Source organism: Corvus cornix, chromosome 3, assembly GCF_000738735.6.
Source record: "Corvus cornix cornix isolate S_Up_H32 chromosome 3, ASM73873v5, whole genome shotgun sequence".
In the NCBI taxonomy this organism is placed as follows: domain Eukaryota; kingdom Metazoa; phylum Chordata; class Aves; order Passeriformes; family Corvidae; genus Corvus; species Corvus cornix.
This window is the reverse complement of record NC_047056.1, coordinates 42,603,451-42,675,539: the sequence shown is the minus strand read 5'-3', so window position 1 is coordinate 42,675,539 and position 72,089 is coordinate 42,603,451. Positions and strand designations below refer to the sequence as shown.

Sequence of the window (72,089 nt, the reverse complement as noted above, 5' to 3'; positions counted from 1 at the left end):
TAAGGCTGGTTGACCAAAGTGGGAGACGACCTTCACCTGAACCCAAGGCTTTCTAGCCCTGGTGTCAGGGAGGCTGTCAAAGAAAAGTGGACTTTGCATGTTACAGCTGATGTGATCTGCGTCTTTTCCCATCAATTCCCTCCCAAACATTTAAGGGAAGGAGTTATTCCTTTTCAGTGTTACCACCAGCCACAGAAAGGGATGTTCAGGGCCAACATCCTCAGCTGCAGAAACCAACAGTGAAACACTCAAACTGACAGTCTGTTTTTCACCATTGCTGGGTATTAAGCACATCACCTTTAACACATGCTACTACCCAGAGCCAAATTTTCCCCAAGTTTAGAAATAAAGTCAGATTTAACATTTTTACTTACATCACTTTAAGAGCTTCAGCTGAGAGGTGAAGTAGAAGAACCAGACCCACCACAGTGACGTAGAACCCTAGTCCCCTAGATTTTGAATCCATGCCGTGGGGGCATGGATGCCTGAATCACTTCTGCAAATGGAGTAACAGGCCTCAGGCAGTGCACTTCTGCACCCTTTTACCTGGAAGAAGGAGAGCTGGAGCAATACAACCTTCCACACTGCACATGGAAGTCCAGTCATTTTCATGTTAAAGCACAGGTAAGGCCTCATTAGCCTCAGAGAGGCATTTTGTACACCCATTCCAGCTGTGTGCCAATTCCTGCAAGTGCATACAAATACCGTGGAGGACATTTTAGCTTCAGGCTCTGACTTTTTTAGATATCAGCTGCTCCTTTTTATTATTTATAGAGACAAGCTCTATTCTCAAGTGTTGTGGATTGGTTTCGCCTCTTACAAGCTTCCCAAATGCTTCCCATTCCAGGAACCTGATTTGAGGTATTTATCAGCATTTCCAACACTTCACCTTGCGGGTTGAAAGTTTACATTCCTGGGAATTGCCCCAGACTGAATTTTTGGTGAAACAGGTTAGCCATATCTGAGAAGGCTAGAGGCTAATGGCTGTATTGACAAAATCTGATGGCATATACTTCTACAAGTCCAAGTGCTCTTCTGGTTTGAAACAAGGACTTAAAAGCACTCAAAAAATGAGGAAGAAAAGCAGTGACTGCCTGCAAAACATTTGGACAGAGTAACGTGTTTAACATCTCCAAGGTGCTGAACAGGAAGAACTCCATTATCCAGGGCATCACTCAGTCACTCAGAACCATGACCTTGCTTCTCTTTGCTAGATCCCCTCCTGCCTCCATCCATGATTAACATGTTCAGTAACTTGGATTAAAAAACACTGGCTCAGGAGTTGTAAAGGGTAAAAGAGGTTCCAAGAGAATGTCACGCAAGCATTGCTGTTTGCCTAAGTTGGAAGAATGTTTTGTTTGGAGCAAAGCCAGCATAAGTCCTTCTTTCCTAGTCTTCACTCTCATCCTCACCCTTGTACCACCCCTCTAGGCTTCATGCAGAAGTGATCTGGGCTAGAAAAAGCCATTAGCTCCTGCCGAGGTATTTTTCATCCACCAGATCCTTCACCCCACTGGCCATCCAGCATCGTGCTCCCACAGCTGCAGAGTACACGGGGGGGACAAAGGCGGATACCTCCAACACATTCAGCCAGCCCTGTGTGACTACTTTGCCATGGGAGTGTGTGGTGCTGCCCTGTGTTTGACTCCTCATGGGAGCAGCAGGGAGTTACTGAGGACACCCAGAAAACGTGCCCCTGGGTTCTCCCACTCACAGCAAACAGGCTGCACAGAAACCACAGCAGCTGCTGAGGGAAGAATTTGCATTAAAGTACAGAGGCAATATAAATTCTATTGTTCCCTAACTTTCGAGTACTTGGCCCTTCAACTTTAATATCGTGTCTGGGTATAATTATAACTTGGATGGTAATCCTGTGAGAGGCCCGCTCTGAGCACTGTTTAGACATTTAAAAAGGCAGTTCAAAGAGGTTAGAGGACAAACAGAGAACACAGACAGAAAACACAAGCCATGGGCTGTAGAAGGCAGACCACTGGTTACATCTCCTAGTGGCTGTGCACCCAGGACTAGGACTCATGGCCCTGCTGAGTTCAGGCTGTCTTGCTCAGAGCAGGCTCTGTGGGGACCCTGTTGGACTTTTGTGGCAGGAAGTTTTCCCCTGTGTGTTTGGGGATATCCCTGCACCCTGGAAGGCTCCATGCAACCCAAGAGACTCAAGGAAGGTTCTCAGGAACCCAGACATCCTTCCACCCTTAGCTTCATAAAGGAGCCACCTGTGCACAGTACTGACTTCTGCACTTTGTAGAGGAACTGTGTTAGGTTTAGTGAAGTGAGGCCATGAGAGAGTGGGGGAAAGCTCACAGATGGGTTGCTGCCTGGCTTCACTGTGACAAATGTCTACAGGACACAAGGACAGCATTTTTTCATAAAGCAAACCCCACCAGTGGCTCTTTCCATATTGGGTTTGCTGTTTTGCTCCCTGTTGTTTGTTGCAGAGCTGTGAGGAAATCTGAAAGTGGTGCCCCTGTTGTTGTTGGCTTCCCGCAGCTAAGGAAGCTCCTACTGGCTTGTTCACACAGGTTTCTTCTGCTCTGGTTTTCTTATGGAAAAGAAAATACAAAAGAGTGTATTTGAATGCTTGTTTTGAGAACAAACACAAAGAGTTACGCAGGCTTTGCAAGTGGAGCTGACAGAACAGGTAGGTCCTGAGATCAAAGCCTGTAAGCCACAGTGGCATTCGCTGGAGCAGGCTTTTATTTGGCCCAGAAACAAACCCAGCACGTCTCCTCAGTGCCCAAGTGAGGACAAAGGTCTCAACATGAAGCAGACTGAGAGCCCAGGCTGCCACCCAGTGCAGCAGCTGTATTATTAACGAAGGCAATGTAAGAGAAGGCTGCACCTCCAGCTCACGGACCTCAGTGCAGATCCCTTGGCATCAACAGAGTGAGGGTGCTGCTGGCTGCTGAGGGCCCATCTTGCTGTGGCCTGAGGGTCACTGTGGATGGCTCCATCCATGCAGTGCGTGTGGTGCTGATCCACTTGCACCAGCCATCCTTCCGCTCGGCTGCCTCCTTTCCCTGCCCACACGCTGCTATTGCCATTAAAGAGAGAGCCGCTGTCTCAGCTGGATGTAAGTCATGAGGCACCCCAGTGAACCCACCATCATTTCAGATTGATTGGAGATGGTCCTTTGGGGGCAGGGGGTTTGCAAGTAACGCTGTCTGCTAAGCACTCCGCTCTAGCTCAGCAATGCGTGGTATACAGGCATGCACATGTACAAGAGACAGCTTTATTGATGGATCAGGACATGTATCCCTTGCTTCCTTCTCATTCCCAGCTGCTTTCTGTTGATCTTTTTTTTTTCTGGGTAACAGCTAACAACTCGTCTGAATAATATAGCTTATCCCAATGACTGCATGGCCGTGTCAAAAGGTTGCCCTACCTCTGATGTGAAGTTTGAATTTACAGCGTCCTCCTTGGAAAGGAAAATGGGGTTTTACAGCAGAGGAATTATAAGAGTACAAAAACTGATGCAGTTTCAGGTTAGATTCACCCAGCTCAGTGTGCCATTTCTGCCAATGGGCAGCAGCAGGTACCTAGAAAAATAAAAGCAAAGATTGAGGAAGAAGAATCCTCCCCTCAGCCTGACTATTTGATTTCAGGCTTGAATCCATAGAATCTCAGTAAGTCTGGGCTGGGTCCCTGATCTTGGGGACCATCTGGTCTATGTAAAGCAGAGCCTAGGTCTGAGCTATCCAGGGCCCTGTCAAATTCAGTCATGAATATTTCCAGAAAAGGAGAGTCCAATTCTTCATGCTTCCCTAGCTGGCCCAACCTTCCAGCCTGCCCAGGGCTCTCTGTGTACTGATTCTTCCTTATGACCATCTGTCCTATCCTCTTTAACCACTGCTTATGAGCCAGTCTTTCTCAACTTCAGATGATATTTTTTGCTGAGCCTGCTTAAGCATTTCCCTTTGCAGCTTTGTCTGGCAGTGAGTTTCATGGTTTAAACGAAATGTTGGGCAAAAGAAGTACTTCATTTACTTCAAATCCTGGTACCCAATCTTTTCATCAGGGAATAATTTGAGAACTCCTTTGTGCTAGGTTTTAACAACGGTTCTATTGCCAGCATATAATCCAGTATAAAGATTTAGCAATTTACTATAGCAGCCCAAAGACTGAATGTCTCCATAACTCAACCTGCTATCTCAGTGGACTTGAGGTCTGCAATACCTCTGCATTTTCATTCTGGAAGCTCATATTCAATACATTTGAGACTTCATATGCTTGCTGCCAGTATTCTTGTCTACGAGCAGTTAGAGGAGTGCAAAGTAATGCAAGAAAAAGCAAGAAAGATTAGTAGGGATAAGGAAAAGGGGTTATGCAGTTCAAATGTGGAATGTCCTGTTAGGCATGAAAAACATCCTCAAATCTACAAGCTCTTCAGTGCAGGATGGAGAAAGAGCAGATCTGTTTGGTTTTATAAGGAAGTAGATGGCAGCTGGGATCCTATTTCTAGCAGTGCCTCCCTGTTATCTGGTGGGGTTTGTTTCTTATTTTAATCATGCTTTTCCAGACATTGCTTAATGATAGGAAAATAGTAATGGCACATAAGTAAAACCAAAGCAAAGGAATTCACAAAGAGTCTATTGAATTATGAATTCTTAGATGATTTTGCCAAGACAGCAGCACTTGCTTACTATTTCTTTCATCCTGTTTTTCCTGCTTAACCAGCTCATCCTCGACGAAATCATCAGATGGCTTACTGAAGACCTCAGCTCTAGCAGCTGAGGTGACCCCTTGTGTCCTTCTTCCTCCTCCCAGCACGTAAGAAAAGGCATTTCCACTGGAGCATGATGGATAAGATCCCACTCCCACCATTTGACATGAGTCACAGCACTGCTTTCTGCAGGCAAGAGCAAGCCTGTGAGATTAGTATCTTTGAAGGTGAGCACAGCTGAGTGCTGTACCTTTTCTTCAAACCACCTCCAGCTTAGCTAGCCATGTCTGTCTCACTGTGTGACGATGAACCTCCATCCTGGAGCATGGTGACCTTTATTCATTCAGCCCTGAGCTAAGGCTGCAGCCTGGGCTTTTTCCAGAGCTCTGTCAGAGGGCTAAACAAAGATGTAGAAGGCAAACATGAAGCCTGCCTTTGCTGGGTTGTAGGCTGGTTTTGATCCCCATTGGTGATGAATATGAAAAGGAGGTGGTGATTTTGCAAGGAAAAGGGGAACCTGGTCATAAAAGCATAGCTGAGTGCTTTGAGTTGGATGAAAGTCTTAAAATGAGAAAGAGATTGGGATGCATAAATCCTATTGATTTTGAGAAGAGACATATGTCTAGCTCTTTTCATTTTTAAACCGAATTTCCTCCTTTGGAGGATATGAATTGTATTTGGCATTCTCCCCCGAGCAGCAGAAAATTCAGGCTACATATGGAGTACACAGAGGAAAAACTCCTCCTTAACTTTTCTTTTTTCTAGACAAGGGTTTTGTCTTACTATGGACAGCAGTATCTTTACCCCGTGTGGCCCTTTCTGCCCCACCCGTGGTCAGCAGCTCTGCTGTGAGAAGATTTGCAAGCATCACTGCACATTTCCCTCAGGCTCATAGTAGTCAGCCTCTCACTGGGCTTCGGACAGATGTTTCAGCAGAAAGTGTGACCACAAAATCCCAGCTCAAATCCCACGTATCTCCATGTGCTGCCTAACATTAGCTTTGAGCATCAAAGCCAGTCTCTGTTCATGCAGTCACTAAAAATGGTCGTTTTGCAGGTATCAGCTCCGTGGTGTTGTAGACAGCAGCAGACCCAGACACAGTATAAAAGCTCTGGAGAAAATCATTGGTCCTATTAGCTTAGATTCCTTCCCTGAGTTTCTAAGCACAGAAGACCAACATGGATCAACAGGGATGTTTGCTTCGGTCCTGTTTATTCTCAACACGGCACAGGCACTCAGAATGCTAAGCTCCGAAGTCCCTTAGGTTTTACCCAGTCACCAGAGCAAACAGCAGCAAAGGTGACCAAAATATGCATGGCATTTCCACTGGACAAAAGTGTGAGTTCATCCTGGGAGATGTCCTTGTGCATATCACAGGGTATGGAGCTTCACACAGCTGCCTCAGCACTGAACCCAGTAAACAGGGTGTGATCACCCAGCTCAGCCCAACAGTCAGGATTCCCATGCTCCTCATCCCTCCATCCTCCTACTCTCCAGCATAGTAGGACTCCATTACCACCCCCCCACAGATGGACCCCAGATGAGCAAGCACAACAGTGTGATTGTGAGGGGGAGTGATGACATTTCAGCGTGCATATTGCATCCATGCCGACGAGCATGGGTAGGAAGGGAAAAGTTAAATTAGCCATGTGTGGTGGGGGAGGAAAGCCACATCAGAGGAGCAGGGTCTTACCACAGAAAGAAATTATTTGCCCAAGAAAAGAGTGGCGGCTCCACTGCTTGAGCTTTCTGAGAGGAAATTAGATGGGACGTGTAGACACATACATCTAAAGGGCTCCTGCCTGATTGCAAAGCAGCAAGAGTTAGATGGGTCTTTTTGTTCAGAGGTTGTTTTTAAGAATTTTACTGCTACTGTAGTTAAGCAGGTGAACATCTGTCGTCCACCTGACCCACTATAAAACTGCAACTATCAGGAGCAGGAGGGACTGCGCTGTGATCAAGGGACAAAGTTTGCTTATTCTGAAGCCTGCAGACTTTCATTTGTATCTCTCTATCCCGTTAACAAGCAGCTGAGCATCTGTTAAGAACAGACTCACCCCAACCAAACAGCATGTGAGTGCCTGCCAGAACAACTGCCGTTGATTCTTGGACATATATGGGATAAATTATACTTTTTGTTATTATTAAGTAGCCTCACTGAGTTCTCACTGAGGGGCGTGGATATGACACAGCTTTTGGTAGGTTTGTAAGTAGTCCCAATGACAAGGGAAATATGAAGAATTGGACTCTCCTTTGCTGTCTAACTGTGGGCAAGGCATGTTTCTTCATTGCCCTTAAGCTTTTTCATCCCTTAAATGGCAATAACAATGCTCCTCTTTCTTTGTAAAGAGCTCTGAGCACCACAGGGAAAAAGCAATCCATTACTATAACTAAAGAACATTAATACAGAGTAGCACTGCATATTTTGGCTCTCCTGATCTTGAGTTAATTATCAGACATCAGTTGGGAGCTTCTCTACAGGATACAGGACTGCTCTTTAAGGTATAAACAATTAAGAAACCAGGACGTGATGTTGTTTACGACAGTGTGAGCCAGAGGAACCATTCAAGGCTGACTCCGCTTTAACAGGAAGAAGTAGCAGGTGATAATAAAAGGAGTACTGTGATCCCATCTAGTGATACTCATGATGAAGCATGGCTCCACCATGGTGCTATTAGCATTTAGTATTTGTTGCAATGCTGCCAAAAAAACTGTTGACCTAGGCAGGGCTTGCTGTGCCAGGCATTGCACAAATGTGTAGCAAATGGTTGCTGTTTCCCCAAAGAGCATCCCATAGCAAAGTGGTAATGCTCTGGTGAAAGGGGAAAAAAAAAAAGCAGAGTGGGGGAAGAGGATACAAGGAGCAGGGTGTTGCAGTTCTTAGCATGCCCTGAAAGGAAACATGGCATGGAAGAGAGAGCGTCCTGGACTGTTCAAAGGGAGGCCAGGGATGTCATGTCACCATTGGATAAAGATTGGTGGCAGCTTCCGAGCTGTAACTTAGTGCTGAGTGCTGGATCACTGAGGACTGAGCACACAATGGAAAATAAAATTCCCCCACTGCTTCCAATTAACAAGCAGCTTCAGTCAATTTCCTGAAGACAGGCATCCCTAGTTAAAAGCATAAATCCATGCATGTGAAGCAATCTTGGCTCTGGTAGTATACAGCCTAGCAAGGACTCTTTCTCCCACTCACCAGGGCTTGCTAGGAGTGCTGGTGGGCAGCATCTGCCCCATGTCCATGAGACCTGGGTGAGGTTTGTTCACTGATGGCTCCTGAGATTATACTCCCTAGGGAGGGTTCCTGGCTGAGCCCCATGCAGAACCTTCCCTCTTTCCATGTGGTTTTCAGGCAGATGCCAAAATCTGAGGCAAAAGCTCATAACATGCCAATTACCCTGGCCTCAAAACCACAAATGATTGTATACAGCTGTTGGCAAATGAAACCTTGTTCCAAACATTTAGTACCTAATTGAATAAACTTGCAGAGCCCTGCTCTGGGTTCGCCTGTTCTCCTGCCCTTGTGTCATCATTCCAGCCCACTGCCAGACCCTGCATTACAGCGAGAGGGGTGAGAGGCTTACCTCATGGCCTCCCATCATTTACAAAAAAAAAAAAAAGAGAAGATTCCACCACAGCATAAGTTTCAGATCTATCAGTTTTCTGTTGGAGCACTAAGAGGGTTAATTATAAAGCCCGTTTCCCCTGTCTTCCCTGAACCAGTTTTCAGTTAATGGAGAAATAAACCTATTCATAGTGGCTTTTGGTTCTCCAGTAAAGATGCAACAAGCACTTCATTTAGATGTGGTGAATGGTAATCATATTTGATGGGAAAAGTGGGCAATTTTTCCTTTCTTTGTCTAATGCCTTGGATAAATTGTTTTTGTGACGTTATCTAGAGCACAAAGGTCTAGTCACCACTTAAAATTATAAGGTAATTCATGAAATACACTCCTGGATCAGACAAAGTGTCCAAACATGACCTTGCCAACAATAACTTACACTGCAGAGAAAGGTCGAGAAAGGTTAACATTGTCTTTTTTAGAATAACAATATCTTAAATTAAAGGTACCATGTTTAATTTTAAAAAATCCAGAAATTATATGGTTTACTTCTAAAGAAACAGTATAGTTCTGAAACATGTGTAATGTTTCAAAGGTTATGAGAAACATATGCCACTACCCCATCCTTTTTGAATGACATCTGAAGTTATATGCAATTTTCTCCAAATTGCCTTTTAACATCTGATTGCCTCAAACCCAACTAACTGAGTTGCACTGTGCAATATACAAATGAGAAGCCTACAGCCTCAATCAACATCTCCCAGGGAGGGAAATATTCCTGATCCAGCAAATCATTTTGACCCATTGGTAACGAACTGTGCTGCAAGGAGATGTTGCTCTTTTCTTCAAAATCTGTGCGAAGTCTGCTCTAGGTTCCTAGTGTTACTAAAACAACTTTAAAGGATTCTTCTGGCTTTGGGGAGAAAAAGGGGCTGTGTTAAGTGTCCCAAAGGGAATTTATTTTTTCAGTGCTAGTCTGATCTTTCTAGTCCACAAAGTCAGTACTCTCACAGAAAGTAATTCAGATTATAATCCAAATAACAGATCCCAAGAGACACTTTCACTCTTTAGTGAAGATACGAAGAGAAAAAAGAAGTACTGCTTTTTATCACCATCCAGACTCACTTTCTCCTTCTCCAGTGGAATTGTTGCCTAACAGACAGCTCTGCTAACACTCTATATATAAACTCCATTGGAAAACATTAAAGATTTTCTGCTCAATGTAAAAATCTACAATTCAAATAGTGATGCTGATTCTTGGACTAATTGAAAAGAATTCATTATCCACACAAAAAAAAAAAAAAAAGAAAAGAGCCGTCCTATTCCTTCAATGCCTTCGCATACAGGGTGCTGCAACATTCGGGGGGTTGCCTGGGTGTAGCAAGCAGCAGGATTTTGGTGGGCTTCTGCCCTGCAATGTGAGGAATTCATCCAAAGACCTGCTCAGCAAGGCTTGATGTGCAGCATATCAACCTCCCAAACCCACCAAATCCTCAGTAAACTGTAACTCATTTGTTCCCTTTCCCCCCTTGCGTGGCTGCCCCGGGACAGAGCAGAGTGGGTTCACTTGGCCACGCAGCCGGGTCGTGGCTCCTAACCTCGGGGTGTGTGGCACCTTGAAGGGGGCTATTGTCAGTGTACTCAGGCAACTGGGCTGCACAAAAGCCCTTTACACAATCAACTCGGGGTGGAGACCAGCCAAGAGCCACAAATGCCCTCAGCCCAGCAGCCCCGGGGCAGCCAGCGCTGCCAGCCCCATGTGCCGGGCAGGGGCATGAAGCAAAGCCAGGCTCCCCCTCTCCAGCACAGGGAAGGGTGAAGGTGGCAGGTCAGACTGGCTACAGAGGGGTGTCTGCTAGGGCAGGTGCCCGGGTTTGTGTGCAGGTGAGGACATGGGCCTGAACACAACAGCAGAGGCTGGGACAAAGTTAGTTTGGGAATGAAAAGGAATTAATGCCTGAGGTTCTGTTCTGGGCAGGCAAAAAACCCCTCTGGTTCTTAACACTCCAGTAACTCCATTGATTTTAGCAGGACTGCTCACATGTTAAAGAAATGCACATCTTTAAGTACTTAGCCTGAATTAAAGGTTTAACTTAGTGCTGTCGAGAAGGAAAGGGACAGCATGGACCTCTACTGTTCAGGTAACTACATAGAGCAGGATGGAGAGGTTGTACCTTGGAAGGGAATCAAGAATGATCTGGGAAGGGCTCTTCATCCTGAGAAACCCTAAAGATCTCCTAGGGAGTAAAATGGGGGATATGGGCAAAATCAGAAGGTGGAATGGAGATGAAGGGGAGGAGAGGAAACAAAAAAGAGCACAACTGTGGAAGTGGGGAGTGAAAAGATGATGGAAAGTTTGAAAGGGAAAGCTGAAGAAACACTTTGCAATCCTCCCCTCTGGGGGTTATAGTCAGTGATGTGGGCTTTTTATAAGCCTATGTTAGGAAAACTCTCTTTTTTCTTGTTGTTTATTCCCCTTTTTAAGATCTATACCGTGTTTGCATTTCTCCCCCTCCTCTCCCTTGCCGTGGCTGTTCAAATCTAATTACCAGAGGCTCACTATATTCATCAGCTTCATTCCCTCAAAACCCTGGGCTGTATATCATCTGGATCTGATTATGTATGGTGCATTTCATTTTCCCAGCTATTCCCCTACCTGCTTTTAATCAGCATGAGACTTTTCATTTAAATGTCATTAGACTTTTTGAATAAATACGTAAAGAACATGACAAATAAATATAAAAGCTTCATGCAAGTCAGGAACGAGGAAAGCCATGCCCAAGACCACCCACTACAGTGTTTTTCTCTGAGAAGGGTATACCAGCTATGCCCAGAGGTGCTAACACAGCCTTCCCCGTTCTGTTAGAAGAGCACTTTGGTAAGGTGCAGACTTTTAGTAGCACCTTGAACACTCCTCTGAGGTTGGATATGAGATGTGTGAAGCTCAGCACGCGGCAATGCACTTGTGCCTTTCATTTCTGTGCAAGTTCAGCGACATGGTCACAAGTGATTTGCCCCGTGGCCTGCAAGGCAGCTACCCAGGCACACTCACCTGATGATGTCTGTCAGCTCGTGCCCTTCAGCGCCTTCCCATGCAAGCAGGGATTGATTATGCATGACGGGGGATCTCATTAACAGAAATAATTGAGTTATACTCATTGTAGGGAAGTTAAGCATTGTTACATGCCTAATTCTCCATCCTTGACTTGTTCAGCTCTGCTTACCTTGCTCAATAAGGTTAAGTATTAGCCAAATCCTCCTCAGACTGAAGGTTTCACCATAGGAGTCTAATGGACCAGAAGTACAAGTAAAACACACATAGCCTTTGGGATGGGTTAAAAAGAGGATTCAACACCTCTGAAAGAGCATACTCAGGCACAGGTTTGATGAAGTCTCCGTACTTGTACTTCCTGGCCCTTCAAACAAGCAGCTCACTGCTTCAGTCACATTTTATTCTCCTGAAATTTCCTTCTTCAATATTTCTTCTAGTGCTTTGGTTTTCTCAGTATCTGTAAAGCCTGATCTTATTTTCCTTAACTCTTTTCTTTTGTCTTCAACAGGGCGCCTGGTATTTCCAGTTGCTTCTCTGAACAATTACAGCACACCGTTACTTTGCCATTAGACCTCACTTTGAGGCTAGCATCTCTCAACTTAATTTGCCCTTCTCTGTTTCGCCCTGAAGTATCTCTTTTCCCCACGCAGGTTATCTAACCTTTCATGCCTGAAGTCCTCATGGAGTAACCCCTGCTTGGATTTGGCTACTCCTTCTCTTTGTACTGCAGTAGAGCTGAAGGAAGGCACATGTTTCAGTGAACAGTTAAGCAAGCTTGACTGCTTATTGTATTGACACACACTACACCGGTCTTGGCAATTCCCTAGAAAGATGCAGCGTACCAGACAGAGCTTGTAGCTTTCTCCTTTCCCATGTGGCACTGAGGCTATGCCTATATTTAGAGGTAGATCTAACTTTAGAGCTCATTTGTGGTACTCGACTGTAAATATGCTACAGTTAACCTAATTACTAGTGGAGTTAAAAAATACATCTAAAAAGTGCATTTTAGGCAACTGTTTAAGAAGCATTTTTTTTACAAAAAGGTTGCATCTCTGCTAAAATGGGTTCAGACATCACTTCTGTGGTATTACACTCACTGGATTAAGGAACAGCAATGCACAATCGGAGTTACATATTGCTTTGTGTGTCATTTCATTTCAGTGACTTATTTTGAATATGGGTTTTGTTTGGCTACTCAAATTATTTAGCAAGCCATCTCAGGTAGCCAATTCATTTTTAAAAGATTGCAATCTGCTTGGGGAAAGTTTATGATGTAAAATGAATAGAGCATAAACAGGAAGAATGCTTGTCTTGCTTGGCCTGTTGACTCTCATCCACACTCTCCAACCCCTTCGTGGTATCATGCACTCCCAGAACTGTCTTATATGGACCCAGTTCAAGAAAGCTGTGGTCAACATTACAGACCCACCTATCTTCCCAAACTCTTTAGGTTTTTTCCTCCCTCTGTATCATTTGATCTGGAATAATTCAACTTTTTTTCTTTTTTAATTATGCAATAAAATAGTCCTATCTGGAATAAAAGAATGATTTTGGTTTAGGATTGAGGAACATCATACCCAGCAGATGTATGGGTAATTAAAGTCCCCAGGAGCTCAGGAGCTCCTGTATAAATGGTTCAGTAATGTTTCCTTCTTCCTTTTTCTGAGATGGGTAACAGATGCCTTAGCAGTGATCCTTTCATCTTTCATGTCATGACTCCTTACCCAAAGCATCTGTCTGCTGGCTTCCTGACAGTCAAACTCTGTTAGCAGCTGTTTTTCACAGGTAGGAAGCTTCACTCAGAAATGCAGAGCCATTATCCGCTGACTTCTACATAGGGACTGATTCCCCAGGAAGAGGATGTGGGAAATCAGATCAATGGCACAACAGCATTAATTCTTGGCTTGTGAATAGGTTAGGTACCTCTCAGTCTCTCTCTTTTTTTTTTCTTTTTTGGGGGGTGGGCATGAGGTGGGGATTAAGACGTGAGCAAAACTGGGTCTTACTTGTGAAAATTCAATCCAGTATATCCTTAAATGCTTGCTGAATCAGAAACACAGGCGAACAGTTTGAAAGAGCCATTATAAAGCTTATAAGCAAAGAGAACATACTCCTAGAGCATCTGTGTTTGCAGTTGCTTTGTAAAAGAGAAACAAATTTGGTAGGGAGTAATCAATTGTGAGTCTTCAGTCAGTGAAGTATTTACCAGCCAGGTGTTCAGGAATCTTACATCATCCCAGAGTCTTTGTGTTTAAAAATAAAATCCCTTGAGATGAATGCCACCTTCTCTTCTACTTGATTTGTGTTCAGTTCCTCCACATTTCACAACTTCCTCCTTGAGATTGATCTGTCATGACAGAACCCCATCTAGGTCTAAATCCTGACTTTCTGACAGAAAACTCAAGACTCAGATCCAAACCCAGACCCAAACTGGTGTAACACATGTGTATCCTCAGTGCTTCACATCAAAGCAGAAAGATAAGGACTGCCCTGACCTTACCATGACACAATGCAGGACCATCAGTGTCAACGGTCACCGGCCATCCAGGCCTGCTTTTAATCTCTATTGCACTGACATATGTTGGGAACCAGCCCATGCAGTCAGTGAAAACCATGTCCACATGGTTTCGTGAAATATCTTTGATTTTACTACAAGTAGATGACTGACGAGAAAATCCAGCCTGCTATTTTCAGAAGGAAGGAAGCTGCAAAAATGAAAGCACTCATCTCCACAGAAAATCATGAAGTGATGGAGAAGCCAAATCATGTGGGTTTACTGTGCTACTGTTCTGAAAAGAAAAAAAAAGAGAGAGACTGAGAGATACCTAACCTACTTGCAAGCCAAGAATTAATGCTGTTGTGCCATTGATCTGATTTCCCACATCCTCTGTATAGCCCATGAAGTGGAAATGGAGAGGAAGGAGTTACTGATTTTGAGAATTATACCCTGGGATAGAGGAGTATAGTAGAGAATTTAACCCCTGGGAGGAACCAGGAGGGTCAGACCCAGAGGTGAGGGGTTCAGACCCAGGTTCCTTGTACTGTCTCCTCTGGTTGTAAAGATGCAGGATGAATTAGCAAGGGGCCTCCTTTGTGGAGGAAAGGCAGCAAAACACTTTGCAAGGAAAGCTGAAACTGAAGCTGACACCTTCTCCTTGTAATAAAAAGCTATAATTCAAAGCAAGGTTTCCAAGGCACAGATATGTGTGTGCGCTCATGAAGATTCACTGCGGTAAAGAGGAAAACTGGAGCACAAAAAAATGATTTTCCTTGCTTTAATGAGGCTAATGGCCCTTTACTCTCCATGGACTGCTGAAAGATGCCACCATTAACTTTTTATTTGCAATTTGTATGCACCTTGCTGCATTTGTTTTCTTTATAGCAGCAATCTCAGTGCAATATCTAGGATAGAAGGAAAAGCAGCATGGAGAGAGCATTTCTGTGGTGGGAAGTGATGAACTACCTGGCCTAGCTGCCAAGCTACCCCCTGACAAGCCGCAGAAGTCACGCGCCATTGTCAGGCAGCTTGGGCACTTGATGAGTGTCAGTAGTGCACACTTTGGATGGAAATACATGAGGTGAGCCCTCAGTTCCTGCTAGAAATGCCCTTGCAACCAAGGGCTAGGCAGCATATCTTGGCAGTAGTGCAAGGAGCACCCCTTTTGCCTGAGCTGCTTCTCTTAGAGAAGCTGTAGCAGATGATACTGAGAGGAAGGAAAAGAAAATGTAGGGAAAAAAGGAGGCAGCACATCCTGTTCCTGCAAGGAAGGAAAACTATAAAAGGAGCATAAATATACATTTCAGCATGTGCAGAAAACATATGGCTCTGTCTAATATAACCGAGGCTTTGCAGTGAGTGAGAAGACATTAATTACTATCAAGGTACCCTGTGTGTACACAAGTACAGATATATATATATATACACACATGTGTGGGATGGCAGGGAGTGTCAAACAAATGTTTGTCTCCTTGGGCACTGTTGGGTGTTCTTTTCTTTGGTGGTAGATCTCAACACAATGACCACACTTCTGACAGATCCACTTTTGGAAGTCAGTAACAGCTGGGGGATAGTTTAATTGGGGACTGGGGGTCATGCAGCGTGCAGAGGTCCATGTTGCTTTTGAAAGAATGAAAAAGCTCTTTGGAGTGTGGTGTGAGAAGGATACACTCAGCCCAGACTCAGCTGGGGAACTCCAGCCTGCACTAAACTCAGCTGTAGGGGGAATTGTTGTTTGCCTAGATGTCTCTTGTTAATGGGGCTGTTGATGATGGTAATAGCTGGAAAATCAGTTACAGCCGTTATAGAAGCAGGGAAACACAGAGACTCTGCTCTGGATGCAGTGCTGGAAGCGGCCCTCGGGTTCGAGACAGCTGGGAAGGAAGGATGAGACCACTAGTGATACTCAGGGGTGGGGTGTGGAAGACCTGAATCCTCATCCCAGATGCACCACAGTTTCCAGAGGGAGCTTGTCTGCCAGCAGCCACCGATTTCCTTTTCTGTGACCCTAGGCAGATCACACTTGCCACCTGCCAAGGATAATCCACTAGGCTCTGGAGGACACCCTGAGATGCTTAATTCAAGTGCAGTAACGAAGTTTGGACCCAGCCAATGATTGAATTTTTCCAGGAGCTAAAGGGAAAACCAAAACACAGAGAAGATCCTACCGATCCCAGAAAAACTTTTTTTTGGGGGGGGGGGGGGGGGGGCGGGATCAAAAAAAGTAAAAAAAATTGTGTTATGCTTGAACAAAATATTTCATGTTGGGTCTCTGGCCGCAAGGAAACAAGAAAACAGAGGGCACCCCATGCTCTCTCTTAAGCTGAGAGCCTGACCTTCTGATAGGTTGAGGATTCACTCTGCATGGCTTGTACACAAACATCTGGAAGTATGATAGAGAGGGAAACAGAATGAAATCTTCCCGGGTCTTCAGTCTCTCTGCCAAAAGGCTTGCCAGACATCATCTCCTGATTTTCCTCTGGTGTTTTCTTGAAGTGTCTTGCATATCTCCCTGTTCAATCTTGAGCTATTTATAGCACAGCAACAAGCAGGGAGGAGAGTATAGCTAAGGCTACAGGCCCACTGGCATTTGTCACTAAACCAATGTCCCGTGGCTCTTGCAGGAACAGTGTGGTCATACACACACGCAAAAAAAGGATTTCATGCAATATATCTTGACTCCTTCCTCCCTAAAACAGCCTCATCAATTTTAATGCTAAATGAATAAATAATAACAAGACACTTAAGGTGTTAATGGAGCATTAATTATTCCTGAGGTTTCCGTGGAAGGGCATGTGACATCCACATTAATACTGAATGACTTTCTTTATGACTAACAGAATTACAGAGAATATTAAATGAAGCAAAAAGTGATGGGGCTCTTAGCAGTAATTGTCACAATTGTTCATACAGAACCCAATTTCCGATACTGTATTTACTTAAATTGGCTAGGAAAAGCACAGGAGGCATGTAAAGCACAATGAATCACTCCAGTTCACATCTCTAGCTTGAGAAACTACTTCCTCATTGCCCACAGGAGAATAACAAGCACAGCCATCAGGGTCTGGTTTAAACCTGAGACTATGGCAAAACACATCAGAAAAACAAAGTGCTGACTTCCATTTATGTTTGGAGAGTTGATTTTTCTTTTCTTATCAGAAGTAATATCAAACATGATTTTATGAATAAAAGTGAGGAGGGGAACTTAAGTTCACCTGGCCATTCACACATGGCTGTGAAGTCAGTTTTATAGCCAGGGAGGTCTCTGGGGAAGCTTTGGGTCTTTGCTTACATGTGTGTGGAAAGTGAGGGCTTGAGCGTGTAAAAAGCCATGTCATGGTTCTTGAAGCACTTGGAATATATTGGGAATTAAGCGCTTTTGTCTGAGAAAAGTGTCTGGCCCTGAAGACAACTCCAGTGTCCACCAGAGCTGACAGAAAGGGTACATTTGTGTTTACCTTTGAGGCTTGAAAGAGTTTTAATTCCTAGGAAAACACACGGTGCTCAGCCCTGAGTGAGAGGGCTGCAGACGTGGGGCTCCCCTGCGCCATCTCCTTGACAAAGGAGGGCTGGCAGCCCTGGAAGCAGGGGGGTCCCAGGTCAGTAGAACCCAGATTGTAGAAATGCCCCAAGTAGGGTTGCAGATCTGGGGCTTTGAATTGAATGCAGGTGGGAGGCTGGGGGAGACACAAGCTCTGGCAGCCATGCAGAGCTCCTGGGGTATTTTCCAGGGTGTGCCCTATTGTACAGTCCCTCAGCCCCACACTGGGTTTAATTATCCGAGGCAAAAAATTGACCTGGGAGCATGAAGGCAGAGTAAAGAGGCTTACTGCTACCTGTGAGAAAATATCCCCACTTGTGAACTTTGAATTTACTTGAAACTGAAACTTGAGCCTGGATTTCAGCATCAGGATTGACTTCTGAGTGTTCTGAGTATCCTTTGATGAGCTGCTGTGCAGAGCTCGCTGGCTTTTCTGCATGGCTGATCTCCTAACTCCCATGGCATTACTTCAAGTGCATGACTGACTGCCTCAGAAACTGGCCCCCCTCTGCCCAAAGTGACTTGAGCTAACTTGCCAACACAGTTTGACTTTTGGATTAAACAAGTTCTAGATGTGCCTGAAATGTTCCCACACATAGAAATCCCTTTGTGAAAGGGCATGCGAAAGGTGAGTGAGATGTGAGAGAAGCTTGTATGTCATTCATACTTTCTTCTCTAATTAGAAATGTGAGTCGGTTGTTGTGTGCCTTTATTCGACTTCTTTAGGCTCTTCGGAAGCCCTATTGTATCTGTGTGCCTGTTAATTTCCTCAGCAGACTAATTCAGCTTGCTCTGCTGACATGTAGTTAATTATGTTTCAGTTAACTCGTTTTCCTGGATGATGCTCAGCTGCTGTCTGTAAATTAAATGGCTGCCTGGATAATCAAAAGTTTCTGAAGTTTCTCTCTACCCTGAGCTGGGCTGGCACTCTGCTCGAGATCCTGGTTGCAGCTTGGGGAGAAGGACATGCCTGAGTGAAATGTAAGGAGGAAGAAAGTAAATGGATCCTGAACCTTCTGAAACTTCAAACTCTCTCTGCAAATAAACTAATTAAGTGTCTATGCCTGGGAAGATTTGATCAGAAATTATTACCCTATGGCAGCTGGATGAGCTCTTAGAGGAGCAGAGGCACTAGCAGGAGATGCTCTCTGTTCCTGGTCATGTCCTTTTTCCAGCTGCCCATTTGGGTCAAAGCCAGCCCAAATAAGTGCCTGCATCTCACGGAAATGTCCCCCTTTTCCTTGAGTGAATCTGGTCAAATATTTGAGCTTGTTCAGTGTGTTGGGCCTGCTTTCACATTGGCTATATACAGGGAAAGATTTTAGTGTCACAGCAGCCTCTTCTCCATGAGCCCACAGAGCTGAGCTCTTCCCAAAGGAGACTACAGCAGGACACATTACCACCTGATTAATTGTGAATTCACATGGAAAGAAAGCTTAGAATTAATCAAACTGCAAGAAATTGTTTATAACTGACCATTTTCATGGAAATACGGGGCCAGACTTTGATTTAGATCCATTTGATTGATAGGTATGGAGTTGTATCCAAGATACAAATTTGCTTTGGATGTTACAACGGGCATGCAATTCCTTTTGGGATGACATGACTGGACTGCAGCCCACTGCTGGGCAGTGACATTTCAGGTGAAATTTCAGAGCCCTCTGACCCTTCTCCAAAAGTATGACAATTCCCCATGGAAAATAATTCTGCTATTATTAAGTGGATTTCATGAATAAATCAGAGGCAACACTGTGAGCCATGCCTGGCAGGAATGTCTGAGGTGAGGTGCCTGGGAGGCAACAGCTTACATGAAGAGCAGCTAATAAAAATAAATTCACTTTTATGCAGAACTTCACAGTTATTTCACAATATCCCACGCTTCCCTTTATTTGCTTGTCTGGGACACATATAAAGGAAATTTGTTTCAGGAAGCTTGGGTCTTTATTTTTAGTGGGGGAACTCAAGTAGACACCTGGCTTCTCCTAGAACTCACTGGCACCTGGGCATTTAGCTCTGATTCCTTCATATTAATTTTTGGCAACTGATCTATACTTCGGCTTACAGAAAGGCATAGTTACAGACCCTTTTCTTTCTTCTTCCTGCTCTGAAATGCTTACTTTTCCTAGTCAAATCTAGCATGAAAATCAGTTCCATCTAAAGGCAATTGTAAGAGGCCAAGTATCTAGACTGAACTGGAAAAAGTACATTTTCTCTGCTTAAAAAAAAATACTTTTTTTCTGTATCTTAAAGCAGGGAGGGAAGAACATCATCAGGACTGGATTTCTTCAGCACCACTTCACAGTTGACCATATCTGAGTGAATGGTGGTTTGGATTGTCAGAGATGTCTGGCAATCTCCAAGATCTCTGTCAGAGATCTCACATCCTGTCTGATTCGCAGTACGAAACATCCAGTGAAGTCTTGCTGTACTGGTCATGCACAAAAAACAAAGTTATTGACAGAAATAGCTGGTAGAAAGTACATAAAGACAGTGGATAAAAATTAATTTTTTTGGTTTCTACTCTCCAAAACCACCAAGAGTGCTTTACAGGTTGCTCAGATATTTTCTAGTGCTTCTTGGAATCTTATGTCTGAAGAACACTTTCCCCATGGACATTACTGGGAGCACAGATCTGGTCTCTATCTACGTCTGTCACATCATAATCTTGTCTTTATCAGAACTAGATCTTCTCCCAACATTATGTCAAGATCCAATCTATAAGCATTGATACTTCAGTAGTGCTGATTCTGGCTTTCTAGTCAGTCTGCTGAGTTCACCACCACGCATGAGGTACTTTCTGGTTTTGCTATACTTTTGCCTGAAGACCTCATAGTGTTTTAAAGCTTCTTTGTTTTGTCTCTGGATTTTGTACACCACTTCTGTCTCCTTTAAGTGAGCTTTTGCCATTGCTTTCAGCATTCTAGCTCAGGGCTCCTCCACTGATCCCCAGGAAGCTCCTCAGAGCAGGCAGCACTTATCCTTGGAGCATGGTTGCAAGGGAAGGTATTTTACTACTCTTACTACTAGCAGGAGTAATGAGCAGATCCGGATGAAATAACTGCCATCGTTGAAATCTCTGTCAAATATTCCACTGGTTTCAGTGGGGATGAGTCAATTTTACTTTCAAGACTTCAACATGTCATCAACATAACAGTTCCAAACACAGATTTTTGGGGAAAAAAAATAGTGTAGTGAGGACAAGAGATATAAATAAAAAGGAAGTACAAGATAAACTATGCATAAAGCACAATGTACTTAACAATGAAACATAGCAAGATGGATTTTTCAGTAAATGAATGCGTTAGCTCATGCTTGACAGCATCTGTGCAAGCAAAGTCCTGCTGTATGCAAATTGGATGCCTAACAACTTGTGTGGCTAGGCAAATAAGCCATATGTATGCTTACAATGTGAATTTGTAATTAATTCATGCTCCTGGGTAAAACTGAGTCCTTCATGAAATCCAGCACCTGTATAAGTCTCCTCTCCATTCTGAAAAATCTTAACAGTAGAATCAGAAGTCTGAAATTATAAATGTAATTAATATTAAATGAAATCTAGCATACAATTTTATTCAAGAAATTAGCTAACAATTAGCACTCATTGACTGGCATTTGAAGACTGGAGGGGGGCAAATGTAGCTGTAATCATATGTAAAAGGGATGAAGACTGTGGAGAAATCTGGAGAATGGCAGCCCTTACATCCGTGCCAGGCAGATTAGCCCAGACTGTGGTATAAGATAATGTTAGTGCACATCTGGACGAAACCAGGCAAGTGATAAAGGCTTCTGAGTGGGAAGTTCTGCCCAGCAAGCCACTCGGGGCATTTTGGTGAGATTAGTTCATATGTGATGCCAGTGACTTTGTGTCTTTGGTTTTCCTACGGTCTTCTCAGAAAGATTTTTTGGAAACTAAGTAACCAGGGGACAAGAGCTAGGGTCTTCATAACCCAAGTGGTTGGCTAATGATAGAAAATGACAAATGGAAGTAAATGGTCATTTTCTTCAGTGGACAAAAGTCATCAGTGGAGCTGTGCAGGTCTTTTACCTGTGCTAGTAATCTGTGCCAAGTCTGGGTTCTTTGATGTGTTCATAAATGATCTGGAGAGGGAAGGGAGCCTTGAGTTATCATTTGTTGGCAGTACCAAGTTGTTCAGGGTATTGAAATGAAGGCAGACAGTTAGGAATTGCAAGAGGATCTAATGAAAGGGACTGGGAATAAGAAAGCAAATAAATTCTTGCAGATAAATTATCTAGATTGTGAATCAAACTGCTTATGTCACTGTGTGAGGTGGTGCATATGGAGAGGAGGACAACCCCCTATTTGTGTGTATGATGGTAGGCTCTGAGCAGAGAGGTCCTTGGAAAGAGCACCTCCATCCACAGAGGCAATCAAAGGCCAGTTAAATACTGAGACTTACTGGGAAATTAAGAGAGCATGAAACAGGAACCCAAATGCTGCGGCCAGAGATGGGGGTCCCAGCTCACCTCTGCGCAGCTCTGGGTTCCTCTCTGCAAACAGCACAACCGAAGGTATTCTTACAAGGAATTACTGGGTTGGTTACAACTGCTAAGCCTCAAAAAGGTAGCATTTAACAGGGTGTAAGAAAGATTTAGAAAGCTGTGAGTGTCATGGGCGTGATGGCTAGGAATCAACAGGTCGCTGCAAGCCCTAGGGCCATGCAACCACTGTTGAGTGGAGCCAGCATGACAAAGGCAAGAGTGATCACTTCTCTTTGTCTTCTCCTAACTCACATGCAAATATATTGGCTGTCGAGACTCAGTTGCTCAAGAGGACTCTTGACAGTGTTGCCTATCTGGGTTAAAATACAGCTGTACCGTCTAGCTTTGGGCTTGCCTGTGGCAGCAGGGCAGAGTTCCAGGGCTGCCCCAGTTCCATGCTGCCTGCAGAGTGAAAACAGGAGTGCTTTTTATTAACAGCCTGCTGAAATGTCTGCCCAGTGGCAAATAAAGGACCAGACTCAAAAGTGAGCTGCTCAGACACCATTAGTTCCTGTCATAGTGGTGCCAAGAGAAAAAAACGGGAAGAGGGAATGTGTTTTTCCCCGCCAATTTAGCAATCTCCAACAACCATTAAAATGTTTTAATCATGTAATTATTGCAATCTTTTTACCACAGAGAAGGTTTAAGTATGGTTTGCAAGGCAAAGCTTTATTTTTTCCCTTCACAAGTATGAATCTCACAGTAACTCCAAGTCTTCTTAGTGTGGAGTGCTAAACAGGTGATGTTACTGTAGTGATTTTACTCTTAAGCAAGAGGTATGACATATACTTTGAGTTTTCCCATTTTCGAGATAAGAGAGCCATATAGATTTTGGCACCTTCCTGTTTAAGATAGTTAAGCAAAAGTGAGGGAGGTACATCCCAGGTGTCTGATCTACAGGTTCATTTATTGTGGTGGCTGCTGAGCTTGCACATGGTCCTGGAATGACAACCTTCCTGTTTAGAGCAGGAACACTATCTGGAGGGCTACACCTTCAGGACCCTCATGCCCACATGCATCATCCGTGATGAGCAGAAGCGGAATTCTGCAAGGGGCAGAGGATCAGCTGAGCTGTGCACAAGCCTGGCTCATGTGGCCGAGGGTGGATGGCAGCCTGGGCTCGCAATGTAGCAGCTGAACTGCCAGCAGCAACCTCCCACCAAGGCTGCCGGCAACATTTCAGTGCTCATCGCTGTGAGCATCCGCTCCCTGCTGACTTTGGAGGCGGGGGGACGCAGCTCTGTGCCTCTCTCCTGACTGCTATAGCCCTGCTGACTGCTCTCCTGCAGAGGATGCTCATGCCAGTGCTGCCACTCTCCTAGGGTGCTCGACAGATTCGCTTTTTGTTCTCTTTTTTTCCCCCCCACGCATAAATCTTGTCGGCTTCAACCTAATTGCATCTTTTTCCGACAGACTGTCTCAGGAGCAATGCAAATGAGCTTTGAAATGTGGAGATCTGGTTTATATTTGTCAGTTAATTGCCTGAGTGGCACAGACATCTAGAGCTGGCACCTGCCTCCTTGTGTTAAGATCCATCTTTGATTTCAGATGCGATGCTGCATGTAGAAGCTGAGCTTCTGATAGAGGAGGATGTGCTCTTTGGACAATATCTTGCTCCAGGTGAGAGTGATCTGAACTGCTTGGACTGGGTCTGTTTTATGCTGCAAACACTGATCACAGAGGCTGTGCCCAGTGCAATGCAGCATGGATCTGTTCACCTCTAGATGAGCTGACCCCGTCTTTACCCAGTGAAGCCCCAGCCCCCCTGCCCATCTGTCTGTCCCTGCTGTGTGACCATATGCATCCGTAGTGCACGTCCATGGACTCATTTCTCCCTGAGATTTGACTCTGGGGTGCTTATGGGCATGAACAGGGCAGGGAAAGGCAGCACCTTCCTGAGTTTATTGTCTGACTGCACACAGATGCTGGAAAAAATAGGACATTTTGTTCTTTTTTGACATCTTTATTTTAAAAAAATCCCTCACACTTAAACATTAGGTCTTGAAATTCAGCCTATATTTCTTTTGCACTTCATTTCATCCCCTTGTCCAAATTTCTTCATTCAAATCCATGTCAGCTTTACCCAAACTCCCAGCAGCACACAGATGAAGTTAGTCAAGTACAGAGCTAGCTCTCATACCAAATGTCTGATATCAACCCTGTTTTCTTTCCCACACACTTCTGTCTTTTTTTTTTTTTTTTTTGCACCCTCTCTCTCCAAGATGGCAATCAGCTAAACAACAACACATTTTCTGAGAAACCCAGCCTATTGGGCTGTGTAAGAGCTGACTTCCCTTCAGATAAGCTTTACTGCTCCTGCTGCCTCTCTGCCAGGGACTCCTGCAGCAACGCGCCAAATTAACAGAGTACCCTGCAAAATGCCCCACTACAAGCAACACATACTTGAAACTACACCACGGCCCTAGTCCTAGCTCTGATGTTTGCTGGCTCATCCCAATGCAGAACACAACAGAGACACATTGGAAAGGTTTGATGTCTCCCACTGACACAAATGTCATGGTATCTCCATGCTGCATGGCAGATGCATTAGAAATTCATAGACCGATTTATCTGTGCTACAGAAGGAATTTGGGGTGGATGACTTCAAGGCTTGAAGCATCTGCCAGCACAGGTCTGCACAGCACAAGCTTCACTCTCACTCTGGGTAAGTTATCCAAACATTGAAGAAACTGTGAAGATGTACTGGTTCAAAGCAGCTCTGAGGCTTTGTCCCAGGTGGTTCATCATCTTTTTCATGGAAGCAACAGACATGGGTTGTTAGGACCGAGCAGAAAGATCAGGCAGTCAAATGCATGTACATGTGTGGGATCAAGAGCTTAAATCTCCATGAAACCTGGAGGAGGGATAAAACTGGCATCTTGCATCCGTTGCTAGGGAGCTTAAGGCAGGAACCATAGCAGTTTGTGTAAGGAGAAAGCACTAGAAGTGAAGTGCTTTCACAAAGGATTTGCTTTCCTTTAACCTCTATAAAAGACTGTGAAATGCAAAGACAAGTCTTATTTGGAGAAATTAAACCACAAATGCACATAGAGGAGGGGAAAGTGTATTCAGGGGAATATCACCACACTTGCCCCCTTCTCATATTCCTAGTTGGCCACCTGAGTTCCTATTCTTGTTTTGCAGGTGGGGAAACATAGCCAGACAGTGTTAAGGCTGGAAACCACCCTACAGCTGGATATGAAGCTGTGTGGGTCAGCCAGTTGTTGGGAATGGTTTGCACTTTCACATGGAAGAAACAGAGCATTATGAACTCCTGTGCTGCAGGCTGGTATCTGCTCTTCTCCCAGGAGCAGTACACTGATCTTTGCTCTTGACGGGCACCTCTGTCTACCCCTATTGAGACAAACTTATCCCAGCTGTATCTGCACCAGAAAGAGCTGAATAACACTAGGGACGAATGTAGGTCTTGCAGATTTTCACACTGTTGCCCTTGGCAGCACTGCAGTATGCAAACACGGCTGAGATTCAGTATTGGCAGTTCTTCACACTTTATTTCTTGCAGAGGATAAATGCATGTTGTGGGGGGTCTTTATTTTGCCTATATTCAAGCTCATCTTTTCGTGCAGCATGTAATTAACAAAATGCTCCAATTAATCAGAAAGGGGAATTTTTAAAATCAGCCTTCTGATTCTGCACTTCCACTGCTTTCTAACAAACCAACACATGCTGCCCCAGGGTATTTACCATAGAATAACAACCAGATGGGTTATTTTGCTTCAAGCTGTTAACCTGAGCTGATTACTAAAACCCTGGAAAAGGCTTATATACTTTAGCCCTTTATTGATGTCAGAAAGTCCTACAGAATATATTTCTCATATTCCCCCGATCACTTTTCCAGAAGTACGAGGTTGATCAGCATCTCTTGATAAGGAAACAATTTATAAACATTTATTCATACATATTTAAAGTGTTTGCTAATCTGTGTTTTCTATTTTCAGTGCCTAAATAGAGACTTTTGGGGACTCATTTCCATTGAGGCTGATCATTTGCAGTGCTCAGTATTGAGTTGTGGCATCCCACTTTGCATCCTGTTTCTGTCCATGCTAAGAACCTAATTTGAGGCTGGAGATTATGCCCTGGGAATAGACATTGAAACTTCAGCATTGTAAAGCTGGGGATGGTGACATCTAAGGTTCTTTTTGGATCAGTTCCCAGGAAACTACCCACATAAATTTGTGTTGGTCAGCCTTGTAACATGAAACAACTACTTCCTTTGCATTTCCTGCTACATTGCTGTCTGTTGTGTGAGTTACCCCAAGCACATTAAGAAAAAAATCGGAGTCTGCCTTTGACTCTAATAATCCTCACGTCAGTTTTATTTGTTGCAACAGAGGAGTGGCTATAATAAACATAAAACAAAGAAATGAGGAAATCGTCATTACAGAGTGCTTTTACTAGTATCTTGTACTAATAAACACAGTTGTCTCTTTGGAAAGATGCCTCCAATCTGTTGATTTATTTTATATTAGCAGTGCTGTGAATGCTGGCTTCTCTGCTTTTGTAAGATGAGCAGCGGAAAAAGGGTTGCCTCACAGGAGAGTTATGGAAAATTAGCTTGGCCTTTTCTGTAAATACTGTTTTATGCCCATCAGCTGGAAGATTATTTCTGATCAATTGAGAGGGTTCATTGTCCCAGCCTTTCTGTTTGCTTCTGTCACGCCAAATTCTGTTCCTGCTTGAATTGGTTGCATTGTTCTTGCTGACTTCAGTAACACAAGAGCTTGGCCAAAAGACTTCAGTTGAGGAGTTGTAATGCGTCACTGACAACCTCATGGTCACTGTGGACAAAATGTGTCCATAAATGCAGGCTTCCTGCTGCAGTCAACCAGGCAAGCTCCAGGGAAGGTCCACAGCCTGCTCCTGTCCTGGTGGGAGGGGAAAACCCGGCCAGCTGCAGTTGTATTCTCCATACGGTAACACTCAAACCCAAGGGTTTGCTCACCCGCACATGGAAAACCTGAATGTTTTCAATTTTACTGATTGTTTTTTAAATCTAATCAGATTTCACTCCTGAAATGAGATAATGAGGCATCTCTGGAAACCACTGGGTGTGAGGAACAGAGCAGGGCTGCTTGCTGAGTGCTGCTGTGCACCACTGAGTGCCTGTCCCCTTCATCAGGCAGCTCCAAGACCCCCTTCCTCTTAGAAGGTGGAGACCTCACTTCAGTTACAGCACTGTTCAAAGCTTTCTCTTCCTCACAGCTCTTGGCCATCTCCCATGGCCTGCTTTCTAAGTATTTTTATTCCTCATTTAGAGCATGTTTGTGCTGGTGCTGTGGGATGTAAGCAGCAGCATCCCAGGAAAGGCAACTGCCCAGTGAGGACAGAGACTGCTCGAGATGATTCTCTCAAGCTGCGGTAGCTCATACCAAGAAGGACCATGCACTTTTGCTGTCTCATACAGCAATGAGGAAAAATGCTGGTTTTCCATAAGAACTAGCCCTAGATGTTAGGTCATCACTTCATCATGTTTATCATAGTTCACAGCTGCAGAGAAAAACAAAGATACAGTGTCTCTTGACATTCAGACAGCAGTTGGTAAGGAAAAGATCCAACAAATATGGTCACATGAAGAAATAAAAGGACAAGTGTTTGTCTGGGAGATGCATGCTTCCCTGGCTGAGGATTGTCTTGATTTGCACTGCTGTGTGGCTTGAGCACAGAGGGCATGAGGAGACGGGGCTTGTCCTGCAGCTTCAGCAGAGTTTATGCAGGCTTCTGTTTGGTGATGCCTCTAGTTGGGCTGCTCCGAGGATGCCATCACAGCTTCTCTCAGAGACTCTCAGTGAGCTCTGAGACCCTGTTAGTAAGAACTAAAACTGTCTTGGTGAGCCCTGAGACTGTGCTAGAGAGCGTTCACACTGTGGGGGGGGAAGCCCAGCTGGATGCAGGGTGCCCTGTCTCTTCTATTCACCCATTAAGTCTCCCTCACAAAGCAAGAATAAGAAGCATTATTTCCAGTCTCTATAAATTCTTCTGGTACTTGGACCTGACAAATGTTATTTTTACCTGGAACTGGAGATTAACTTAGAAGATTGACCAGGTCTGTTTAGGCCATTACCCACTGTGTGCTACATACACGGAACAGCAGACGAGGGATGGGACTCACGGTAATAGCCCCCCTAAAACCTTCTTTCATTATCCTAAATTTTTGTTCAAAAAACCTAAAAACATGCAGGGAGCACAGATCTCCCTGCACAATATACCTGATCTCAGGTTTTTCCATCTGAAGCTTGTGTAAGGATTCCTCTGGTGCCACCAACACTGCAGACCCACTCTTGCATCCCAGTCCTCAGCCACGAGGTTCTGCAGTCCGTAATGCCCAGAGGCAGATAACAAATCAGAACCTTTCTACGCTTTGATCATATTCTAATATTTATATCATTTATTTGTTCTACCATGACAAATTTGCAGGAAGTTTACAAGGCCAGCCTTAAGCGTTTGCAACACTTTTTCCAAATTCATTTTACAAGTGTGAGTGCAGCACTTAGGCCCAGAGAGGGACTGAAAATCTGAGGATCCAATGGAGCATCCGTACCACAGCAGTGCCAGATTGCAAAGATGCCTCTTGTTGCGTGTACAATGCAAAGACCTTGGGAAGGACAACGTCAGCCTGGATGATCATATGGTTTATGTTTTGGGTAGCTACAGTACAGCAGGTAGAAAAGGGCAGCAAGGAGGGAAAGTAACGCAGTTTTCATGTGGTCACTGGCAACACCAGAGATGGACCTACATGTCCTGCTGTCCTTGTAGTATCACTGCCCAGGAGAGCTCAGGACCCCAGATTTGTCATGATATCTGCTTCCCCATCAAAGCTCCCCACTGTTCTGCCCAGGCTTCCTGGGGAAAAAAGTTGCAATTAGAGAGCTCCCTTGCCCTGCTCCAAGGGGGATTCAGTAGCAGCAGCTGCACCCCTTCCCCAGATGGGTGCCGCAGCAATATGGGGGTATTGGGTAGAGGAGCTTTGGGAACCAGATGTCCTCACTTTGCAGGAGCAAGGGAGACAGTGTGAAGTTCAGGTGCCAGTATACAACCCGTTGGCTGTTCTGGAGCGGATTCCATTGAACCCTGGCCTGTGCTGTCATTCTCCCCAGACTGTGATGTTAGTTGATTGCTGACTCCTGGTTTTGTAACACAAAAACTGCTCTACTTTAAGCCTTGCTTCTGCTAACCTCACAATTAATTTCAGCAGAGTTAACCCTGGTTTTAACTTTATTGCAGCCTGAAAGACTTCTGAGATAGGAAACACAGGGCAGTGGGTGGGGTTGTTTAAAGGCATGTTAAATACAATTTTTCATACCTGGGCAATCCCAGAAAGACATACAGCAGGTGATAACCTTGGGTGCCAAACATTCTGCTCCACTGATGAAAGCTCCCAGTACATCTGGGTGCCACACACACTCCTCTCCTCCCCGACAACTGATCTACAGAGAAAGAAGGGAAAGAATGAGCACAGTCATATCCTCAGCCATTTATTTAAGCTGTGGTTATTGACTATAGTGACCTTGTATTTCTGCGCATTACACAGCAGGTGATGTTTCTGTTTTGGATAGCATGTATCACTGAGGGAAGGGATAGAATATTTTGTAGAGCTCCAGCACAAGAGAAAGAAAGCACTGTGTAAGGATTCAATACCATTATTTAATAAGGAATTTAACGTAGCGTATTTAAGCTCATACACTTATACAGCTCTTTTTTCTGTCAGTTACAAGCAGGAGTGTAAAGTACATCTCCCTTGGGATGGTTGTCTGTGCATCACTAATGATTACTGCTGTAAGAAGTGACCTCGTTAAATGTTCAAGTTAGAGAAAGATTTTACAAAGCTGGGCTATGAGGTATGAGGAGTTATTTCAAATAAACAACCCAAGCACATCTGTTTCGCTCTAAATGTTATCTTAAACTTTAGTGTTGGGTTTTCTGGCAGAGAAATCAAACTTCAGGCAGACTTTGAACACCCAGATATTATTTTCTTTTTTGTTTGCTGAGCATGACCTTTTCCTATGGCGGCCTCAAAGAGCTGGAGGGGCTGGATTTTCCTCCATTATACCGAAGTAACTCTTTTGATTGCCGCAAGGTGAATGCTGACTTCTCTGTTACCTCACCTGCTTGCACGGAGGTAGTGATCTGCCCAAGTGGTCTGTCAGCCACTTCCAGTAACATGGTCTTGAACACAGTGTTCCTGGCCCTGCAATTCACCATCATGCAAACAGCTGGAACAAATTGAAACCAAGCAGGAGACAGTATTGTTACCATATGTATTCCTTATCTTGATTTATGCTCATTGAGTACGTTTTTTAAGAGTTTTTAAGAACTCAAATGCTATCAAGGATTCTGGAAACTTCCAGAAAAAACAAAGACTACAGGTAGGAAGTTATATTTTAGAACAACATGTTTCAAATGCTCTTTGTTTTCCCCACAGGCATTCAAACATGATATATTTTTTCCTGTATTTTTATCCCCACTCTGAAAGCCAGGACAAAGTGCTACAAGCAAAACTGAAAAGGAATAGAAAGAGTATTCAGGAAAAGTTATCTAAAAGCTTTTTTATTTTGCAGACTGCTGCTTTTAGGACTGAGAGATAATGAAGGCTTGTGGGGAAAAAATTGTTTAGTGATATACTGTCTGATGTGCCCCGTGTCCAAAAATTAACATAACTTGAGTGCAAATGCAAATTTAGAGATACTCAGTGGAAATTAGTTGAATACCTTTAAGATCTCTTACATAGGCCTGGATCTACAGGTCTGACCAAGAAAATATCCTTGAAGAAGAAGAGAATCAGATTACATGAAAGACACTTCCAGCTAAGAGGGAGGTAGCACACTACTCCAGAGTACCTATCTAACTGGAAAAATGGGAAAATCTCTGTCCTTCTGCTGAACAAACAACATGACTCTACTGACCTTGAAGACAAGCACCAATTTTGAATTCATAGGATTTCACTTTATTGACCCATTCAACAACTTCAGAGGCATCAAGCCTGACCCACCCTAGTTTTAGGGAGAGCAGGGCTAGCAGAATACCTCCATGAGGTGGTAATTTGGGCACAAGTTTCCTCTGGCTGTGGCTTTCTGTGCCATCAGATGCTTGTTCATGAAGCCTCTTTTAACTCCCACTGCCAGTGCACATCAACAGGGGCAATTCCTGGAGCTTGACACAGGGACAGTGATACATACAAAGAGTTGTCTGCAGTGGCTAGGGAAGAGTTTAGACACTTCAAATCCAGTTTCCTTTGAGATAACCCTGAGTTTTGGAGCTGATGGAGCCAGGACCTCAGCTTTCCTCTGCCCTTCACCCTTCATCACCTCTAGGCATTACAGTGCACTGGCTACCAAAGGATTTCACTGAGGGCTACTCACTGCTCTGCCTGCAATGAGCAGGCTATGGTTTAACAAGAGGTGGCTGGAGGCTGTCCTATCCTTCTAAGTTTAGGACTGAAATTACTTGAGATGTTACCGTTCAATTGTTCAGCAAATTCAATTACTGTTGCTGAACAATATGTGCCGGGCTCTTGGGGATCTGCTGCTCATGGGCTGTCTCCTAAACTTCTTCTGACCTGTTGGACCTTGAGCAGATCCCACTGGCACTTGGCCCATGGGGCCAGCATTGACACTTTGCCCACTGGTAGGACTCAATGTTCCCAACGGGGAAGAGGCCTAGTCTTGCTGCAGGTACACACTAAGGATGATGCTGTGCAAGCCTGCAGCATCAAGGATAGATGGGAAGCTCTGTGAGGAGCAGCTGAGGTCACTTGTTCTGTTCAGCCTGGAGGAGACTGAGGGGAGGCCTCATCGCAGTTACAGCTTCCTCATGAGGGGAAGAGGAGGGGCAGGCACTGATCTCTTCTCTGAGGTGACCAGGGACAGGACCCGAGGGAATGGCCTGAAGCTGTGTCAGGGGAGGTTTAGGCTGGATATTAGGAAAAGGTTCTTCATCCAGAGGGTGGTTGGGCACTGGAACAGGCTCCCCAGGGAAGTGGTCACAGCACCAGCCTGACAGAGCTCAAGAAGGGTTTGGACAGTGCTCTCAGGTACATGGAGTGGTTCTTGGGAACTGTCCTGTGTAGGGCCCAGAGCTGGACTCAATGTTCCTTGAGGGTCCTTTCCAATTCAGCTTGTCCTGTGATTCTATTCTGTGATTCTGTGATTAGGAAAAGCCCCTTTGTGTCCTCAAACAGGATGCTTCAGCCCTGCTTCCAGGTCTTCCCATAGCACTTTTCAGGGAAATACTTTTGGCCCAATGATTAAGGCAGTGGTTTGGATGGGAATGTTCTTACTGCCTGGCTGCAGGAGGTGCTGCTTGCTCAGACCCTCTACACAGGTTCGATGGGCAAACTCACCCCTGTGCCAGACCCTCCAAGTGAAGTCAGCAGCACTTCCAGAGGTTGTCTGCCTGCAGCTCATACAGTAAGGTGATTTACCATCCCATTTTTAGGCTGTTCTGAAGAGGTACATAGATCAAAGCAGGACACCACCCATTCTCATTGTCTTCCTGCAAATCTGATCTCAGTGGCACACTTCCACTGGCTTCAACATAAATATCTTTAGGTCCACTATAAATAGAAATTATGTCAATTTTAGAAACAGTCAGAAATGCTTCCTTCCATCCTCTGCCAACCTTTGTCTCCTATTTTTAAGCTCTTTTTCCATTCCAGTCACTGTTTTATCTTCCCTTTAATGTCTTTGTACAAAAGCCATTAATCTACTGCATGCAAAACAGTCAAATGCTTCTGGAAAATCAAAATATTCTGCTACCCACTAAATTACCCTTATCTGTCATGGCAGTGGTATCTTCAAAGGGTTCCTGGAGAGTAGTTAAGCATGACACGATCCTCCTGTGCCTCAGTCTATGCTGGCTTCCTCTAATCTAGGGGGGTTTGGTCACTCTTCTCTCACTATATCCCTTGAAATGGCTCCCAAGCATTTTCCCCAGAACAAATGTCCAACTCACTGGCCATATTGCTTCCCAGATTGTCCTTAGTCTATTTTATTTTATTTTCTTAAACAAAAGTTGTCTTTGCCAATTCCCAGTTCTCACATAGCATTTTCCCTCCTTGGACCTTTTACAAATATGACTGCTTCCTTCCCCGATTCCTGTGCATACTCCCTCAGACACCATAGGGTCTGCAGTGTGGGATCATAGTGGATTTCTGCCACTTGGTAAGTCCTGGGTGCACTTCTAGACAGAGCTTTCTCTTTTACAGCTGGAAATCTGATCTCAGACCTGAGCAGGCTCTTTTCTCCAACAGAGTTTAAAGTTTGCATTTTCCTGACATCCGTTACCTATTCTGTTAATAATTTTGTTCAACAGCTAAAAAACAGTTTGTTTTTTAAAAAGAGAATATGTCTTAGGAAACTAAAGCCAACTTAAACCAGCTGCCTTGAACAGAGTTTCAATACTTCTACTTGGAACCAGAGGATTGTCTCAGGGACAGGGAGCAGGAATTGTTGTCCCATCCCCAGGTAACAGGCTGCAGCAGGGAGGTGGAGACAATAGGTAATTCTGCATCAGCCAGAGACATTTCTTTAGCTGGATTGTCTTGCTGCAAAAGACCATGCAGGTTCCTGGGTGCCCAAGGTCAGGCTTTAACACAGTCACAGTGTTTAAGTACCGTGTCAGAAAGTCCATTTGGGCATACTGAGGGGAGAAAGGCATCAGCAGAGAGCACTAACTCTGACTGTGCTCCTTAAAAGTGGGTTTTTTCTAGATTATTAGCTCCAGGCTCCAAATACTGTTCAGTACTGACTAGGTTCAGGTGTGATCTTCTCCTCCCACACACACATATTGCTAACATCTGTTAATATTCTTCTGGTTCAGTTTCTCAGCCCAGGAAGTGCTAACCTTGACACGCATATTTAATTTCAAGTGCAGCAAGACTGTTGATGGTAAAGCACTTACTGAGCCTGCTTGGACGAATACATAAGTTAATAGCTTTCTGTTGGACTCATGTATATGCATGATGTTAATGACAGCTTTTACGTGGATTCCTGCAGGGAAACAGTGCACACTCTATATTAATATCCTGTCTCCATTTGACTCTGCAATTTCACATATTAATTGATTAACAGCAGCCAGGAGGAATGAACAACAAGAATGCCAGGCCAATTTTGTAAGGCCTGGCCAGCACATAAAGGGCTTAATGGATCTCTGTCTGCAATGGACCCAGCCTTGACCTTACTGAAAGTAATGGCAGTACTGTGCTTGTTTCAACTGCAATTAGTAGAGATTCAATGGTTATACCTCAGGAGAGGAGATCCAAAGAATGTGGATACCACGATGTCTCTGCTTCATAACTAAAAATACTGATTTCTATGCATAGAATTCCTTGGCCAAAGCTCATTCGGAAGTATGAAACTACCAGCTGATAGTCATAAATGAAAAAAAAAAATCGAGCTAAAAAGCAAGACGGGAACTTCCTTCTTTCTAAAACTAGCCTGACCTCTTCCCATCCTCTCAGTACACTGCTTTTGAAATCAGAAATCACTTCTTGGCACTTAGACTGATCTGTAAGCAGTTTTAGATCATTTTAGTTTATATACATGTAGTTGTGTACATGTATGCATACTCCACAGAAGTTTCCATGTAGGGTCATTTTTATAGCTGTGAGAAATCTGTCCTCTTCAGTACTCCTTTCTCTAAGCAGATTTGGGAAGTGCAATTTTCCTGGTTAAAATGAGTCATCTGGACTCTGCAGGTATGTCCAGGGATGCCTCAGGCTGGCCTGGACTTGCCGTTTCAGGGAGCAGGAAGACCACAAGGATCACTGGTGTCCTGACACTCCCTCATTGCCCATTTTCCTAACACCACACCCTGTTGGAACTCCCAGATCTTTTCAGTAATCCCTGAGGGTCGTCTTTCATAGAAAGAATCTCCTTCTGGCTTGTGAGGATGAATTTTAACCACTTTCTCCACCAAAATGTAAGGACAAAGTCTTCCGTGTCAGTGAATGAGGTGCAGAGCTTCCATGGGGCTGCAGGCCACTCTCCCTGGCATTGGTGAGGGCACCTTCCTCCACCTGAGCAAGTCAGAGCATCTTTCCTCTCCACTGGCAGCTTGAGGGCCATCAACAGCAGGAAAAAGAGTGTCTTCTCCTGCTTTTGTTCAGCGTGCCTTTAGTGACCTTTCACTAGGGAACTAAAATAAAGATGTTGAAAGGTTTTTAACTGAGTCAACCTCTCACTTCCCTGCAGCCAAAACCACTTCACAACTCAGATGCTTCTACCAGCACTGCACAAACAATGATTGTTTTCTGGAAGAAAGCTTATATATATAAGGATTGTGTTATAAATCATCTTTTTCATCACATGTCTAATAAGCATGAACAAATGTCAGGCAGAAAAGTTCTTAGAACTTTAAAGTGGTCTGTAGACTATTAATGGGTTATTCAGGGCTTGGGATTGGGGTTTTCAGTGAGATGCACTCTTTGTTTCATCTCTTCATTCCCAGAAAAAAGTCATATCAGAAGATTTAAAGTATTTTCTTCTGAGGTTGGTGAGTTGCTAGCATAAGCCAACTCTTTCTTAAATGCATAAACCCATCTAAGTGGTCTAGACATTTCTCCATTTTTTTCAATTGGTTCATTTACTTCTTGCTTAAAAAATTTGCATTTAGTGTTGGGTAGGTTTCATTTGGCATAGGTCTTCTTACTCATGGTTTTCAGTGAACTGCAACCTGAGGTCAAACACTGGGCTATCAGTGGGCAGGGAGTAAGGTTGTTCTGCTACACATTTCCTCTTTGACCTGGTTAAATCAGGTTGAAACAGCCTGTCTGTGCTTGCAATGCTTGTTCACTGAGAGAGGATGAGGATTTGACATGCAGTAGCATTCCTGAAGAACCTCATAGTGACTGTCCTGGTGGCAGAGGAAGAGCCTGTGTCTGGCACAAGCTAAGGAGCTGGCTGGAAGACCTATGGTTGCTGAAAAACAAAGACACACACGAAGTAAATCAGGAACACATCTAAGTTCCTCTGCTTCTTCAGTCCTCTTGGCCAATAAATACAATAATAAAGAGCCCTTAGCCCTTTTTCTCCCATTCATTGTGTGTCTTGTCAATATACTCTGCAAATTCTTCTGGGGCAGTGACTGGCCTTGCAAGGAAGCTTTGAACTCCAGAGACATGTTGGTCCCTAGGGCCAGAGGCACAGTGCTCACCTTCAAGCTACTTCTTTGTTTGATACTGTTTTAATTTTGGTTTGACACTTTAACTTTTTTAAGGAAATGCTATGTTATGTACTGCTAGCCGCTCTGTGGTCCCCTCAGTGACAGGGCAGAAGTGCTCATCACACATACAGCAGTGCATGGGACTTCCCGACCAGCCTGTACCCAACTCCAGTGTGGGTCACTCCCTGATTTTACCAAGCCAATCCCTTCATGCTCATCTCCAGCATCTGAAAGGCCCAGCTAAAAGATTTCTTCCACCAATCAGTTTTCCGACACTGGTTCTCTTGAATCGCCTTCTCTGATGAGCCGACGCAGCTGTGCTCAAAGTCTCTCCACTTTTGCAGTGGCTGAGAGCTAAGTAGTTGCAAGCCAGTCCACAAGCCTTGGCTGAGGTATCACCTTGGTAGCTGCCCAGTGACCTTCAGGCTTTTTAGGTTACACATGGAATATACATGTGCAATTTCCCTGGCACCAAGGCAGGGGACGTGAACACTGCCTGCACTGGGGTTTTACAGGGACGGGAAGGGCTGTGCCTAGGTCCCATCAGGGTTGGCTCATTTCACACCATCTCTGAATCCTCCAGTTTGTTTAAGCAGAGCAAAGGAGGAAGTGGAGGCTCTTTTTGCCAAAGTAACCAAAGACAGAGGGAAACAAGGAAAGGAAACCCAAAACGCTGATTAAAAAGCCTGTTTCCAGGCTCTGCTGTAAGGTGATATCAAGTGACAGGGAACACACACACACATCTCACCACTTCCTCTATCTTGGAAGATGACAGGAAGGATGAGGCCATTTTGCTTTGAGGATGAGCTTTAAGTTAAGCCCTTAAAATGAAACAAAGACAATTTGTAGACCCCTGATAAAAACCCTGCGTGTGGTATAGAAAGTTTCCACTGCTGTTCAATGGCTTTGTTATAATCTTATCGCCTGCTGCTGACTTATACAAACAGCTGCCTCCTACCTACTTATCTCTGTAGAAGAGCGGGGAAAATCACAGCATATAACAAAGAGCTGTGGACCACACATGCACACATTCAGAAAGTCCCATGCACACAGGACTCTGAATTTTGAAGAGCAGAAAGTCTTCCATTACGAAATGCAGTATTTACCTTCATCTTGTTCCTGTTCCTGCTGCTATCAGTTATACTGCAAATGGTGTTTACTCTCCACCAAGATTTGACCCAAGCAAAAGAATAACTCTTACAGCTTCTCATGTCACAGTTCTCACTCTTACAGCTCCTTGGGAGCAAGTTTCTCCATATTAAGTTCTTCCCAGTGGAAGCATGTTTGAAATGGTGCTCCCTGTCCTTCTGATGAAGTGGAGCTCACCTGAATGTCAAAGACACAGCTCTGGCTCCTTCATGCGTAGAAGGAAATTAAATAATTGCCTCCATCTGGAAAACTTCAAGTCTGGAAAATGGTGAATTAGGGTAGCAGCTTCTAGCCATGCTGCTGTGCTGAAACATGGATGCTTTGGGATGAAAGCTGCCTCCAGTGAGTCATCTGCTTTGGCCTTGCTTGAAGTACATGGTGATCTCTTACTTGCAAAACTTGTCCAAGGATAAGGTGTGTACAGGGTGCATGAAAGGCAGGAAGCCTATTTTGTATCACTGATGTACAGGTTGCCCAGGGAGATAGCAAAGTCTCCATACTTGGAAATATTCAAAAGCATTTTAGACATGGTCCTGGGCAACCTGTTGTAGAACATTAAGAATTCACGTTCCCTGTCCTCTTTGAGAAACAACACTGTCTTTCTGCCATATATTATCTAACAAGCCCAGTCCTGGTTTTCTGCCTTCTCTGACTTCTCTCCCGTTCTTACTCCTGTGGTCCCTCTGGCATGGAAGGACTTGAATCCACTGCTCTGACAAACAGAGTAAAATAGTTCTCATATTTGAGACCTCATATTTTAAAGCCACAAATCAGTTTCCAAACTCAGCTGTAAGTCTATAAGCCCAGTGTGATTTCCCTTAGACCCTCAGGACTTACATGCACTAGGCAGAGGTCAGAGAGGGAGCCCATAGGACTCTCTCGTGGAAAGGAAGATTTTCAAGAATGCAGATATGGTCCAGCAAGGTCCAGAGCATCCCAAGATGCTGCTCTTGATGCTGAGTGTCCAGTCTCCCAGCAGCCTACACAAGGTGCATCCATCTCCGTGGAAGCAGAAGTTAGCCCAGAGCATTGGTTTTGCTGGGACAGCTGTACATAGCTCAGAGATTTTCAGCTCATTATTCCCCTTAACTTCCAAATTGAATTTTGCCCAGGCCAAATAAAAATCACTGCTCAGAATCTGGCAGTCAAAGTATTCTTTCCTGAGAAAGGCACTTCACTGTCCTCCCTTTTTTTTAGCCCTTTTCTCTGAATCATCACAAGAAGTTGGCAATAAGGAGAACACTGGACCCTTTTGGTCCTTTTTCACACAGGTCAGTTGTTTGCACAAGCACAATTTGCTTTATGAGAGACGGAGACGTCACAAAGTCCTGGTTAAGCTTCAGTATTTATTGTGTATCTCTGGTGTTTAAACTGACAGAAATTCCATGCTTTTATTTTGTTTTTGCTAATTTGGGATCTGCTCCAGGGTCAATTTAATCCAGAAGCAAGAGTCTTCCTAAACACAGTGAAAACATTGGACCGAATAGCCGTAGCAGTTTCTTAGTAGGCAATATGTTTATTTGAAATACAAACTGTAAAGTATAACAAGGCTTCTACTAATTTGTACTGTGAATGGGTGAAAAACAAAGCTCAGTGGAGTCAGAAGCTCATTTGGTCATCTGGAGGCACAGATGCCAATTCTTGAGTTGTTTTCTGAAAGAGCTGTGGTGTTTCTACTGTTCTCCTGGGAAATTGGCTGTACAGCTCCATGAGGGCTTGAGGATCTCAGCTTTCTCACTCCTGTGCATTGGGAAGGGAAAGGTTGTAAATATGGAACCTGAAGGTTCAAATAGAAGAGGGCATATAAACTGGACCTGAAATCTTGTTATCTTAAAATCTCCTGATTATCAGCCCTGACCCACTTGCAATAAGCAACACTGCAAAGGCTGATTTAAAATCTGAACTCAGACTAATCCATTGAAGATATTTGCTCTCTTAGGAGATGCAGCAGGAGAGCCAGACCCCCCTCAGCCAGAAAAGCAATAATGAACCTGACAAGGAAGCCCTTTCTGGCTTCATTTCTGCATTCAGATTTAAGGGAGGAATACAGATGTTTTTTGAACCATCTGAAAATGAAGATGCTCTTTGAAATCTTTTGCTAGTATTGTGTTAAGGTGTTTTTGAGAAACTTCCATGCCTATAAAATGAGGTGGATTAAAAAAAAAAAAAAAGCAGGAGTTTTCAAACAGATCACCACAATTTAATAGATTTAAGAGTAAGAGATTTGAAACCTCTCTGAAAATCTGCAAAATATGCTGGAATGGATCTTCCTGGCAGGTGTTTTAGCCATGCTGGACAATTCTGTGAAATAAAGATAACTCCTGGCTGTACAAGAGGCAGTTTTCAAAACTAATTATTTTTCAGTAACTGTTAGTAGGACTATTTCATAAAGCCAGCCTTGCTCTACTTAAAGGCTCTCATGTCAACACCTTTTTTTCTTGACCAAACCCAGCATTTTCCTGACCACCACCTTTCTAGTGAAGCTCTACAAAAGGGTTGTGATGAAACGCAAATCCTTCTGAAGCCTGCCTGGTTTTGGATTTCCTTATGAGCCTGAAACTCGACCCATGTTCGTCCAAAAGTTCAGTAAGGGTTCATGAACTTTTCTAGCCCAACTGGATTGATTTATGATTTTGTGTCACAGCTACACGAATCACGTGGCTGCGGCATAAGGCGCAGCTCGGCAAGCCTGAGCGCCAAGCCAAGCAAATCAGAACCGTGGCCTCTCCCCTTCCACCCTCTCCTTTTCCCAAAAAGGGTGGATGCTGACTGTACATCCCCAGTGGCTTTCTGGGCCATCATCAAGTAAAAGAACCAGTCTTTAGAAAGCTTTAAGGCATCTAGTTGTGCTGACCCATCAGGAAAACAGTCCAATCTCACAGGGACTCAGCCAAAATTTAAAAAAAGAACAAAGCAAGAAAACAGATGCTCAGAATTAAGTATCTTAATTTTTATTTTGTTGACCAAATAGCTGGGCTGATGTCCACACGCGGCTGAGTGTACAACAGCTCCTGGTTTTAATCAGAGCCATTGTTTAGATGACCAAGTACAAAGAGGAAGAAACCTCATACTGGTTCTCCTTGGAAAAATCTGTCCTTCCGCTGCAGGCAGTGCTGCTGGCTGCCTTCCCATGGAGGAGACTTCCTCAGGCTTTAGGCAACCCTTGGTGGCACATGGGGACACACAGTGACAGATGAGGAACTTAGGAAAGTATAAAGGCAATTCGGTACCTTCCCCACCTGCCACCTTCCTGCCTCCCAGCCTGGGTATCAAAGGATCTGTTCCAGCCAAGACATGCCAAAGACTGTGTCTGCATGGTCCCAGCTGACATGGAGTGGTTCTCCAGCCCTCATGATGCTCTGCAACTTGCTCAGTATCTCAGGAGTACCTGATATGTGTCTGATGGCACTGTAGTGACTGAATGTTGTCACTCCCCTGCTCTGTCCTTTTGCACATGGATTTGGATTTTCTGATCTGGAAGTTGGGCACGGAAACCTTGTTCCACTCCAGCTGCTTAGGATTGAGTGTTGTGCTGTTAGGATGTGGTGACAGTCCTGTCAGGCAGTGCAGAGCTGCAGGAGGCAGTGGCACAAGGCCACAGCCCCAGCTGCACTCTGGCTCAGCCACTCTGCCACTGATTGCACAGCTTTGAATCTAGAAGCAGCACCAGGTGATCCCTGCAGTAATGTAAACACAAACAGGTCTGCATTTCTCTTAGTGGGTAGCCTGTGCCTCTCTCCCAGAGCATCTAACGCTGTCCTTACAGTCGGAGGTCCAGGCCAGATGCAGTTGCAAGTGCCTGGTGGGTGCTGGTCCTGAGTGTCTGCTTTGTCTTTGTCAGGAGCCTGTCAGCCTCACCCACGGGAGCAAAGGCAGGTGCTGGCCAGGGTGTGGTGGGGAGGCTGCACTGTGGTGCTGAGCTGGAGGAGCCAGTTTCCCATGTCGAGAGCTGAGAGCAGAAAGCTTAGTGAAGGCTGGTGCTGCAAAAACAGATGTTTCAAGGATAATGAACGTCACAGCACCCGGTAAAACCAGCAGTAAAAATGCTATCAGGTTCAGAGTCTTGTCAGATTCAGCCTGGGTGTAAAAAACTGAGAAGGAGCACTACTGTCATGCTCCTCCAGAAACGTACCAACTTGCATGTAAAGAATCTGCTGGTCTCGCTGCAGCGCCTAGGCACTCCCAAGAAGAACCACTGAAGACTTCTGCGGCATCTGCAGAGACACTGCTGCCCAGTCACATGTAAGGACAGAGCAGCTCCTTGCTCACTGGTGCCTCTGAGCAGGAGAGGAGCTCCCTGTGTCAGCTCAGCAAGCGAGCAGAGGGCTTCAGCCCCCTAGCTCCTGGGCCAGGACTTTCCCTTCCACAGAGAGCTTTGAATCCCCTCTCCCGCATCAGATTAATGAGTAGAAAGGAATTTTTAAAGTATGTTCCTAGGTCACTTCTGGTTTATCCTCTGGGTTTCCTCTCCTCTGATGGTACCACAATGCGGCATCTGCCACGTTGCCAAATGTGGAGGAGAGAAGGCTCCAGCATGCACAAACAGAGCGTGGTGTCTTTGGCAGCTGGTAGAGCAACTATCTCAGGTTTCCTTTCATTTTAATGGTTCACATACCTCTCTCCACGTCTGTGTCTGATTTTCAGGGCACGACCTTGATTTTACATCAAACATTCCCTTTGTCTCTCCTCATCCCACTGCTGTCTGTCTAGATTACCAACATTAGAGCTGATCTTTCTATTAAAATGCTCAGGTTTTATTATTTTTCTAACCTAAAGCCCATCTAAAATGCAAAGCCTTGTTCATCCTTTCCTCAAGGGCTCCTGCACTTTGATTCCTCCTCCTGTCCTCTGCTGACAGAAAGCTATGAAGTGAGGTGCATCTTCAGGGACAGAAGCTGGAGGCAGCCGTCATCCTCTGTATGCTTACACATAGCAGAGATAGCCACTGTGATCCTACTCTTGTTCATAAATCAGCTCATAAACACCCCACATCTGGAGCAGTTCCTGCATCACTGGCAGCTGTTGCAAAATTAATACTGCTAAAGTAGTCCTACCAGCAGCTCAGGTACACCCCTGTTCCTCAGCACCTGAGTGCTGCTTATGAACAGGACTGAGGAATTGCCCAGTGCTTTTTTATAATTGAACATTTGGCACTTGGTAAAGATGAGGTTCAGATAACTAAGCATAGATAGTAACTGTGGATAATTTTGTTTCTGATGTAGTTTTCAACCTGATCCCCACTTTAGAGGGTTAGGTCTTTTCATACTACACCTAGCACCCCAGCATCCTTCAGGAGCCAGTAGGGATGTGTTCTTTTTCCCCTTTTCAGCTTGGAAAATGACTGGGGATTTCACATAGTAATTTTGGAAAGCAGCACTGCTTGACAGCTCTGTCTCACCCCCTAAACCAAGGTCACCTTCCCTCTCATTAGTTCTCATTTGGGGCTTTACAAACTAAGCCTATCTCTGCTTCTGTGTAGCGGCTGCCGAGCTCTGTAACAGCAGGAGGAGTTGTGCCCAGCTGCCCACTGCAACCGCACACCCTTCTCCTGAGCAGTGCCCTGGGCCACTCTTTGCCTCTCCACAGCAGCAGTGTACACGTGTGAGTTGTGAAATGCCCCAGGACCCTCTCAGGGGAAAGGCCCTGGGTGCTATCTCTGTGGGAAACTTCCCCCTGGTTAGTTTACCCAGTGAGTAATCCAGCATGGAGGCTGTAAGTAATGAATAGAAGTCACGTCTCAAGCCTTCCATGTGAGCAACACTCAGAGAAAGTTTGGACTGTCTTTGCATTGTAATGACAGCTGATCCAAAGATCCAAGATTTAGAGAAAAATTGTACTTAGAGTCAAGTATCAGGGCTATTCCCCCAATAGCACTGGGGTCCAAGACAGGGTCCTGAACTCATAGCCTGCAGGGACTCTAAACTTGTTTTTGAGACTTTTTGGAAAAGGTGAGATACACTACAAGGGATAAAACCTTCCCAGGTGATAGAGAGCATGGCTAAAGAGAAGCCAAGCTTAAAAATCTTGTGAGGGGACGTTTACAAAACAGCAGCCAGCAAAGACAGAAACATTAAAAAGCTAGGAATAGAAATGTCCCTCGATTCCCATTTCCTAACTACACGTGAAGGTGTGCAGGTAGATGCATAGTGGAGCTGACAGCCTGTGACATGACTGCCTGTATGAGCCCTGCTCAAAGAAGGCTCTGCCACCAAAACCCCACCATGAACTCGCTGTGCTCTAACCCACGGGGTGACCTCAGTGAAGTTCAGCCCGGTGCAGGCAAGATGTTCTGGGAAGATTCCCCACCCTGCCCCTCAGGGCTCTCGCCTGCTGTCACAGGCCCTTACTAATTGGATACATCTGACCTACCGGTGTCTTTGAAAGTCCTCCAAGGATCTGTTTCAAGAAACACATTTGGTTTCATACTGAATTTACAGAGTGAAAGTTTTACCAGCTGGAGCAGTCCGAACCAAAGCTGGTCTCTCCACAAAGAACAAATCACATATTGGATACAGATCCCTCCTCGTTTCAGCTTTCCTCTCCACCTACTCCTCTCACTTGCCAGGAGAAGAGACTGGAAATTGTGAAGGTCTAAACCCCACTCTCTGGGGACAGAGTTTATTAAAAGATCAACAAGTATAGATTCTGTTTTCTTGCCCTGAAGTCCTAGCTTTGCATTGAACAGCTTTTCCAGAAATTTCAAGCCAAAAGTAAATCACAATGAAATGCAATGCTCCAAATGTGAATGGCCAGGTGAATGGCAACCAAGGAGAACAAAACAAGCACTAATCCTGTCCATTCAATACCTTTCTAAAGCTCCCCAAAGTCAGAAGGCTTCTCTCAGGGAAGATCTGTTCCTCCATGGACTCCGAGCACTTCCCAGAGGAGATGAAATAGCGCTGAGTCCCAGTTACTGGGATGGACTGGTGAGTGATTTGCATGAGGAAACTTAGTAACAGAGGCAGCAACAAAATCTATGTCTCCTGAAACTGAGGATTATCTCTCCAATCAGGCTGCATCGCCTTTCTGTAGGCAGCATTGCTGTGTGGGCATAGCTATTTTATATTTCAATTAACTTGGACTTAGTAAAAGTGAAAAGAGCAGCATCTTTTGTGCCTTAGACCTCATCTAGGTGAGATTAATGACCCAGACAAGAAAACGCTTTCATTTGTGTGGCTGAGCAACATCCTGAATTATTTATGTTTTGCAAATTATATATCTGAATGATGTATCTAAAAGACAGTGTTGATTATACATACTCAAAAGTCATGAAACATTCAGACAATTGTCATGTAGATAAATAAATTCAACAATTCCCATAAAGATATCCATTAAGAAATGAAAAATGAGTCATTACAACAATATTAGCTCATTTCTAGATGGAGCTGGTGAAACAGCTAATGATAATGCAGAATAGTTTGATTAATATTTTTGTTCTGTACTTGAAAAGAAATAGATGACATGTTGAGATGACATAAGCATGATAAAGTGCTCTCCAGTGCATCACTGAGAAGAATGACAGGCAACAGCTGTTAGGGATAAACAATTTTAAATTGCAAAATGCGGATATCTTATACCCTGAAGTCCTTAAAGGACTGTCTGGGAGATGTTTAGCTTGTAGGCATTCATTTTTAATAACCCCAGGGGTCCCAGAAAATTTCCAGTGGACTGGAAAAGGTCTAAGTGTATGCTAATGTTTGGAAAAAGACAAGGTGGAACTATCTGACATGAACCCCAGACCAAACAACAGAGAATATGACACGGGATTCAAGTACAACAAAAATAAAAGAGAGAGAGCATCAGTGCCAGCTAACACTGTTTCATGGAAAACAGATCTCATTGAATTTTCTGTTGATTTTATAAAAAGTGATTGATACATGTAGCTGCCTGGAGGCAAACCCTGGGTGAGGCACCACTAGGCCACACACAGCACTTTTGGGGGAGAATGACAATATTGCAACAGTTCCAGACAGTGTATAAAAGAGTTGAGGGGCTGCATGGCTGACAGGCACAAATGGAGGTGGCACACATGGGAGCACTTCTGGTGGTGCTCCCTGGTGACCTTTTCTAGACCTGACACTTAGCAGCATCTTCCTCCAGTGATCTGGAAGGAGAAACTATTGCTACTGATAGAATTAGCAGGTGGGACAGGCAGGAAGCTGAGGGGGGGTTGATGATCCCAGACAATGAAGACAATTAGGAAGCTAAAGTCATTCAGACAAAATTCTCTTCAGTAAATTAAAGAAGCATGTTGTGGAAGAAGCAAGGAAGACAGCTGTACCTACTGTGTATGGACCTGTAGCCTGAATTCCTATAGCCTGAATTTTGGCCTCCTCATGGAAAAGCAGAACAGCTTGAACCTGTGAGATGATGATACCAGAAAAGGGCTAATGGGCCCTTGGTGAGAGTGATGAAGGGGCAGATGTGGTTGTGTCAGGACAACCAAAAACTAATAAACCCCTGCAGGAAACTGCTGGAGGAAGATGGCACTCTCCATGCTGGAAAGTGCTTCCCTGAAAGCTTCATCAGTGCTGAGGTGAAAAGGAAGGAGCCTTTCTCCTTCTGGCAGCATTTCCCAAGGTGGAGTTGCAATTGGTAAAGTCACTCAATGCCACTGCAGCCTGCAAGGTGTGTACCACAGCCACAGCCCCTGGCACTGCCTCGCTTTGACATGATCCCTCCAAAAACCCATGTGTGAGTTTTGCCTGGATTCTCTACCATCAGCTGCAAAAGTAGCTGCTGTGGTCTGTCTTCGTTCCTACCATCCAGGACTGTGCTTGTGTCTTGAAGTGAAATGAACAAGGCGAGCCAGAAGGGGCAGTTGCTCTTCTTACCAAAAACTTGGTTTCAGGCTTAAACATTCTGATTTTCTGCTGTAACCATCCTATGGAACAGCTGGAGGCTGCTCCTGGGCACATACTTTCTTTCCAAGTTTTGACCAACTTGTAAGGAAGGGATGGAGAAGGAACATATGAGGCCACACCATGTGGCAATGGAAAACTTTGTCACTACAGTTAAACAAACCTCACCCAAATTTTTTCCAGTTGTACCCAGCTGGATTCTCCTTGTACTTTTTTCCCCATGAAGCCAGCTGAAACAAGAAATAGGTGCATCACATTAATACCACACAAAGGCCCTCACAGTGCAAGTCTCACGGGTGGGGAAGCAGAGAGCACAGCAGCCCCTTTCCTGCAAAATGCAGCAGTGGGATCCCACACAGCTCCTGGGATGCAGCAGGCAGTGCCATAGGGAAACACAGACTGTGCCTCACCTTGCACCCACTGACAAGGAGCACTTTGTAGCATGCTTTGCACCACAAACTGCAGCCTGGTTGCCTTGCTGCTCCCTGAGGTAGGATCACTTTCTTACTTGCATTCCCTCACAAAGACCACACTGCTGACCCACTGGGGCTATTTCTGGGTACTGTGTGGTGTGCAGTTAAGCTCCTTCATCCCATCAACCCCAGCACAAAGAGATGTTGCTGGTAGCCATGGGCTGCGTCATCCATGGGCTGAGGTTAATATTTGTTTTCATTTAAAAGGAAACAAAAAGCCACTGGCTTGGGAAGCTGGAGTGGTGAGGACACCAGGTCCAACCTGCCAGATGGCAGCTCTGCATGGCAGTGAGGATGCTTGCTCTCCAGGGCCCCAAGCCAGATTTTCACCAGGGTTTGCACTGCACGTGCTCACAGCCAAGCTGTTCATCATCCCAGTCTAATGGCACGCACAGAAATTGTGCCGTTCTGGCAAAGCTCGGAGCACCAGCATCTGGAGGAGCTCGGATGGGGGCATCCCTGCCTGGTCCAAGTCCTGCTTGCAGATGATGAAGTATCCTGGCGGAAACCAGACAGAATTCACAGCATCAGGCAGTAGGTGATTAATAGGCCATTACCAAAAAGTTGTGATGTCACAGACTCAAGCTGGAAGGGCAGGAGGGAGCTTGCCTGGTGCAGGTCAAATAGACTGATTTTGGGAAATAAACATTCCCGCGTGGTTACTTTTGAATATCCCCCTCTGCAGTGCTGGCAACACAGACATACCACCACACAGAGGGCCTAGAGGAATCAAAGAGCCACAGCAAAAGGCTCCTGGTCCATGAACGAGAAAAGGCTGAGATAAAACTGACTGCTCAGTTTTGCCTGAGCTGAGTGCCCTGTAAATCACCAGTGCGTTCCTCTTCATAGACAAGCAGTCCTTTCAGTGACAGCACAGGCTAATGTCAGCTTCCTTGTCCCTTACACTGATCTAATTTTGCTACATCAGAGAGAAGCTTATGAACCCACCTGCAGTTGGAGTGTGCCAGTGCAAATAACCTAGTGAACTCTTTTGCTACTTAGCTTAGATAATAGAAAGCCCTTTTTTTAATTTCAGAAGAAAACTCCCTTTCATTCCATCTATGAACATACCGTGTTAGTGTTCCTGGGAGCAATGGGAGGATTCTGTCTGGTGCATTACTGAAATGCTGTCATGTTTATTAATATTTTCAAATCAGCCCAAGTCCCACGCACATCATTACACAGGCAAACAATAAATAAACATGCATTTAGTAAATTTCACATCCACCACGAAGGACTGGTTATTGTATCACAGGATTAGCTACACATGCTGCCTCTTGCTGCATTCACAGCTCAGCAATATCAAACCCCTACAAAAGCCTTGGAGACTCCCTGGGTGCTGCTCTATTACCCTGCCTGGCAGATAAATGTGTGCAGGGGAGATCAGTGTAAAGCATTGTGCAAACATGAAAGGAAAGGGGGAAATGAACTGCTTGTCATGTCCCAAAATAGGAAGGATCCAAGTAATCAGTGTATCCCATCTGCCCCTGACATCCCAAGGTGCTCATTGAGATGCAGAGGGAAGTGCAGCAGGGTGATGCTGGCCAAGGGCACCCTGGCTTGGAGATGGGCAGCTCTGAGCCAGCACCTGTTTCCCTCGGGGTCAGATCCAGCCAGCACCCGTCACTGCCACCACGAAGACAGAAAAGCCCCTTCATGACACCAGAGGATGTCATCTCTGGGAGAAGAAGGGAACATTCAAGCACAGGGCTCTACAGCAGCAACAGACCAAATAAAAAACCTGCCCAAAGCAAAGTCTGGGATTTTAGCATGCCACCCCCACCTCTTTCCATCCTTGAGCTGCAGACAGGCATGAAGAGAAGGGGAGGAATTGCTGCCCACACTTTTCAGGGGGAGGTCCTTGAGAGCAGAACAAGCAAAGGCCAAAAACAAAGGCCCCTTCTGCTAAGTGGCCTTGCTTCTGCTTGCATATTGCAATGTAATGGGGTATTCCTGATCCCTGGTTGCACGAGTTGAAACCCAGGATGAATGGATCAATGCCACTGCCACAATTTCCCATGCCACAGCCCAAACACTGATCCTCAGGAGAAAAGCCATCACAGTACCCCATGAACAACGTCTTCATGCTGTCCCCACACTGCCCAGTGAGCCCACAGTGTGATGAGCCATTCTGGGGAGCAGTTTGTTCCTTACCACTCTGCTGGCACAAGGCGTGGAGGGGCTGTTAAATCCGGGGCTGGCATCATTCATCATCACTAGTGTTCCTGTGACTCTTAAATTACATCTCTGTTATGCACATCGTAAAAACTCTACCAGTGGGAAAATACATATTTGGAATCAAGCAAGTGAACTAGATCCTTGGGAACACCTCTTTGGAGTGGCTTTCTGCTTATTATCATTTAAAATCTTTGGTAAAGACCAGCAATTTCATTCAGATTTTTGCTGTCTGCATCACCCTTCACATTTCCTGTGAGGTGTGCAGAAACCAGCTTGAGAGTCCTGGAAAGCAACCTATTCCTCAAGCAACTAAAGCAGGAGTTTGTTACAAATTTTCACCAAGTTAGCAAGGATTGCACCCTGACTTGGCTGCTTCTAGGGGGAAGCCAAGACTCTGCAGGCTGTGGAGGAGAGGGAGTTAAGGCACGCCTGGAGTCAGACACAGGAAAAATGGGTAGACTTGGCACAACTCAGATACCAAACCTGGCTTCCAAATGCTGAATCTCTGGAGCCATGAAGCTCTACCACCCTGACATCTCAGACTAAGGAAATAATCCCAGTGAATTCTTAAGGAGATGCCCTTAGACCAGCTTTGAGAGACATTTGAGAGGGCGACAGAACATTGGTTAACTCTTTCAAACCTTTCTGCTGTTTCCCTGTATGATCTCTAGCAAGTCATTTGCTACTCTCCTCGTTCCTCTCAAGCACTCTGTGGCTGTGAGAGCACTTGGTGCTCCCCTCTGGAAGCTGTGATTCTTCATTCGATAGAGGTTACAATCTGCAGTTTCCCTTTCTGCGGGCAAATATCACTTACCTGCACGGGAAAGGGTGGAAGGGACCAGGCCTGATTAGCAAAATGCTTTGCACTAATGTTTCAGAGGTGCTTTGAGATAGTCTAGGGTATGCAAATGACCATTAGCCAATAATCAGGTTTTGTGCTCATGGACTCATCTCTCAGGGCAAAAATTTGCATGAGAATAAGATTGTTCTCTCCTTGTTTGTTCATTTCATGGCTAGCTTTTAATCGAAGGATGCTTAGCTGGTCCATCTGTGCTCTTTGTTAAACAGGGACTTTTACCATTTTTTCCTTCCCTGCCTTTTTCTAAACAAAGGTATTGATTGTGCACAGTGCCAATTAACAAAAAGATCTGAGTTAGCACGGCTGAGTAGCAAGGCTGGGGTACGATTTAGATGCTCTTTTCTGCTCCCTTCTCTAGTAAATCCTGGAGGCCAATCCCTGGAGACCAGGCAGTTGTTTAGGAAACAAAAGGTCAGGGGTGACAAAATCAGTCCATAACTCTGACCCTAGTGGTTGGCATTCACACCACTGGCTGGGGAGAGAGCCAAGCATATAAGATATTTCAAGGAACCTCAATAATAATATTTCTGGGCCTGACAGTGCATTAATAGTGCATTAACTCACCTAAACTCAGGTGAGTTGCCAACTTTACTTTGGTTGCTCATCACTCAACTCTTTCCCCACACCCATCATTGTAGCGCTTGAGTACAGCCACAGCTGTGAGCCAAAAGGTGCCTTTCTCATCCAGAAACTTGATTTGCAGAATATCCAGACTCTTGGAAGTTGTAAACACTGGACAGCCAAGCAGAAATCCCTGTCATGTGATGAAGAGCCTACAAGAAACCTGGAGAGGAATTTTTTATAAGGGCAGGTGGGGATAGAACAAGTGGAAATGGTTTTAAGCTAAAAGAGGAAAGATTTAGATTAGATAGTAGGAAGAAATTCTTTATTCAGAGGATGGTGAGGTACTGGAACAGGTTGCCTGGAGAAGTGACACATGACCCACCCCTGGAAGTGTTCAAGTTTGGATGGGGCCCTGAGCAACCTGGTCTAGTGGGAGGTGTCCCTGGCCATGGGAGCAAGGGTTGGTTGTAGATGATCTGTGAGGTCCTTTCCAAACCAAACCAAACCAAACCAAACCATTCTATGATTCTATGATTTCTTGACCAAGAGTTTTGAACAGCTTTGAATAAAGACCAAAGACAATGTCTTGGCCCCCCTACCTCAGCCTTGGAGTACAGAGAGGTTTCAACCCCAAACTCTTTGCACAGCCTCCTGGAAGTCACCTATCCCTGATGCAAACTCTTGAACTCTTTGCAGAATATACGCTTTGACAAATCCACTAGTGCAGCTGGGAATGTGCTAGCACCTGATGCATTGTCCAGAAGCTCACTCTTAGCTAAATGGAAGGCTAGACACTTCCTCAGTTTATCTAGTTTTAACGCAGAGAATGAGCAGCACAGCCCCTGAGCTTAAACAGGATGGGGTTTGTTCAAGACAGCCATTGTGTGTATGAAAATAAATGAGCGGCCTGACCACTTAATCCATTTGTGGTATTTTGTCTTGCCAGTGCTGGACACAAAATTTCCACTGAGGATCCACAGACGCATTGTTGCAGGAGAGATCCTTTCCTATAGTGAGAAAGCCTTGACTCGGGTGCCATTGTGTGCTCACACCAGCAGTGCTCCAGCATCCCTGGCTCCCATGGTGCTGGCATTCTCCCTTGGGCCCACGCCTCTGTGCTGAATCCTGCAGCAAGTGCTCCATCAACTCCACAGCATGGCCAGGAGGATCAGCCTGTCCTAGGCATCTGGCCCCAGTTACCAGGTGAGACTGGGTTTCAGGGCTTTGTTAACATCATCATGTTATGATGTTAGTGTGTTATCTGCCTTCAGATTCATAGTTGTCCATTCCTTGTCCCTTTGTGCTTCAAGCTCCTCTTCTTCCCCACTTCTACTGCAGTAAACCCAAATCCTGGCTGCAGGCGGCTATCAAAATCCAGTCCCGCCCATGAATGACCCTTGCACTTCATTTTTGGAGGGCGAAAGGCAAAATTTCACCCATATTTTTAGACACATGCCATGCAAAGTATTTATAAATGCATTTTGGAGAACGTGAGCAGTTTTCTGCGGGTTACAGTGTCACAGCATAAGCCCTGTGCATCAACCCTCAACCACAGTAGCTTTCTCCAGGGCCAGGTTTCCCCTGGAGAAAACACACATAGGACTCATTCTGACTTCAGACCCTAAAGAACTTAAAAATGTGTTTCATCTTTACAGATGAGGGCCACAGTCCTATACAAGACTGGCAGCTGTGCCAAGAACTGATCTGACATCTTCAAAAGCTTTAGCCTGGTCATGCTTTTCCTCTGCAGCTGCCTTCTTCCCTTGCTTTCCACCCACCCTAGCCCTGCCTTCTAACTTTAAAGTGCAACAATCTCATCCAGATTTTGTTAAGGAGCTGTTGTCACTAAATACCAGAGGACTTTGTTTCTTTTGTTTTACTAAGTTCTGTAGTTATTACAGCAACAGAAAACAAGACTAGTCTCTTCTTTCCGTTTTGGTTGGTTTTTTTTTTAATTTTGTTTGTTTTTTAAAAAGTGTGCCGGATTTTGTATACCAAGTTCCAGTGAAGAGCAAATGCTTACAGGGGTTGTAGAGCCAGCTTGTTTCCCAAACAGCCTTTGCCATTGGTGCAGTCCTACAGCTGCACGGAAAGCAGTCTGAGCACCATTGCCTTGCCTGCTTGTCCAGCAATGTGCCAATACTCTGCCTGGCTGTGCAGCCCATTGCACCTCACTGCTGGGTTTGACACCGACTTAAAATCACTGTAACAGAATCACTCTTGATTTGCTACCTTTTTCTTTCTTCTTAAGAAAGTAAATTAAATTGAAAAGTGCTCATGAGAAGTTTGGTTCCAAGGGTGAGGAAGGTGAGGTAATAAAGATTTCTTTAAAAGCTCATATCCATCGTACTCCGAAAGTTGTGGTGTGTATGGTAGCTGTGCCCTTTGCTCTGGCAGAGTTAAGGCAGAGCACTCATTCATCACTCCCTGAGAGCAATTTCATGCTGGGAAATAGCCAGGGGAGTGGTGAATCAGCCAGAACACCAGAGTGTCACCCAGGCAACAAAGAGGGGGAAAAAAAAAAGACAGGTTTGAAAAATGAGGGAGGTTTTACATGTCACAGGTTTATGGTCATCCAAGTCTTCCAGGAAAAACCAGGAATAAAATTGCTTCATGCACATTTTCAAATGGGCAATATTATGTCTGAACTTGACTTTGGGAACCCCTTCAGAGCGAGGAGAAAGAAGAAGACACCACTAAAGTGCAATTCACTCACCTAATGTTAGAGGTGTGTCCCGGTTTGGGGTAACCCATACACAGAAATGCCTGTTTCTCTCCCCTGACTCTAGCTCAGCTGTTGAATACCTACATCATCTGTATCTAAAGGCCAGTGAATAAATTGCACCAGCTGTTTCTAAAGAAGAACACCAGCTACCAAGTCACGTAAGCTCTGTGCAGGTGTTACTCGGTGGTATCCTGTTGCCCTTGATAAAAGCAGTGGTACCATCTCCTTCCTTTGAAACATGGGATAACGTATATTTATTTGTGTAGCAAATATATTTTTTAAAAATTCATTTTGATAATTGTACCACCATATCTCTCATGAACCAATAAGCCACTGCTTTCTGTTGAGTCAAGCCTGCACACAAGAAGAGGTGCTGGTGTGTTTGTCTCAGCAGTATGCAAACACTCACTGGTTCAAGCTTCTTGTGTAATGAGGAGGCAGAAATACGTTCCCCTGGCTTGTGCCAGCAGTCACGAGCAAATAACACAACTTATCATTTAACAGGGAGATTACAGACACCTTGCCTGTATGTTTGTCCTTGTGTCCTTCCCGGCAGCATCCCCACACCACAGCCCCCACCCACCTCCCACCAAAGGCAGATTTTGTCCCTGTCCAGAGTGGGATCGAGCTCAGGCCCTGAGCAACCTGTGTTACTGCAAATGCTCGGTGGATTTATTTATGCCTGTGGCATAAATAGTTCCTTCTCTCCGCAGGACACGTAACGCCTCTGGAATTCAGCGAGAGGAGACGCAGGCGCAGGCACAGGCACAGGCACAGGCAGCCTCCGGCACAGCCAGGCACTCGTGTGCAGGTACACACGTGCTTGGCCACCCCTGCACAGCTCTGCTGAGGGCAGCACCCCTCCACCAGCGGGCTCTGCCACAGTCCACAGCTGCCAGCCCTGCCCACTGCAGACCACCCGAGGGGCTCTGCTGCTGCAGCATCACTGCCGGCAAAATAAAAGGTGATTTGGTTAGAAATAAAAAAAGACTGCTATAGACAGCCAGGTTGTGAATCTGCATGCTATCAACATAAATAGGGAGCAAGTTTGTCATTCCACATGGGGAAAAGACACTTCTGCAAGAAGGATGTCATGGGAGAAGCGGGAAGTCACTTTGCCCAAATTGTGTTACACTTAATTTTTGTGTCTGTGCCTTCACTGTTGTGCTTCACAGACCTAGCCCCTATGGCCACTGAATCCATGGGAAAAAGACCATCCAAAAGAAAGCAGCAACAGGAAAAATAGACACCAAAAGCATGAGTGTCCCAGAGAAAAATGGATGATAGGGATACACCATTGCCCTGGATAGAAATAAATACCCTTTAAAGAGAGGAATGACATGAAGGCTGTGTTGTCTGAGTGTAAGCAAGCTGACTTAGAGGGTACCTGCCCTGGTATGGAGAAAGTGTAAACCCTGCCTCTCAACTTCTGCACAGCTCAGGGCTCTCAGAGCTCCTACACCAGGAACATACACTGGAGAGAGAGGCAAAAGGGTTCCATGAATTTCATGTAGGCAAAGTAAACCTCCTTGGGAGCTGATGTGCCAAGTGGTTGCCCTCAGAGTGGTCAGAATAGGCACAGGGGTGGGGTTTTTGTGCTCTTCCTGCTCGGTGTATCTGATCCTGCTGAGATCCTGCTCTGGATCAATTCAGGAGGAGCAGCAAGGTGGTGCACACCCTGCCAGGCATGCCAGTGCTGAGCTGTGTGGACCTGGCCCCCCAGTCCTGCTGCCCAGGCAGCCAGTGGGAGCCCTGCCTCCAACCCACCTTGGGTCTGCTGGGAAGGCTGAGCCTCTTGGCAAGCCACCTTGCACGCCTAGCTGAAAATAGCGCTGTTTTTGCCAAAACATACACTCAGGGCTTGGATTCAACAATGCTGCATCAGCAGCTCGTAATCAAGTTGACACGGGCTGATTGTTTGTTGAAAGAGAAGGGGGAAATTGTGATTTGACCGGATTCAGTAAAAACCAAATAAGCCAGAGGAGAGGAGCTGGGTTTATTTGCACATGACAGGAAATCTTTTCAGTGGACTTGTGACAACTCAGACCTTGACCTGCTGTCTCTTCTGCATGCAGTCAGGATGGTGGGGTGGTCTGTGAACTTGGGAAGGACTGGCGTGAAGTCTGAGCAGGATGTGAGGGAGGAGCAGAGCACTTATTTGTGCAGCGCAAGGCGTGTGTATGAGCTGTCAGCAGAGAAATGGGGAGAAAGAAAATATGGAGGGAGGAGAAAAGGAATGCTATAGAATGTAATATGTAAACTGCCAATCATGGCTGTGGCAGTTTGGGCTTGCGATATATGGCTTTCATCTTTGCTCTTTATTTTATACTCATTTCTTTCCTTTTGGCTCAAGCAAAGTCAATTCCCCCAGGGTAGAATATATTGGCTTTCCAGCCTCCTCTGTTTACTGTCCTGGGTTCCTGGCTGAAGCCAAAGCAATGGTTTTTTATTTGCTTGTTTTCTTTTAGTTTGATTCTTGAGATCTGAACTTCTGCCTCCCAGACTGCCTGATATATGGCTGCCTTTTCATTCCCTTGCCCACAGCAGGATCCTCTGCATGGGTCCCTCCTCTCCTGAAGGGCCAATGCCAGCATTGGTGGTATGGGGACTTGTTTTCCAGGGCAGTTGAGCTATCAACCCTTCTCCTGAGCACCATGACTCTGCAAAGCTCGTGGCCTGTGACATCTGAAGGTGACACAGGGGAAGGGCTGCTGCCCTCAAGCTTTCCAACCATAAGAATGCCCCGTTGTAGATGGGACCTCCTGGAGAAGAGAAGCACCTACTCTGATAACCAGTGGAAAGAGGCATCGGGTAATCATCATGGAAGAAGGGTGAAAGAGGGGAATTACATGCAGACTATCGCCCAAACCAGGAACCAGGGCAGGCAAGCTGGCCTTCAGGGCAAGACTGGGAGGCGTTCACACCCTTCCCCAGAGCCAGGGTGCCTCAGTCTGTGGCAGTGGTTTCTTCAGCAGTCCCCAGCACGGTCCTGGGTTTTTCTGTGCTTTCTACAGCTGTCTGCTCCTAACATAAATACCAGATTGCTCCAAGGCAGGAAAACGGCAGAGTCCAGCCCCTGGGGGTGGCTGTACTTTATCTCACTTGCACCATTTCCAGCATGCAGCTTTGTGACATCAAGCCGAAGGTGGCTGAGGGCTTTCCATTTACCATTTAGTGGAATGCATTCCTCACCTTATCGACTCAGCCTCGGGGGGCTCCTCCTCTACCATGATTAGCTTAATAACACATGCTGGCAGCTGCATCCCGAAGTGCCTCCCGCATGATGTCACCCATCACAGGTTTAGCTTTGAGCCGGGATGGACCCTGCCCGCTGCTAGCATGATAGAGTCTGACCTACCCAGAATGACAACATCATGTGCAAGCAATCCCCCAGCTCCCGTTTGAGACTGGGGCACAGGGGCTGTCATTGCTTCTCACTCCACAAGTGCATTGAGAAGCGACTAGTGGTGATTCACAGACTGGAGCATTTCTGTGCCGGTGGCTCTCAGCTCCTCTTGTCTCACAGAAAACGGGATTTTTTGTACCTGGTTTCAGCCAGGGAGGCTATGTCAGACCCCCAGGGGAGGAACATTGCACGGGGAGCTCTCAAGTATCTTTCAGCCTGTGGCTGTCCTCATGAGGGCAGAGGAAGGAGCCTGCACAGGACTTGCCTTCAGCAGGCAAGGCTGCCTTGAAGGTCACCTCAAGCACCCTTGTGCCCTGCCACAATGTTGATATAAATCAAGCCAGTGGGTGTTTCTAGAGCCAAGATCAGTGTGGATCAAAGATTATTCCTCTCACTGCCATGGCAATACAAATTAAGTAATGTAGCAGAGGGCTAAGACAACTTTCATGCTAAGCTAGTACCTACCTGACAGACACCACTGAGCTGCAGGAACGAGGTCACAGTCAGACATGCCACAAGCTCTCAGTGGCAGTGGAGAGGCAATGGTCCACCCCAGCATCGATGCCAAGAGCTGTGGCTCAGTACCTGCAGTCTGAGGTGCCAGTGGATTTTGCTCAGGTATGAATATCAAGGAGCCTGGGCAGCCACCCTATGGAGGTGATAAACTGCTCCCAAAATGGCAACATCCAGTGTAAGTTTCAAACTTGCTGCTCTAAAGTTCACCCTCGTTTTCCTCGGCTTAGTTAAAACATTGGAAAAGCTCAAAACAGTTTGCAAACTTGGGGAGCAGCAGAGTGCTGGTGCTGAGCTCTGGACAGTGCTTTTCAATTTGCGCTTAATAGAACCTCTCCTCATTAAATTCATGGAAAATATCACTGAAAATGAAATAGCTTCATTTTTATCACATAATCTTGGGAGGGAAAACAACTTCTTAGGTGCTGGTGACATTCGACACTACTTGTTCTATACAGCTACCAAAACACTGCAAAACAACCTTTCCCAAGGACATCACTTGACACAAGTCTTCAAGGCCTTGGCATCTGGATCTCAGTTCTGAAATTGGACTCCCCTCTGTGTTTTTTTTGTAAACCTCTGCCACTGTCTTCCAGATGCCAGCTATAACCTGCAGGCTACAAAGGAGATGAACCTTTCTGGGACTTTTGTCCAATTCTCTCATCTTAGTCACTGCTGGATCTACTATCTTCTGCCAGTGAGAAATATGCCTGTGTCTGGTAGGACCAACCCAAACCCAATGATGCAGGCAGGCAGCACAAAGAAATCAAATAAAAGAGTGCTTTGCGGACTATAAAAGAGGATCAGATGTTTTAAGGTGTGATACCTAACCAAAGAGCCAACTTTTGGAAGAGTTAAGTCATCCAAAGCCCAAGTTAAACAGGACGCAATCAAAGCTGAGTGACTGCCCAGGGACAGGCTGGGTTTATGAATGACACTGGAGGTGGAGCCTCCCTGAGTCACCAGCTTGTCTTGTTTAACTTGGCCATGTCTATGGATAACCCCTTGTATCTTGGCTCTCTTCAGCAGTTTCACACCTCTAAATAACTGCCTTTCTTTCGTTAACTCGTTCTCTTAACTTTGCTCCAGATTAAATGGTTTTGGCCTGCTACATTTTCTTTTCTTTCAATTTCAGGCAAACCCATAAAGTGGCAAGACTTTACTCACCGGCTTTCTACCTTGTGATGATTAAAGCCAGTAAAGCATCCTGGCACAATGCAAGTAGGAAAAATGTTTGCACTGAGAGCAGACACCTCATCCACTATTGTACCTTTGGTTTACAGCACACATACCAGAACTTGCAGACATCTGGAAACCTGCGTTTTCCCAAATCAATTGCCAATAGGCCTCAACACACCACAGGCATGTCTATACCCTGTATTTTCATCTGCACCACTTGTGAGTAAGTGAAATCTCACACATCCCTCGGAATGGCAGAGCACACCACTCGTCTTCCCCTTCACAGCATGTGCAGTAGGGATCGCCACCACAGCCCTGGATATGACCCATAAATGTTCCTCAGTAGTGAGCCCAGGCTTTCAAGCAAGGCTTAGGGACTTTCATCTGATCTCAGGCCATATTTTAAAGCAGTTTCTCAAGGCTGGCTTTCCCCTACATTGCTGTTACCTCACCACACTACATCTCCACGGGCTGTGACAACAGCCTGAGTGCCTGCTCTGGTTTCCCAGCTCCAGGACCAAGTGTAAAAGGAGCATGACAGATTTTTAACACACTGTTAGCTCCTGGCTCCACTTCCCCACCATGCCATTAAGGGCCTGCATGTCTTCTGTGTGACTCCCAGTTCCTGCTTGTCCATGGCCTTTTTCCAGTGTGATGACCCTAACAGCAAGGTGCAGCTACCAGGGTAATGGGAGCATGGGGTGTCCCTATCCACATCCCTCTTCATCTTTGCAGACTCGGGAAGGGGGAGGAAATGAGATGCTCCCCATCACCACTCATGTTGTTGTTGTCACAAGGCTGTGCGATCATGGCTATATTATCCTGCCTGCTTGAGTAGAACTTGACTTCTGTTGGGAAGTGGGCAGTGAAGTTGGCTCCTGAGGCAGAATAGCCAGGTAGCTGCCATGCATGGTAAGGCACAAAAAGCCTTGGCATTTCAGATGGGTAGCCCGCAGATTTCACTATGCAACTGCTTCGTGTGATTTGAAACTTGTAAAGAACTTACTCCTTTCATTAGAATGTGATCATAAAATTTTGTTAACAAGCTGCCCCTTTAATATCACAGCAGGTAGTATGCTGTATTTGGAGGTGTTTGGGGGTGTCTGTATATATTTATGCCATACTGCACACAGAAGTTATAATCAAAGCTGACGAATTTTGACCTTCAAAAGTCTCTTTGCCAGTGGTGCTGCTCTGGATTTGAACACTGGCCTAATCAAGACAAAATTTAAGTCAGAAGTGTAGGATGAATAATCATTTCTGGGGGACCAGATCTGCAGCAGCACACAGAAAGAAAGCACATTCCTTACATCTGCTGCTCCTGGCCACACAGCCACAACAGGAGCAGCCAGGTTGGCTGGACCACCTCTCACCACAGGCACCTGGCTGAAACTCATCAGCTAGACAGCTGCTCCACACCTTGCCCACCTCCCAGCCCAGACTTTCAGGGCACTGGACACTTGGAGCACCCTCCTGTAGGATGTTTCTGCTGCGTGGTCAGGATGTAGCCCTCAAAAGCCTTTGGATGTAAGACGTTTCAGGAAAATGAATAAATATGGCAAAGAATATTTATTTGCTTGGTAGCCCTTCTGAGAATATCTGAGAGGACCAAGACCCTGCTGTGCTAGGTGATGCACTTGAACAGCAAACCAACAATTTCCATTTTGTCCTTTCCCAGGAATGACAGTTAGAGCAGTCCTTCCACAGTAATTTCCCTGACTCGTTTGAAATACAGATACTCTGGCTTCTCTTTGGACTTAGCTTGGAAAATACTGTTTGTGTCTCTATTTCAATGATGATTTTGTCCATTTATGCCTCTACTTGCCATTCAATATAGAAAGAGAAAAAATCAATCAGTCTTTCTACCTATCTGACTGACTACACTAAGATAAAATGTTGCACAAGTAAAGATATTAAAAAGTAATTGAACTTACTACAGGAAAACAATTGCAGAATTCAGCTGAGATTAATAGAACAAAATAAGTTTATCTGGCATTTCTTTTGCATTTTGTAGGAAAAGCAAATTATTATTTATAATGTACGTGCTGTGATCTCAATGATCCTTTTTTCTATGTATGGAGTCCCATTTTTTTCAGCTAAGCAGTGTGTTGCTTGCCATACTTCGCCAAAAAATATCTCTTCAGACATGATTTGGAGAGAGAAGGGATGGAATGGCCTTTTTGTACAGTTTGATGGATGTCTTTGACATTTCAATCTGAACAGTAAATACCATAAATCACGTCAGCAACCCAGCCAGGACCCAAACCCCAAATGCACTGAAGCCCTAGGCCCAAATATTAGCCACCCATTGAGAGTACTTCTGCGAACTTATTTTGCTCTAAAGGACAGTGGCTTAGAAGAAGTAATGGATGGTGGGCATGGCCCAAACATCAGAAGATTCAAAACACTCTAATATTTTTTACTGACAAAGCCTGAGAAATAAAGCTGTTGCACTCAATATTTAATGCAATTGATGGCAAAGCTCAGTATTTTCTGTCCATCTGTATTTCTGCCTGAATCACGGAACCCACATGCATACTTGAGCCCAGCTAGTCCCAGGTCATAGAGTTCTTAGTTTCCTATGGATTTTGTAGAAACAAGTGACTGGATGGAAAGGATTCAAAGTGCTGCCTGGCTAGAGGGTAAAGGTTGCAGCCTGAGGTGGACACTGATTTGCTATTTGCAGCTGAAAGATTCAAAGGGTCACTCCTTACCCTTGAGAAGAGGAATTTAGGTGGAAAGAGTAGAACCTGTTAAACCACTGTATTCTTAAATTGTCTGCCATATGGAAGGTGCAGAGCGACAACATGCCTTCCTGCAGCACAAGCACTGGAGACAGCAGTACTGAGATAGTCTTGTTATTCTATACTGCTCCTGTCAGATGCATTAACCCAGTATTTATGTGTAAGCACTGATTTGCACAGCAGAGTCACTACAGTGCCTTTGCTGAAGCTGCTCCTCTGCTGCACCAAGCTATGCACACTCTCACTCCAGGACATACCAAAAGGTTTCTCAAATACCTTCCAGTCCCACCCCAGACACATGTACAGTCACACTCCAGAGCATATGAGCCGTATCTGCAGGACTTTCAGTCCAAAATTTATGTTTCCTTTTACTAAGTGCTAGAAGCAATATTAAAAAAACACTGAATGGCCTAATGAAATGGAGGCCTGAGTCTTCAAGAGGACACTAGAGCTATCACAACCTTAATTATAATTACATTAATAGCAACTGGATGCTTTAACCTGCTGTAGTTCACTAATTGCAAACCTTGTTTCCTCTTTAAAAAAAGTTGGGGGATTTTAAGGCTTCCCGAAGGGCTGTCAGTTCAACTCAACATCTGCATTTCTTTCCTTAATTCCAAAGAAGCAAGTTGACTTTATTAATATCTCAGCTGAGGGAGCAGGTCGTTTGCTCAGTGATGGGGGATGTGGACTGTCTGAAATCTGTCTGAATCTCAGGAAGAGGCAGAACAGGCAGAATGAGACGCAATGTTGTCTCCTCCTTTATCTTCTTCTTCCTTCTTCTTTCTCACTTGGTTAATCCCTCCTGAAGCTGACTGGCTCTCACAGGGTTGCTGGGATTCCCTCTGCATTCATATAGAAATATTCATATGTATGTTTTTGTACCTGTGTGTGTATATGTGTGTGTGTGTGTGCACGTGCAGATACCTCTTCTTGCCATGGTCCTGCTGCTGCACTAGAACCAGAGTGTCAAAATCCCCCTTATTCCGAGGTGAGAGAAGTTCACTGAAAAACAATGGACATTGCACCAGAAATTTTTGTCTGCATGTTAAAAAATAGTTTTGTGCCCAAAGTTGTACCCTCCTACCATCATCACCTATGACATGTCAATATCTGCAACTCCCTTATTCCCCCCCACCCTGCAACAAATCACATGGAATGACACTTCTGAAAGTGAAATTCTTCTTCCTTTCAGCCTGGGCTATACCAACCATCTTCCTTCAAGAACCTCTCCCTAGAACTGTCTCTTTTTAGGGGGCCCAGACATACATTTCTGAGGTTTGCAGAAGAATTGGCCTCTACTATAGCAACACAGATAAAAGGGAATAGTGGTGTGATACAGATCTTCCTTATTGAAGACAGATCCAGTCTTCAGATTCTTTAATGCATTTCAGCATTATTTACTCTGACATGACACAACCTGCCAAGGTAAGATATTTTCAGCGAGCTGAGATATGCATTACCTCCAGAGGACTTTGCACCTCCCTGGAATTTGCCTTTTCTGACATTTTAAATCATCCAGGTAACATTATTTTCAACATACCTTCACTTTTTGAGCTCTGGTTGGGCTAGAACTACAAATCTGAAATGCATCAGAAAAATTCGGTCACTGGGTTTATATGAGATTCACAGTCCAAATTTTCAGACCAAAGGAGGGCAAGTATTTTTGCTACATTGTTTTCATGAAGAAAATTAAATATCCATAGGGAGTCACAATCAGTTTTGAGAGCAAAAATAAAAAAAAACAAAATATTAAGAAGTAGACAATAAGTCTCCGTGGGAGCTCAGGATCCACTTCTTTTCTGAAGCCTTCTGTACTAACTTCATAAAGTGGCAGCTGTCCGGCAGCCAAGTCAATCACCTTGAAAATTTGTAGGTTCAGTGCATAAGGATTGAACAGTTGTATTTGCTGTCAGCTCTCATAAACAACTGATGGTTTTCAGAAGGTCTCCTAACAATGGGCCTGATGGTCATCTGATTAAAATTAAGTTCTGGGCAGTGAATCCTAGTCAGTGTATAACATCTGAGGGTCTAGCTCACTGCACTCACGCCAGTTACTGCATAAATGTGCCTTCAGGTAAATAGAAAGTTTTGTTAAAAATGTAACTGAAGAGATAGAAATAAATGGGCAATATTTTTAAGCTAATTTAATATTTTCTTTCAGTAAATACTGATGGAGGAAATGAGGCTGCATTTGCTGAGATGGCTGTCTTTGTATAATACTTTGCTCTATTGCGTCAGTAACATTGAACATTTCTTTGTAATCTTGGAATCAAACAGTTTGATTAATAGTGAACCAATTGCTTCACTCAAAACATATGATCTAGACAAGGGTCTCACCAGTTCTTGCAGGAGCACTACTGCTCAGTTGTCAGCCTCCACTCATCCTGTACTTGAAAACCAATCCTACTGGCTAAATTATCTCCTCTTTATTGTCCAGACACAGAGTTTAAAAATGACCCCTTTGATTTCCTATGGCTTCTTCTGATGTTTTCTTAAAGGCTTTTTTCTTTGTTTGAGAGGGAAGGAGGAAGAAAAAGGAATAGAGAATAAAAAGCTGGAGGAATGCAGACATGTAATAATGCAACCCTTTCCTCGCTAGGAGAGTTTTTTAAATCTCCCTGACTCCTCCAAATGAGCAATTCATCTCTACTCCTATTGGGAAGACCAGCTGAATTTCAGTTTCAGAAAAGCCAGGCATCCATCACCTGTGCAAGCTGTTACTTCCCTGGCTCAATATAAGAGGCACCAGCACTCTCGTGCCCACAGAGGCAGCCAGGCTGTCCCTGCCACCAGGTGCCACCTGCCAGGCAACAGCTCTCTGTCCCCCTGCAGCCATCTCACTGGGTGGGCTCAGAGCACACATGCAAGGTTTCAATTTATGGATTTCTGGGCTAGAGGCAGAAAGTGCTGCCTAGTGAGCCACTTCAAGCACCAGAGAGAGATTGAATTAAAAAAATTTTTAAAAAAAGAAAACAGAATAAAGAAATACACATTACATTCCTGCTTACTTGCAATCTCACCCCACACTGTGCCGCTTTTGAATTAAGCACCTCTCTGAGAGGCAACTGTCCTATTTGCATAATGTACAGCATTAAAACATGGGGCTCTTCCCAGGGAATGCTTTATTGTGTGCATGCTTCATTTTTAATATTCATGGCCAGCTCTGTTTAGAACATCCTTTTGACAGAGGAGAGGCGCCGAGATAAGCCATTGGGATAGCGGTTGTCCTGGAAACAGCAAGATCCACTTATTTTTAGCACTGAAGTCATCCAGTTAAACAAACTACATTAAAGGAACATTGTGATTATAACACAACAATGAAAAGATGCGTGGTGTATTTACAGTCCCTGCCACGATGTGACGCCTCGCCTTTGGCTGCCGGTCCTGGCTGCCAGCAGCCTGGCCCCTGTGCTGGCAGAACATATCATGTCCTTTCCTTCTGGGCGATCACAGAAGCACAGGAATGGCCCAAGCGGGGTGGAGGGGAAAGCACAGCGTGTGTCTCCTGTCTGCCAGGCTGCAGATGCTGCTCTCAGTAAATAAGGAGGACCCTCCTCAAGAGTATAGCACAAAACAAACAAAGGGATACTTTTTCAGGGAGGTATGCCACGGGGAATGTACAGATCAGATGGAGATAGGCCATGAAATACGGGCAAACCAGGGCAGAAACAGGGAGCTGAAGATTACCTCTTCATCCTCGCTTCCTAGTGCTGATGGTCTCCAGTTGCTGGTGTGCACCACCCTAGTGACCCCAGAAAGTCTGTGAGCTCCACCCAGAAGGTCACGCCCAAGCCCAAAGGCTAAACCACAGGCACAAGAACTGCACCAAAAATGTGTTTCTCCCAAAAAGTTTCTTTCCCACCTTTGTTGGGGCAGGCCTAAATTGGAAGAAGCAGCATCCTGCTGCTGATAGTTTGATCCTTATCCTTGGGGATGCACAGCAAAGCCGCAGGTGTATGAAACCAGAAAAAGCACTGAAAGTTAACAGTAGCTTTTCCAAAGCTAATTAGGAAAAAATCTCTGGGCCACAACAAAGCTTCAGTTTAAAAGCAGTTCTTGCTTTATCTAAGCCGTTTTGCTAGTTCCCATTCCTTAGAGCACATGACAAGAAGGCCTGATGTGAGATGAGAGCTCCTAGCTTCAGCAAAAGCAGTGGGATTTTTACTACCATGAAGGTCTGCTTGTCAGAGTTCACAAAATATTATGCTCAGTTAGGCAGTACTGTTTGGGTATTAAAGCACAGCTTTGACTCATTTTGACACACTGCTTCCAAAGTTTCAGGGGCTGTTCTACTTTCCCCTCCCTGCACAGGTTTTGGTGACATTTAGCAAAGCCCAGAGGATGTAACAGAAGCATGAGAGCAAACGGGCACAGACACCTCCAAAGCTATCAGGTGGTGGTGGCCCGTACCTCCCAGACAATACCCAACAAATCAAGCATTGCCTGAAACTTTGTGTCCCTGAAAGAGAAAGAAAAGAGGAGTGATAGAAAGGAATAAAAAGTAAGGCTCAAAAAAACGAAGGGAAGTAAAGGAAATCGGGGTGCACCTTAAGACAGGTTTCTCCTTGACATGGAGAAAATGGTAACTTTGAGCTGAAGGAAGCACATGGGGAAAGGCATAAAGGCAGGAGAAGATCTGGAGCTCCAGAGTACATCTGTATGGAGAATTTCTAGTCAGAAAAAGGGATTGCAAGAAGGCTTTGATATATGCAGCAAACCTGGCCATTCGACTCTGTGGCATCTACAGTTCTGTAGGTTCAACTCCTTGAAGCTGTCCAATGCCCCTACCCCTTGTCAATGACAAGGCTTTTCCTTAGACCAGAGTGGAATTTGGGTGTGCAGGTGTTGAGAGACAGAAAACGCAGTGCTCTTCCAGATAACATCTTAACTTTTTCTTTGCAGAATACAGAAAGTTTCAAGTAAAACCACCCAAGAAAGATGGATATAGCCACTCCCTGTGGGTAAAACTGGAGGGATTCAAGACTTTGCTGTGGTTGTTAGATCATAAAAAACAAAGCACATACCTGAAGTTCATCCTGACCTATTCGAGGCTGTGGAAAAATGACTCACTGGAAGTTCGGTGTCTTCCTGGCACCAGTTAAAGTGGCTATTATAAATTCATCCAGGCAGAGTTACTGTTCTTGGAGCAGCTATTCTAACACGAGCTTCTCTCTCTGCTTCCAAGTAACAGCTCGCTCCCAAAATAATTTTGAAGAAAAATCTTTGCTTCTTTCTTCAGCATGTGCCTGCCATTGTACTGTTGGTCCTCCACTGGTGGGAAATGAGATGGCCTCCTGTAAGCAGAGACAGCTGGTGAGGAGGGGGAAAGAGACATAAGGTTTTCTGATCACTGCATACAATTCCTGAGGGACTCTGACAACACCTCTTGACACATAGCACTGTTGTCTTCGGTATTGATGATGCCAGCAGGGATTAGATTTCGCATTCATCATAGTTTTAATGCTGTAGAAAATGAGATCCTAATGCTTCAATTTATTTGCCTCTAGCTTTTGTAAAACGTTTTTGCTATAGTAATGAACTGGCCATTGTGTATAGCTCTGCTATCAGCAGGATGGGCTGCCAATGGCTCGGTAGCATGCTGAGACAGTGAGACTTAGCCGTGGCTCTCCTTGGGCTGAAGGAGGTTATCTGTCATTCTGTCCGGAGGAGGTCACCAAATCCTCTCCATCCTCCAAGTGGATGCAGGCATTTAGCACTGCGTGGTTACCTCCCAGGAGAGGGGTCACAGACCTACCCCATCATTCATGTGCATATGTTGCCTGAAAATCAGGGCTTATATGATGACACTGCATTAAGAACAGCATCCCACGAGTTCCTGCAGTCTTGCTGAGTGTATGTCTGAAGCCCTTGGTGCAGGTATGAAGGACTCAGTGTTCCAAACTTCATGTTAATCCAGCAACTATCTCCCCACCAGCTCTGACTTCCTCAGGTACCTTCATATGCCTCTGGGCCAAGAATTCCTCCTTGTCACCCCCAGGAATGTGCTTCTGGGCATAAAAGTCCTTAAGCAAAGCCAAACCGCAGTTCTGCTATCTCGTTTTGTGGCTACAACTATTTGTTTTAAGTGGGTTTTTCTTTCTTTCTTTTTTTTTCTCCCCCATTAAAAATGGTGCTTATTTTAAAACAACAATTTCTGGGTAAATCCTCTCTCCCTGGTTTTTAGGTACTTTTTCCCATTAAAAAATTCTTATTTTGCATTCCGTGTGCCTTCTTTTTCTCCTTGTGTCACTTACCTATTTTTCCACTCTGCCAGACAGAGCTGGGGGGATTAAAAAGAAGGAAATAAACACAAAAGTGAGGGGGAAAAGAAAGCACCCTTTCCAGTAGTTTTATTGATTTGAACTCACCCTCTAGTTATTTATTTATTTATTTATTTAAATCAACCCCCTGATAAGATGTATTAAAAGCTCTTTCATTTTTTAAAGCTATTTCTCATATGCTCCTCCCTTCCTATTTTCACTGCTTTAGCTCAAACAACTGACTGCCCTGGCATAGACCTTTGCTGGGCTCTGGCTGCTCAGTTGTGGGCAGCAGCACTGAGGCTGGCAGTCTGCCCTGTGTTCAACACCAAGCCCAGGTGTTGCCATGCTCAGCAGGGCTTTTTCAGCTCCCAAAAGCCATGTCAGAGGGTGGTCACTGTCAGCCATGAGTAGCCACAGCTGGAAGTTCAATGCCTGACCTATAAGTCACTGGTCAATCCATTAAGCCGTGCTTTCTTCCTACAATAATTTTTTTTAATATCTCAGCTTTTGAGTCAAGATGACTGTGTTAGCTCTAACACATAAATAGAAGGATGAGCAAAGAGCTAAATTTACCTTTTTCATGCACTTGGGCAAGGGGAGGGGACACTGTGGAGCACAGTGGCCTCCGTTACCAGGCCAACCCTAACCCTAACCTAACCCCATCTACATAGAAACGAATAAGCAAATAGCACATGGAAAGAAGGAAGGATTCTTTCCAATGGTATCTTTCCTTTTCATGTGGTGAGTCAGAGATAAAATCATCTGGAGGGGAGCACACAAGCTCTTTCAAATCTCCCTTTTGAGGAGCTGTCTCCAGAAGCCTTGGTTTTATTCTGGGATTTCCAACAGGAGTGCACAGTACTGTCATGTCCTGCTTGCTTTGGTAACTGGAGGTGAGGTGAGAAAGGTAAACCACGTGCCCGTATGGGCCCTTTGATGGCTGGGATATTGCCACATTACCTGGGGAGGGCAGCCTCCTTGCTGATGAAAATCTGCCCTGCTTCAAAGGACCTCTGCTGTTTTCCATCACCCCAGAGCACAGGCCAGCCAGATTAGGGTGAGGAGAAAAAACCTGATATCCGCTACACCAAGGGCATCCCACCCAGGCACACACACATTGCCAACTCAAGGGCACAAGAGCCCTGTGGGAAGTGAGGATGCCAGCCTTGCAAGCAGCCACTCGGATGCCCTTTCACTCTATGGTTTAGGCGGCAACAGGAGAGTTGCTGGCACCAGCCACACGCTCCAGGCCCTAAGTGACGGTGATGCGGTGAGCTGCCTTCAGGTGCCGGGCAATCTGCCATCCCACAAGAAAACAAACACAAAGAATGTGAGCCACCACTTCAGCAGCCCTCGCACAATGGAGTAACCCCAACCATATGGAAGAAATTACTTTTTCCTGCCAAGAGCAGTCCAAAAGACATGGATCTTTCAAGGGATCTCAATGCAAACTTTCGTCTGATTTTTGTTATATTTTAATAATAGACTTCAAAAAATGCAAGGCACTTCCCTCCTTGCTAACGTTTCCTTTACATTTAAGTAGAACTAAAGACTGCTGGTGCTAAGTGTATGTAGGAAGCAAAATGCATCCTCCCTTCCCCAAAAACCGCTCCTATTCATTCTGTAGGCCAAAAACTCTACTCTGAGAAACTCAGGTTAACTTCCCTTAATCATCACATTCCAGAGTGAGTTAACAATTAGAGTAGGATGGGGGTAAAACAAATAAAAAAGCAAGCTAAAAGCAATCAAATACATACGTGTTCATATGTGAGGGTGTGTTTATAGCTATATAAATCTCTGCAAAAGATACCATTTTTCAGATTACCCAGAAACTGGTCAAGTGCCTGGAAAATATTCTTTCCAAGTTTTCTGACTGGCCTCTGAAGCTGCACAAACAAATTTTGTCCCATTGGAGTTCGTGGAATAATTTGTGTTTGGCTTGGAATCGGTCTGCTGTATACACATGAACTCATACGTGCAGATACTTGTCTGAGTCTGTGAGCCAGGTAGATATCTGTGTAAATTTCTTATTTGCGTGCAGTCTTGTCCAGCTGGCCCACAGCATTTGTGTAGGCTGTACAAGCAGACATAATTGCTGTATGTGCTCTTGCCTTTCCTGCCTCATTTAGCCAAAAATTCTCTCTTTCAGGCATACTGGACTCTACTTCTCTCACGAGATTAGTGCACGCAGTCACATCATCTGAATTCATCACAGGAAGGAGACAGTAGCCAAGTGTTTGCCCCTAAGGGCCAAGTCCTACTCCAAATTTTGTTTGAGGCTGGGACAAGCTCTCAGGGATGAGCTCTCAAGGCAATAGCACAGGGCCTTAGGACTTGCAGGGTCTCATCAGAATAAGGCAGGGAGCAGGCCACACCAGTCACAATGACGGCTAAGACAGGACTAGCCCATGGCTTGGGCACTGCCCACAGTCACCCAAGACACTGTTTTCACCTTGTTACTCCCTATTAATTGCCCCAAGGTCAAACAGCCCACAATATCAGGCAGTGATTTAGGGAAGAACTTGTTCTATAAATGGGTCTGGGGTTTTTTAGCCCACTAAAGCTCAGTCATGCACCAATACATCTCAGGAGGCTCACTGTGTGACCCAGAGCATATCCAAGGGCACTGGCACGCCAGAGCTTCTTCAGGAGTGCTGCTGTTCTAACTGCATGTTAAACAGGTTGGAAATGGGAGGGTTTGCAGGGAAGAAAGAGATAATACAATGTACAAGCACAAGCAAAGCCCTCTCGGGGAAAACTGCGAGGACCAATCTGCTAATGGGATAAAAGAGGAGGGAACAGCAGGCAAAGATTATCACATACTAGGCAGGGGAGGGTATAAAGGAAGCAAATCCTGTAAAATTATAACACACTCAAAAGAGACATTTGTTTGACTTCCTTTTTAAGTGGCTAAATTTTACCTGCTGTCTCTTTCTGGCTTCTTGTTAACTCCTGTGCCACCAATTGATGGAGACACAGAAGATTAACTTGGAGACAACGCATTGCAAACTTCAGCCTCTCTGTAACCATTTAAGCAGATAACTGGTTTTATGTAGGGCAACTGGTGGGGAAAATGTGTCAACATTTTCTTTCCTGCTTCCTTTGAGTGGTAAGATGAGAAGCAAGAACACTTCAGACCCTGAGAGTTCAGCTTCCCTTCCCCCTGCACCGGGGTGTCCTGGGTCACCCCCACAAATGCCAAAAGCTCTTGCCAGGCAGCAGCAGGAAACCAGAGGCATCTCCCAGAGTCACAAAAGCTGATTCTTACCTGCCTCAGGGCAAACAGGGAGGAGAATTGAAGCAATTTGATCCCCTCTGCTGTCCAAAACAGGCAGCTGAGTGCTTTATGTGGCAGCTAGTTCCTTGGATTTATATAATGTGCATAGTGAGAAAATATGTTAGTCCCATTTGCTTTACCAGGCTTTGCCATGCCATGAGTGTGGCTATCAACTAGTAGATCTCCCCAGATCCCATGCAAAATGAAACATAATCTCTGGGATACAGTCTGGAGCATGTTTGGACAGCAAGGCAAAGATCGATGTTCTTAAATGATCTAAAATGCCACTCAGCAACCTAGAAAGCTTTTTCCTGTGTCATCAGGAGCAAACTTGCTCCCTTCAGACTCCTGCAGAAAGCAGCAGATTGTCTTGATGCCTTTTCCTGGTCTTAAAATCAAGAGTCAAACACAGTTAGAAGGGAAAAAGGGATTTTACCTTGGTATTTATTTTAAGGATCCTTAGGTGCACATGTCCAGGTCAAATGCACCTCAATGCCCACCGCAATCCACCCCAAAAGATCAGGTATAACATTATAGGTTTTACTAATTAGCATATATATCAAAAATTCCCCAATGAGAGGCTGGAATGAGCCCCCCCTCCCCAAGGAACCTTCCCCTGGATGGTTCTATCTTCGTTTACAGAATGTGTTCTGGAGAGGACCTTGGGGTCTGGGACACACTAACTCCTACTTATGAAGCTTCTGAAATGTTTAGTCTCTCAGCTTGACAAACAAGTCCAAGAATGTAGGCAAAAAGCACTAAGAATACAGAAGCTGTAAAAAGGTGTAACGGGTATAAAAGAAAAGGCAAAAAATCTTCATGGCAGCAGTCTTAACACAGATTTTGTCAGGAACCTGGCTGTGCCACCAGGGCACGGCAGCCAACAGACCTTGGTGCCCTACACGTGCAGGAGGACAGCAAGGTGGTGGGACATCCTTTCTGGCCAGATCAGAGCTCTGCAGCAGAGCTTCCAGGCATGCCAGCACTGAGGAGGGTCAGGGCAGGTCGGGTACACAGCAAAACTGCCTTGGGAGAAAAGCTGGGGATGCAGAAACCGACAATAGCTCTTGGGCTGCTCCAGCCTGGTCATTCCCAAAATCACCAGTGTTACAGCAACCGAAGGAGTCGAAAGAGTCCCCTCAGAATCGCTTGGTCAGGAGGAGGTGTCGGTTTCCCACACCCCACATAGTGGCCAGAGCAGTTGTCACTAACCCTGCTTGTGTTCCCTGCTCGAGGGAGCAGGGTGAGAAGGTGTAAAGGTCCAGTCGAACAGATGTAAGAAGCCAGACCGGAAAGGCAGCAAAAACTGCAACAAAAGGGGGTCAAAAAACAGATTTGAACCATCTCCACAGTCCTTTTTACATTTAAAGCAAGAGAATGGAGCAACTTCAGCCTCCAGGTGTCCAGCCTGCTGCCATGTTGGCTCATGGTTGGCAAGTCTGGTGACTCTGTAATCTGTTTGCCATGAATTTTTTTAACCAGGAACATAATTTAATTCCCTTTAAGGAGATCAAAACCAGGAAACATTTAAGTAGGACTTCCTGCTCAGTGTGAAATACAAATTCTTTTCATCATGGAAAGCAAACTGAGCTTAAACAATAGTAAATGAAACTGGTTATGCAAGGAAATTGTAGGGAGATCAAAGCTGATTTTGGCTTTTAATTAAGATAACAAGGTACCTGGATTAAGGAAGCCAGTGGTAACCCACCTCCTAGATATTTGAAGGAACACAAACACTTCCCCATTAACTCGGTGTGTACACACAAGAAAGAGAGGCAGCAGAAGAATTTGCCTGTACTTACAGTCAGGAATTAAAACTGGGGAAAATCCTATTTGCATTTATCTACATCAGATACCATTTCTTCAAGAAGAAAGAGGATCTCATG

General features: G+C 45.0%; 1 long non-coding RNA gene across 1 annotated transcript; it reads right to left on the bottom strand.

Annotated features, from left to right (window-relative positions):
• Positions 1-28,953: 28,953 nt before the first annotated feature.
• On the bottom strand, positions 28,954-65,948 carry LOC109143512. Its single transcript, XR_002043734.3, has 3 exons — positions 65,688-65,948; positions 29,955-30,062; positions 28,954-29,276 (listed from the first exon to the last, which is right to left on the bottom strand). It is a non-coding gene; the product is annotated as an uncharacterized LOC109143512 (long non-coding RNA).
• Positions 65,949-72,089: the final 6,141 nt, after the last annotated feature.